The sequence below is a fragment of the Salvia hispanica genome, chromosome 4, assembly GCF_029641045.1.
Source record: "Salvia hispanica isolate PSC_SH4W2 chromosome 4, Shi_PSC_v1, whole genome shotgun sequence".
NCBI lineage: Eukaryota > Viridiplantae > Streptophyta > Magnoliopsida > Lamiales > Lamiaceae > Salvia > Salvia hispanica.
The window spans coordinates 17,051,576-17,123,443 of NC_142695.1; the positions used below are offsets into that span (position 1 = coordinate 17,051,576).

General features: G+C 36.2%; 4 protein-coding genes, 2 long non-coding RNA genes and 1 pseudogene across 12 annotated transcripts; 4 read left to right on the forward strand and 3 right to left on the reverse strand.

The window, feature by feature from the left end:
* The first annotated feature begins 1,691 nt into the window (after positions 1-1,691).
* On the forward strand, positions 1,692-3,435 carry LOC148927373 (uncharacterized). Its single transcript, XR_016137836.1, has 2 exons — positions 1,692-3,077; positions 3,155-3,435. It is a non-coding gene; the product is annotated as an uncharacterized LOC148927373 (long non-coding RNA).
* Positions 3,436-13,333: 9,898 nt separating this feature from the next.
* On the reverse strand, positions 13,334-14,268 carry LOC125197424 (zinc finger protein ZAT10 pseudogene; annotated as a pseudogene).
* Positions 14,269-18,480: 4,212 nt separating this feature from the next.
* On the forward strand, positions 18,481-28,418 carry LOC125195812 (adenine phosphoribosyltransferase 1-like). Of its 4 annotated transcripts, none has more exons than XM_048094056.2 (7): positions 18,485-18,879; positions 18,959-19,069; positions 19,792-19,884; positions 20,454-20,603; positions 21,085-21,143; positions 21,920-21,974; positions 28,278-28,418. In XM_048094056.2, exons 1-6 carry the CDS (start codon positions 18,606-18,608, stop codon positions 21,971-21,973), a joined length of 741 nt encoding a protein of 246 aa, XP_047950013.2. In that variant the 5' UTR covers positions 18,485-18,605; the 3' UTR covers position 21,974; positions 28,278-28,418. The 4 variants fall into 4 exon arrangements, with proteins under 4 accessions (XP_088913290.1, XP_047950013.2, XP_047950014.2 ...); XM_048094057.2 differs by lacking the exon at positions 28,278-28,418 and adding an exon at positions 25,310-25,538; XM_089057165.1 differs by lacking the exon at positions 28,278-28,418 and adding an exon at positions 25,347-25,538.
* A 1,551-nt stretch (positions 28,419-29,969) lies between these two features.
* On the reverse strand, positions 29,970-31,792 carry LOC148927374 (uncharacterized). Its single transcript, XR_016128930.1, has 2 exons — positions 31,683-31,792; positions 29,970-30,951 (listed from the first exon to the last, which is right to left on the reverse strand). It is a non-coding gene; the product is annotated as an uncharacterized LOC148927374 (long non-coding RNA).
* LOC125195811 (Ubiquitin system component Cue protein) lies at positions 31,747-38,143 on the forward strand. 2 transcript variants are annotated; one of them, XM_048094052.2, is made up of 9 exons: positions 31,747-32,290; positions 32,617-32,776; positions 32,862-32,923; positions 33,711-33,805; positions 33,912-34,025; positions 34,530-34,595; positions 34,828-34,925; positions 35,679-36,118; positions 36,536-38,143. In XM_048094052.2, the coding sequence occupies exons 1-9, from the start codon at positions 31,912-31,914 to the stop codon at positions 37,966-37,968; spliced, it is 2,847 nt and encodes a 948-aa protein (XP_047950009.2). In that variant the 5' UTR covers positions 31,747-31,911; the 3' UTR covers positions 37,969-38,143. The 2 variants fall into 2 exon arrangements, with proteins under 2 accessions (XP_047950009.2, XP_047950011.2); XM_048094054.2 differs by lacking the exon at positions 31,747-32,290 and having other exon boundaries at positions 32,699-32,776; positions 33,722-33,805.
* A 496-nt stretch (positions 38,144-38,639) lies between these two features.
* LOC125196251 (uncharacterized) lies at positions 38,640-43,324 on the reverse strand. Of its 3 annotated transcripts, XM_048094690.2 has the most exons (14): positions 43,012-43,324; positions 42,169-42,340; positions 41,923-41,957; positions 41,742-41,844; positions 41,418-41,500; positions 41,214-41,329; positions 41,019-41,129; positions 40,381-40,490; positions 39,956-40,265; positions 39,797-39,874; positions 39,667-39,717; positions 39,497-39,586; positions 39,000-39,077; positions 38,640-38,869 (listed from the first exon to the last, which is right to left on the reverse strand). In XM_048094690.2, the coding sequence occupies exons 1-14, from the start codon at positions 43,019-43,021 to the stop codon at positions 38,834-38,836; spliced, it is 1,383 nt and encodes a 460-aa protein (XP_047950647.2). In that variant the 5' UTR covers positions 43,022-43,324; the 3' UTR covers positions 38,640-38,833. The 3 variants fall into 3 exon arrangements, with proteins under 3 accessions (XP_047950647.2, XP_047950648.2, XP_047950649.2); XM_048094691.2 differs by lacking the exon at positions 41,923-41,957 and having other exon boundaries at positions 41,764-41,844; positions 43,012-43,323; XM_048094692.2 differs by lacking the exon at positions 41,923-41,957 and having other exon boundaries at positions 43,012-43,323.
* Positions 43,325-69,477: 26,153 nt separating this feature from the next.
* Positions 69,478-71,656, forward strand: LOC125196888 (cyclin-D1-1-like). The gene is made up of 5 exons (XM_048095548.2): positions 69,478-69,859; positions 69,979-70,065; positions 70,144-70,435; positions 70,512-70,648; positions 70,731-71,656. Exons 1-5 carry the CDS (start codon positions 69,626-69,628, stop codon positions 70,947-70,949), a joined length of 969 nt encoding a protein of 322 aa, XP_047951505.2. The 5' UTR covers positions 69,478-69,625; the 3' UTR covers positions 70,950-71,656.
* The last annotated feature ends 212 nt before the right edge of the window (positions 71,657-71,868 follow it).

The following is a 71,868-nucleotide window of genomic DNA, read 5'->3' on the forward strand; positions in this document are numbered from 1 at the left end:
TTTTCAGCATTAATCTATCAAATCTTTAGCCAAAAACCGCCACCGCTATATCCAGTCTCTGCAATTCTTTTTATCTTCTGCGGTATTTGCATTCAGTTCTCTGTGATTTTTCCTTCAATCTTTAGTCAGTAGTCAATCCATGGAGAAGATGTTTCTGCCGATATTCATTTCACTGATTTTGCATCGCATGTGCGCTAATACCATGTATTGCTTGCCTCATTTGTAGCTATAGCTTATTCTATATCCTACGCAGTTCCTTGTGTGCCCGATTGCGATGACAAATTAAAACCATTCGTTGGCAAGAAATTCGACACCTTGTGTCACGACCACAACTCCCTAGTGCTAGTGAGCGTAGCTATTTCGCGACTAAACAATTCTCAGTAATCAAGGAACAACAATAAAAAGGATGAAATCACTTAAATCAATAGTATCAAAGGCATATGGGTACATAGTCAAAACGTGTTCAGAGTATCAAGACTAAGTTCATAGCTTTCTAGCACATAATTCTAGATTTGCAGCGGAAGAGTCCAAGACAAAATAGCACGTATGAAGACATGCTACTTTGGGCTACCTAACTACTTATTTAAAAAGCTTGTCCCAACACCTTCGCCTGCTCGTCCACGTTCAACCTGCACATTTGAAAAATAACATGCAGGGCTGAGTATTTGATATACTCAGTGGGCACATTGCCAAAAATGGTTCTATCTTTAATTGTCAATGCCACAGTTGAGTGATCACGGGGTTTTACTTAAAAGACCCGAGCCACTAAAATACTTTTCCTTTAGTAAAGATTTGATTGCGCAATCACGTAACATAGATATACCATATCTGAAACTGATGTGAACCGGGAATGTGGCCACATTCCACGACGGTCACTGGACCGGCCAACTCCTTTGTTAGCTCACGGTCCCCTCATGTGTACACTAGTCCGAGTAGGGTTTGCGGCCCTACTGGGACCCGAATTCGATTTAACTAAATTGGCATAGCCAAGCAGATAGGTAATCATAAAACAAAACATGGCATGACAATATACTTGAGCAAAGATTCACATTTTCATACTGAAATCACGTTTTGAAAGAATGCCCACCTCAAAAGCTAAAGCTCCTTCCGAAATTTCCTTAACTTGGTCTTAGATGACGTTCGAAGACGTCCCTTTAGGAAATAAAAAGATACTTAATTAGATTTTGAGATATCCGTTAAGCTTAAACATGAATGCATCCTAGGTGCGGGATCACTTTATTCTTCCTCTAAATTTTCTAGAAGAGTTCTAGAATTCTTGAATATTAATTAAATGTAGATTTAATTAAATTAGAGAAAATTATCCACTTAACCAGAGGGTGCTACCTCCTATGCCATTTATTTGAGCACACTAAAAGCTCGAGGTCTATTCATCGTTAGCGTATCGTAATTTCTTAAAATTAATCATTTGAGCACTCTTGCTAATTTCCGGAAAAATTAGACTTATCTTCGTAGAATTAATTTGCGGACTATTAATTATTAAGTTCATAACATCGAAGGGCCCATGATTTAATTAGGTTCTTCATACCTACTTCAAATTAATTAGAGGCTCAAATTAATACCTACATCACCAGCCCATCTTATTAATTTAATTGAGGCCCAAACAAAATAAGAGAAGAGAAGCCCAAAACTCTTCACATAACCCATCGGCCCCTACCTCATTCTCAAAACTATCGGCTCCCCCCCTCCCCTCTCTCTAAAACTCATTCCCAAAATCTAAACCCTAGTTTGGGAGGGAAGACCGGCGGCGCCTCTCTTCTCTCCGGCGTTCGCCGAATTCGCCGCTCGCTGCTCCGGTCAGCGCTTCTCCTCGCGCCGCCGGGAATTCGATTTCCTCCTTCCCGTTCCGTTCTCAATTTCCGAATTCTTCATAGAGGTAGCTTCACCTTGTGCGATCTCCAGCCACGCTACCACCACCGTCGTCGCCTCGACACCTAGTTGAGACCTCGACGCCGGGACCTCAACGCAGCACCTCGGCGTTCCCTCCAACTGGTCGAGATTTGGTCGATTCAGGCGGAAGGTCGCTCCGTTGAAGGGCGCCTGACGTTTCCTACCACCGTCGTGGGATCTTCGGCCTTCGTCTCGCACAGATAGCCATCCCGCGCAGCTCGTCGGAACAGAGGAGTAGGCGTTGCCTCCGTGATTCCCCCGTCTCGGCTGTTACGCGGTGGTGCAGCACCTCCAGCAGTCGCCAGCTCTAGCACGACGCCGAGCTGGTGCCGTCGCTGCCCGTGGAGTCCCCGCGGCTGCCCTCCTGGCCTCGCCGTCTACGGTGGTCTCCGAGGGAGCCCCTCGGCCTTAAAGCTACGTTCTTATACTTCCTTTCATTATTAAGAATTTCGTTTAAAACTTGGTGTAGTAGTTATGTGACTAACGACTTGATTGTGGAGCTTAACTCACTGGAATGAGATTGAGCTTGGTTAACTTGCTATGTTAAGTGTTGTTTCTATGATTTCAAGGGTTGGAACTTCACTAATCTGATGAAGCCCTATGGTTTTGGCTAAGAAAGTTGATGGTGCTTGCTACTTGTGTGATGCTGAACTTAAAGTGGTTATACTTGTGCCCCTAAGCTCTTATACTATGTTGTGGTTGATCTAGTCATGATGCAAGATAAGGTGTTGAGATTTTGGGGAGTTTTACCTCTCAGTTCTACGGCTGCTTCAAAAGCTCTGCCTCTGGCCTCGGTTCTTCTCCCTCTCACACTTGCTACTGTTGGATCTTGGTTCTCCCTAAAGTTTCTGCTGAAATTTGCCATGTGTGAAAGGGAGTTGAATGTGGTGTGGAGGGGATTTTATAGGCTGGGCTTTGGCGTACTATGGGGGAATTAAATGGGGCTGATCTCTCTTGTCTTCATATCACAACATATCTCTCTTTTTCTGATCATGCAGCCCCTTTGTCTTAATGTAGTTTGTTGGCTAGTTTGGGTACTTGGTACTTGGTGAATAAATCCCATTGTTTGATTGTGGCTAGGTATAACAGGTGCTGCATTAGTGAAGGGCTTTGCAGGCTGGACTTGCCCCCTTTTTGGGTAAGTCCTTGGTCTTCATAGGAAAAGAAAGGTTGTTTCTTCCCCTCTATAAGTATTCCATTAATTACTCTTGTCCCATGGCCATTAAAACTTGTTTTTATCTTGCAGGTGAGAGAGGAATCTTAGCTCCCACCTAGCTGCACTTCGAGCGGGCCTGGATTTGATGTCTGGGCCGACGGGCTGCCCGAAACGGGCCCTAAATTGGGCCTGGAGAAAAGGCCCGAAATGCACTCCACAATTTATATTTTCCTTTCCTTGTTTTCTTTCTTTAAGGACTTTGATCCATGTAACCTATTCCATTAGTTGTTCATTTTGTTGCCTATGTAAACCATTCGAAACAATTTATTTTTCCGAAGTGTGTCTTTAGTCTGTTTTAACTTGCTCACTTACTTCTTTAGTTTTTACTTCGCAACTAAAAAGATTAAGTTTCATTAAAGGCTCGAGAACCACTAAAACTTCACGAAAAGGGAGGACGTTACATTTCTAGTTCCATATTAATATATCGAAAGCAAACTAATGGTGCGGGTATTACACCTTGGACTACGAAATTGCTTTCTATGACGTTTATGCTCGTGAATCGACACACGGAAACATGGAACCAAATCTTCACGTGAGTGTGTTACTTGGCAATATATTGTGTGCAACAGGGAAGGGCTGAAGCATGGGATTGAAATGGATCACATTCATACACGTGAAGGATTCATTAAAAAGCGCAAACGACCACCTTGAAGAGGCATGGAAGAAGGGACCCGTTGATGTTGAAAAGATGGTGGCAGAGTTCCCCAAACCTTGAATGGTGACTGTCATTGTTTTATAAAAATGATAATAACTTTGTTTTGATTTGGATGTGTTCAGAATATTGCTTTGTTTTGGTTTACGGATTGCTTGGTTTTAGAATTTGGTTTTCCGCTTTGGATGGTGAATATCAGCTACTTTATTTCAAGCTTATTTATTGCTTGGTTGGCCATTTAAATTTGCTTATCTGTGGAGTATATACTGATTTTTGGTTGGTTGTGCTTTTTTCCGTATTGAAAAATATGTTAACACTTTAATATATGCAAGCAAAATAAATTAATGTTTTACAAACCAAGCAAATCCATAAACATAGCCAACGGAAATAAACTTATAAATCCAAGGCAGTTGCAATGCTAACTCTATGTTAATTGTGAAAGTACATCAAGAACTATTCGAATTGAAGTAATTACAGATGGGCATGCTATATTTGTAATGCTATTCTGGAATAAGAATCAAGCAGTAAAATAAATGTAACCGAGCAATAGGTTATACGTACTATCTAAACCTTCTTCCAATACAGGTATTCCTTAGCACAAATTGTTTGTCTTAATCATAAAGCGGGATGAAGCAATAATGGCTAGTCAAAGTGTATCCATAGTATGCGACAGAACATTATTAAAAAGCAATTCAGTATAAAATAACATGCAATGTGCGATCATTCATTTTGTTTGCAATAGTAATGACGAATTTAGTACACTCCACTGCTAAGCAATTCTAAACGTCCAACCCACCAATAAATAAGCTTCAAGCAAAACAGCTGATATTCTACATCCGAAATGAAATAATAAAATATACTCAAATAAGAGAACATTCTAGCGTAATAATATGCAACTGAGATACAATGTTCAGCAATAAAAGTGAAGTAACACAACAAAATGAAATAATAGTTCCCTAAAATTACTAACTAATTTCCTATCCGACGACGAGGTTCAGCGGATTGTCTTTGGCATCCCTCTTCGGGCGTCTTTCTCACCATTGTATAATCGTGTCCTAAAATAAATAAGAAAAAAAAAAGATTTTATTTTAGAACAAGCATATAATAACTTTTGACCAAGCAATTGGTCAGTCAGTAACAAGCAATCACAGCAAATTAGGGCACAACCAAGCAAAGAATTAGATAGAACAAAACACATCTCATCAGAATTACACACGGTGATGTCTCTGTATCAAGACAAGCAAGAATTACATTAAAACAAAGCACTTACAAGGTAACAACGTGCCATTAATATGTATGAATCCCGACGGCACCCCGTTAATAAAATGTGTACAAAATCTTCTTCCAACAAAGTAACCAACACAATAAAAACAAGCAATTGTTAATGCTCATCACAGCAATTCACAGGAACCATGACTACAATGAAGCAAGCAGTTCCTACTGCTCAACACAGCAATTTTTAATGCTCATCACAACAATTCGCATGAACCATATCTACAATGAAAGCAAGCAATTCCTACTGCCCAACACAACAATTCCTAATAACAAACAAACACCGATTCATACAAATGCAATCCAGAAACAGATCAAGTATAAATCACCAAAAGAACCCTAAGGAAACAGGGTCTATCATGAGACCAATCATTTTCTAACTCTAGAATAAGCAAAGAAATCAATCTTCAATAAGCAATGAAATGCATTTTAATAACACCCAGCATTTCCTAAATCTAGAATAAGCAAAATATCAATCTTCAATAGGCAAACACATACACTTTAATGATACCCAAGCAAACAACAACATAGAACAAAGCAACAAAAACAATAAAAACAAGCAATTCTAAATGATCAAAAAACGTAACAAAAACGTATGAAACAGAGTTTGTCATGAGACCAAGCATTTTCTAACTTTAGAATAAGCAAATAATCAATCTTCAATAAGTAAACAAATACATTTTAATGACACCCAGCACTTCCTAACATTAGAATAAGCAAAATATTAATCTTCAATAAGCAAACAAATAAATTTTAATGACACCCAAGCAAACAACAACATAGAACAAAGCAAAAAATAAACTAGACCAAAGCATCCAATACAGTATTTCAGAAGATTAACCAAGCAAAAACCGATTCATACAAATGCATTCCAGCAACTGAGTACGATTCATTCAATTAAATAACCCAGAAAAAAAAACGAATATTCAACCCAGAATTTTGGAATAATGTTGGTGAAAACAGGTCCGAAATTAACCCAAATGAGGATAATCACTACTCAATAAACCCTCAACCTTCAATAAGCAGTCAGACTAACCAATAATGAAACACAAAACGCTTGGATGGAGAAGACGGCGGTTGAAGAGACTGGCTGCAAACTTCAAGCGCTGATTTTTTGGAGAAACCGCCGGTGTGACAATCGCTCGCAGAGAAGAAGAGACAGAAATCGCTGACGGAGAGTTTTGGTGAGATATGCAGAAAGAAACCGCGGGTGTGACAATCGCTCGCAGAGAAGAAGAGACACAAATCGCTCGCAGACTAGGGTTTGATTAAATATATGAAAAAAATCGGCAGATGATAGTATTTGAGAGATTTGGAGAGAGAATCGATTCAGTTTTTCACGGAGTGGGCGTGCGTTATAGCTGAGTGGAAGAGAGAGAGAGTGAATCAGCGCCAAAAAACACCCGGAGTTTCCTTTCCGTTTCGAATTTAATTCCAACAAAAAAAGACACAATTACCCTGGTAAGCAACACAATAATCACAACCAAGCAATATAAACTCTATTTCTTCAATCCAATCTTAGTCATCTATATAGGAGATCTGACGGTTAAGAATGGAGTTACATTGTCACTTTAATATAGGTGGCACCATAGTGTGCCCCTATATATATATATATATATATATATATATATATATATATATATATTAAAATTTTAATTAAAAACTATATTTAATCAAGAAAGATGTACTACAATAAATTGATTACATAGTTTTACAATACTACTATTTGAAATCTAAATTATACTCCAAAATCCAACACACTAAAAGCTCACTAAATATTACACAAAAATTCCAAACAATATACAATAAATTCCAAAAAGCCCACTAAATATTAAACAAAAATTCCAAACAATATTGCAATATACTTGAAGAGAAATAAAGAAATATTAAATAACTTAATATTTAAATTTCATTTATTTAATAAAAAACTTCTAAACTAAATATCATAAATTACTATATTTCAATATTTCAAAAAAATCTAAAGCAATGTTAATATTTCAAACCAATGTTAAGAATTAAAAAAATAAAAACAAAAATGTACTTATCTTGTCTCATTCTAATGAATAAAACATTTTTACAATTTTAATTTATAATTTAAGTAGAGTAAAAGTAATATAAAATTAATGGCAAAAAAGAAGATGTGTGACTAAAGAATAAAGAATATGTGTTAATTAAAATAGGATAATTAAGTATAAATAAGATATAATATCATTATTTACACTTAAAAATAAAAAATAATGTAAGGTCCCAATCTAAGTAGAGCGTTTCCTATTCAATAGGGAATTTTATTTTTTATTTTGTGAGTTTTTGAATAATTTAATTAAAACTGAAGAGGAAAGAAAGAAGAAAATTGAATATTAACAAAAAAACAGTTCTTAAAAAGAATTAAAGGTGCAGTGCTAAATACGAAATAAAATAAAAAATTAAATTGAACAAAATGTAAGTTAGTTTCATTTTAACATAATTTTGAAACTAATCAATAGTGTGATGCACGTTAAAAAGTTACTGGAATAATGATAATATATTATTATGGTTTTTATCAGTCTTCATCCTCTTCTTCCAGCTGCCTTTTTTTCTATCCAATGGTTGCTTGCTATTTCTTAAAATGACTAAAAGGGTAAATAAAAATAGCTTTAAATTTTTCCTCCAAAAAGAATAAAAATGTATTTTCATCAAACTGTGACTTTAGATTAAGATAGATAGATGCCTAGATATTTTTATAACCTATTTTTAGTCTCAAATTTCCCTTCCAAGTTTTCCATAGAACATAATAATTCAAGGTATGAAGAAATGTTTAAAGAAATGACCTAAATCAGAATGGATTTGGCGGCGGAGGCATTAGATCCTGACGTTTATCCATAGCTTTTTGCTTGGAGAGTTCCCGTTTAAGTTGGAACTCCGCCTCCTTTAGCCGAATCTTGTCCCGCAGTAGACGCTCTTTGATTGTTGCATTTGAGTTTTCGAGCCTCTTTATGATTTCCTTGTTTGCTTCAATATCCGCATTGACTCGACGAAGATCCACACAGACGAGTCCATTGAGTGAGATCAAAGATGCCAACAAATTGTGTTCGCGGGATTTGTTAAAATCATTAATACTGCTCCTATAAGCCCAGATTTTTGGATATCATCACCCAACTTTGAGATATATTTGCTTCTCGTTAAACTGAAAAAGACCATTTAGTTTTAATTTGATTCAATTGTAAATCATTACTACTAAAATCAAATACTAGCTTTTACTTCTAATGAATAGAAAGAGTTTCGGATAACAGAATAAAAATATTTCAAAAAATACAATATAAAACAGAAAATGAAATCATTGTTACTTGTAAGAATTACAAGTATTCGAAGTTATCGTTAATCGAATTTTATAGTACTCCATTAGTGGGAGTTTAACAAAAACGAGTATTTTATGGAGTAGTAACAAAATATACGTACATACATATAATAGAGGAAACATAATGATTCGAAGCAGCGTTTCATTTGTTTTTTTTTACAGCGTTGGCCTGCTGCCACATAATTTCTTTCATATTTAACCAACAATACTATACTGTAGAAGGATACCTGACAATTCTTGATTTAAATAAGCTTTACTAATTTATAAAGCTTCCAATTAAGTGCAAACTGTAAACATGTTCATTTTGACATTACTCTATTTTAATACTCCATGTGTAGAAAAGTTAATTAGAATATTGTTAGAAATGCAACACCCACCCTTAAAAGGCCTTCTAAGGAGAGGATCATCCTTACATAGATGAGAAGGAATTATCACCAAGTCGATGTGGGACAAGATTTAATAGTTTTAACAACTACTCACATCGCTAGAAGAAAAAGAGGGGTTGGACCGCACCTGGGTCCGGCCGGGGGCCTGGTGCTTTGGAGGTGGCAGCGGAGCTACCTGGGATGCCCACGAGGATGGTGGAGTATATGTTTATATGTATATACTTGTGACCTGTCCGTAAAAATATAGTGCAATCCATTCTCTATTAATATTTTTTCCTGCATCCGTCCAGAGCCTTTGTCCTAGTGAAAAGGAGCTTAGGGTGTCTCCACCGTCGCCCTTCCTGTTCGCCCGTCGGCGACGGGCGACCGGACGTCCGCCGTAGTGAGCGGGACGTCCGCCCACGCCCGTCCCGAGTGCCCCTGCGATGGGCTCGCCCCTCGCGTCGACGTCCGACATTTTTAATTTTTTGTTTTTTTAAAAAAAAAAAAAACTCTATAGATAGGGCTCCCCAACTTCATTTCATTCACACCACTTGTGTTGACAAGTTTCTCTCTCTAAATCTACAAATTTCATTTCTACTATAATGGAGTACAATAGAAACTCCCCCACCACGAGCGGAGGAAACACACCCTCGATTCCCATCGGATCAGTGGGAAATTTTGCGGGGATGAATCCCCAGATGGCAGGGATGGGCGGTATGCCGGCGATGACTCCCCAAATGTTCTACACTATGTACACTTGGATGAGTCAGATGGGTCAGATGATGCCAGGGGCAGCGGGTATGCCGACAAATATGTCGGGGATGGGTGGGACGATGCCAGGGGCAGCGGGGATGGGCGGTATGCCGCCAAATATGGCGGGGGTGGGAGGGATGATGCCCGGGGCAGTGGGGATGGGCGGTACGCCGCCAAATATGTCGGTGGGTGGGTCGATGGAGAGGCGGAGCCCGAGGACGCCTAGGGAATCTGTGTATCGGCCATATATAGATTTGTTGGCCGATGATTCCCCTAGTACTGTTCCGGAGACTCAGTACGCCGGCATCGAGACTTTCTCTTTTGAGGATCTGGGGCTATCGCCGATCCGTGAGACTCCCGATGAGGCGGAGCCAGCTGCAAGGGGCAGGAGCAAAGGCAAGGGCAAGGCCAGAGGCGGGGGTAGGGGCAAGGGCAAGGACAAAGTCCCGAGCTCTTCCTCGCACACGGGGGCAGAGGAGGAGGAGGGCGGGGATGAGACTGAGAGGAGGACGATCTGGTCCGTGTGGGAAAATGCCGCGCTTGCGAAGGCATGGATCGGTGTTGTAGAGGATCCTTATGTCGGGGCGAACCAGTATGTTGACCGAATGTGGCATCGCATTAGTGCCGCCTACCGCAACGTCAAACCTCCTGGGGCGAAGCCTCGCATACCCGAGCAATGCCGGAAACAGTGGCTTCGGTTGAGGCCTAAATTCAGTCGTTTTGCCGCCCTCTACCAAAACAACATGCGCATGGTAACCAGCGGCATGTCTGAGGATGATGTGGAGAGACAAACCTTGGCCCAGTACCCCAACCGAGATTTGAACATCAAAGAGTTTGACCAGTGGGAGGCTTTTCTCGTGGTCAAGGATTCGCCAAAGTTTGCGATTGGTGTTGAATCGGGCTGGAAGCGGACGAAGATCAACTCTTCCGGTGAGTACAGCAGCAGTGCTGGTTCGCACGAGCTCCCTGAAGCCAAGGAAGAGGCCCCGTTACCACGAACAGACTCTCGCCGTCGTCGGCGCTCGATGGGGCAACAGGCTGCGCAGCGGATGGCGAGGGGAAGCGGCAGCGGCAGCGGCAGCGGGTCCTACGAGGTCGAATCGGAGGCCCCAGGAGGCCCAGAGGACGGCGTCCTCGCCCGCGCGCAGCAAACGAAGACCCTGATGCAGAGCACTATGAAGTGGTATAACACGCAGGATCCAGTGTTGAAAAGGCTGTGCAAGGAGGTGGTCGACCAATGTCGGCGCGATTTAAGGCTGCCACCCATTGATGATTATGGCGTCGAGATCGGGGGCGGGGACGTCGGAGGCGGCAGTGGCACGGGCGATGGGGACGAGGACGAGGAGGAGGAGTGAGAGCCGAGGGTATTATGTAATTTTATTTTTAAACTATGTTTTTTTTTTAAATTATGTAATTTTTTTTTAATGTAATTTTTTTAATGAAGTTTTTGAATTTTCCCGTATTTCGTTTCGACGTATTAATAATTCCGTAAATTTTTAGTCCGTAAATTGAATAATTGTGGGAAGGGCTAGTGGAAGTCCTAGTGGGAGGGGCTAGTGCAGTGGGAAGGGCTAGTGATGTGGCAGTGGAATGAGAAGGGCTAGTGCTGATGTGGCAGACAGTTTTTGTGGGAAGGGCTAGTGGAGGTCCTAGTGGGAGGGGCGCCACCGAAGACACCCTTAGACATCAATGTATGAGGTGCCGAGTTCGAATCCTCTTGACATCAGTTGTAATTTCCTCCTTTCTTAGGAGTTTATTTATAATCTCGTCCTTCTTATGATCCATAATAATAATACTACATGAAATAAGAAACAAAATGACCGACTAATAGAGCATAAAAAATGGTGGAGAAAATTGCATCTTGTGGCGGCCACCACACTTTCACTGGCTGATTATTAAGTCTAGGTCGACAAATAAGTATTACTAACATCACAATCAAAATTTGGACCATCCAATTGGCAACAAACACACACGATTTTGGCTATTTTAAAAACTCTACAACAACGTGACAATATTATCTTGAATATATAATTAAATAATTTTTTTTTAAAAGTGAAATTAACTGCACCAAAAAATTATCCTTATTGAATGTATATTACGCAAGAATATGCTTCCACGAATTCACACACAGTGGATCATCAAGAGCGAATAGTTGAAATAGTTCTTCATTATCACAAAATTCTTCCGATCATATCTACTACTGTACATTTCATATTAGTGTAATTTTTGTATATATGTTTTTTAATTCCCAAGTGGTGGTCAGTTAGTGCCCAAATCTAGTGTTATAACAAGACAACATTACAATAATGCAATGTATTAGTTAGAAGTATAGTTGGACTGATCTTTTTTTTTTGCAGCCGACTCCCTTGAGAAGTAGTTTCTGTGTCAATGGTGGCTACCGCCTACAAAAAATATCTTAGATAGTCAAATTTAAACTTTGTCAGCTCTGTCGACTCTAAAATATAGTCCACCTAATAAATGTGTGTGCAATATGTATTTATTTCATATTTGAGTTTCCAACGTTTTTTCAACTATGGCTATCCATGTGATTTAAAAATGAAATCTTTATCCCCTCCCCAATGGGAATATAGTTTTGAATGACAAAAGCTAGCTAGTGAAATTGCGTATATATTTTTCTTTGATGCAAAACCAAATCAAATGTAGGTACGTGGCACACAAGAACAATTAATTATTTCAAGCAAGATATGTATAAGTAGGTGAGTAGCAACACTTGGTCATTAATTAATTGAATTAAAAAAGGATAGGCCATGTGTCATCCTAATCGGCTACCAAAGAGAAAAAAAAGGATTGTGGATTAATTTTCATCCTAATCTAGTTATATTTTTATTATTCTTATCTCAAATATTCGATTCTATTCTCCTCAAGTTAAGGGGCGGCAAACCAAATAGGAGAGCCCACCTTGAAAACTAGACTATCTTACACAATAATTGTAGTACTATTAGTTTTAGTTTTCATTGAAGTATCAATCTTAATTATAAACCAAATAAAAGAATTTATCTAAAAAAATGTCTAAGAGAAAACTGATCATTTGATCTATAAACCTTATCTTACGCGATTGATATGGAATAAGTTTCACTACATTAATCTGTAATTGGGGAGGGATTGATTTTTTCACCTTTAGTTAGGTCCATTTATTGAGGATCAAACTAGTGGAGTACTATATGATACTACAAGTATTTGGTATATTCATTAAAAAAAATACTAGTATTAGTGTGTTAGAAAGTCTATTACTACTACAAATTTGTGTGGCGTGTGGTGATTTATCAGCTGAATTAGCATAGGTTGAATTGTATTTTAAATAGTTATATAGCTCAAACATTTGACCTTTTAATAATGAGTACACAACTATATAAAATAGTGTGTGAACAGAAATATATGGTCACAAGACTCACTACAATACTAAAAAGCGGAATTGAGCTAAATTCAACTTTATATACTAGTACCTCTTTTCTCAAACGTTTCCGTCGAAAATTCATCATATTTTTTCATTTTAGATTCTCTAAAATAATTTTTATCTATGGTATTTTTCCATTATAGAAAGAGAACCTAATTCGCCGATGGCCCGAAGAACGTGCAAAGAAATGAAGAGAGAGAATATGCTAAAATGAGCATGTGGTGCAACGCGTAAGATAAGACCCTACACTCCCTAATTATTCACCCACATTGTCAACGTCCCTTTACTAATTAAAAAAAGTGTAAAATTTTAAAAGAAAAATGTAAATTTACTTTTGCATGACGAATTGACTCACATTCAATAAATGCTCCTTTGAAACCCATAAAATGGATTTAAGCTAAAATAAATTCAACAATGATGATAAACTCAATAATTTATAAATAAATGAATGAATTAATCTTCACCATGTAGTCGTATGTACACCAAAAACATTATCACCAACAAATAATTAATACAAAAAGAAAATATTGAATTTCTCAAACAATTAAAAATAAAAATGGAATTTTCAGTTGGTTAAGGTTTGTTCCAACTTCGCCGGCGGCAAGGAGAGGCGGGACTTCTTAAAGGGGTGGGGGCTCTCCACTTCTTCGTCGGCGCCGGCGCCAAATCCCATCCACAATTCCGGCATAGCCGGTAAGTTCAAGTCGAAATTCCTGAGCGAGCCCGTTGACCCCGCCCCCTCCGATGACGTCACGCCGCCGTTGCCGCTGGCCGCCCCGCCGTCGTAGTGGCGGCGCTTGTGGCCCCCCAAGGCCTGCCCCGTGGGGAAGCTCCTGTGGCATATGGAGCACTCATGCGTCCTTCCGCCGCCGCTCGGCGCCGCCACGGCGGAGGCGGAGTGGTCGTGATCTCCGCCTCCGCCGCTGAGCTTGCGGTGGCTGGCCTTGTGCCCTCCCAGGGCCTGGTAGGACCCGAAAGCCTTGTTGCAGACGGAGCACTTGTAGATGAGTTTAGAAGCATCCGGTGGAGAAAGAGGAGCTCTTTTTTGCGGCGGCGGAGGGGCTGTGGAGGTGGAGGTGGAGGTGGGGCCGCCGCGAGCGAGCATGATGAGGCAGAGAGCCAAGTATTCCTCCTCGGTGGGGTCGTGGGTGCGGGGGCGCTTGCTGCGCTTGCCCTTGCTCCACGGGAGAGACGCGGCGCTTTCGAAATCGAACGAAGGCGCCGCTGCGGTGGGAGAGCTCAGAGCTTCTAGTGCCATTTCTTGTGAAATTTGGAAGAGTGTTTTTGTAGAGAGAGGGAAAGTAGTAGTAGTAGTTGTTGTTGTGATGAAGAAGATTGAGATGTGAATTTGAGGAGTGAAATTGGGTATATATATATGATGGGAGTGAGGATGGAAGTTGCGTGACAAGTCTGAAAAGAGTAGACTAAAACACGTTTAGTTCAACAAGAGGAAATGCTTGGTGGCCAAGTGGAAGCTACTGGAGTAATGAAGTCGGTTGGAGAGAGAAAGAGAGAGTGAGAGAAGTAGAGTGTGGTTGGCCGACTTGGTCGGGTCAAACCTTCTACGTGTTATTTTCATTTCTGCAAAGGGCAAGTCCTCAGATGCTATTCTAACTTTAATGTGATCATGATGTAATAATGGCCTCACTCTCAAGCACCTGCTAGTTACTACTACTATACAAAGAAACTTATCTTTGTGGAGAAAAGTCAATTAGTACTCCCTCCGTCTCAAGGTATTAGACCAACTTTCCTTTTAAGGATGTCCCAACATATTAGACTCATTTCATTTTTTAGAAAAAAACATCTATCTTATTTTATTCTCCACCTACTTTTTTCTCTCTTCTCTCCCCTACTTTTTCCCTCTCTCATACTTTACTTTCTCCACTTTAACTATTTAAATATCAATTCCTTAAATCATGTGTCCAAAAGAAGTGAGTCTAATACTCCGGGATGGAGGGAGTACTAGTATACTAACAAACATTAAAGAGATATGCGAAAGTTCTTTTATTCAAAATATGATTTTAAAAATAAGACATAAAGATACTACTATCATTCCTTATAAATTTGCTCATAGTATTATTTTAACAAATTTTAATAAATGTATAATTAAGAAAAAGATTGGTCCCCTATCACATAAGTATTGTATTAGTTGTAAATAGTAGATAAATGTATGATTGCTTTTGTATACACCTTTATCAAAGCAGTTCAGGTATCACATCCGCTTTTCTAAGCTAAACTATATTTTAAATTTAAAATTAATAAAACAAATAAAAAAGGTAACAAATAAAGAAAAACAAAATACAGGATAAATGGTGCGATCGGGATTGTATTTCCCGTGTATTCATCACCTCATCTCGAGCAGGTGTGACCCTCGGACTGGATAGCAATCTGGATCACCTAATGCATTCCCTAATTCATTTCCTACTCCACCCCTCACATACATGAGAGTGGACCCCACTATAATATAATATATTTGTGAGGAGTGGCGTAGGAAATGGATTAGGGAATGCATTAGGCGATCCGGAGTGCTGAACTACCTAATTTATAAAAGAGTGAAATAACCGAATATGAACACTCACACGTTTATCTATGGTGACTTCTCAATGACTCAATACTTATCGCTTTATTTTGCTGGTAAAAATTTGAATAATAGGATAATGTTGGAAAAGGGCCAAATAAATTTAATTTAGAGTTAATGCGTGCTTAGGAAGAAAGCGGTGGGCATGGTTGTAAGTTGTAACAGAGTAGCAGCCAGCGAAGAGAGCAAAAGCAAGTGGGTATTTTCCTGTTAAGGTAGCATTTCGTAGGCGGCGGCTTTTTATAAGTTCATGAACTTAACCCATTCTACTATTTAATTAAATACGACTCTTGACTTTTTCCATAATTCATAAGTAACACTTAAAACTCATTAACCTATTTCACTAATCTATCCAATCGTCGACTTTAAAAAACTAACTTTGGACTGGTCATAATTTACCAACTTGTTCAATGGTCAAATGGAGAAGTTTTGAACGATCTTAAGTTTCAATTTAGGCTACTTCATACCTTAGTAGTTCACATTTTGGATTGTGATTGTTTAAGTTATGTAACAATAATGTGCACAACAATTACTGGATGTTTATATTATATTTAACTCGATTTCGAGTTAAATAAGTGCAATTTCAGTTGAGATCCGATTAGAAGGAAAATATATGATTTTGTTTGTATGGGCATAGTATATAATGATATTTTGTACTACTATTTAATGTCTCCACACCAATTGCAAGAATCTGGGCAAAAGTAGCTAAATCCATACCAAACTACCTAAATTGATTGGTTATGGACTTAATAGATGAATTTGGACATATAACATGGGGTCACCCCCTTGCAAACTCAGTCTAAAGCGTCTAGCACCAACCTTTGGTCTTTTTTCTTTTGAGTTTGGCCAAGTACACTACACTACTATTTCTTCTTGCTTTCTTAATACATTCATGATTCATCTACTAGATACATTCATATCTCAACTTGTAGATGCATTCATATCTATTTCACCACGTTTATATGCTCACCCAACTTTTGAAAATATTTTGAATTCAGTGAACTCAGATCAACGCGGAGGAGTGAGTTGTGCAATTTAAATAGTACTATATGAGTATATATTTTACGAGTCTTTATGTTTATTTTTTTATTTATTTATGTTTTTTAGTCTTTGGGCATCAAACATAGTATCGTATGGGATTTTCCTTACCTCTTTCGCTAACACTTTTAATCAGAGTAGTTATTTTAAGGGAAAGTGGTGCTTTTAAATTTCATATTTAAGATGCTACACAGTTGAAACTCAGAATTAAATACAGGATCAAAGACTGGCTCTTCAATTAAATAACTTATAGGTTTAGGTGTTAAATGGGAAACATTAATAGTGTAGTAATTTTTTAAAGGAAAATTATTACTCTGGCATAGTGGGTAAGGACTAAGGAATGATCAAAAGCGAAGCTTCCTTTAATTGGTGGCGGCGCCACATTCAGCTTGTTTGGTTATAGACAGTTTAAAATGTCCAAATAATGATTAGCTAAGCAATGACTCAACACTTCATGCTGACGAACCGCCTAAATCTTGGTAGGAATATGACTTTTTCTCATTCAACTATTTCATGGGAGATTTATCTTCAACAAAACTATATTCTAGTTAGAATCATATGGATTTGGAGGCAGAAAGTTCACATTTTTAGAGGTAAAATTTTTAATGAGGTTATAGGTACCCAACACATCGAAAATATAATACAACTACACGAGCAATCTCCATACCGATTATATATGGAGCTAGATCAATATCTAAATTTTTAAATAATACAATTACACATTGCAAAACAAAGCCTGCCGAATAATAATATATTTAAATCTATTACATAATTGTTGTTTTTGTGTTCTTATCTTTTGCCATATATATTGTCTTTTGAATTAGTATGTTTGTCACACAATTATAAACCATACATAAATTAATTGCAAACATACTTCATCCCAGTAAATGTAAATAGTTTGAATGTAATGACGGATAAAAGTTTCCAAATCATTGAGTTTGCATGTTAACGAATCTTGACCCCCTTAATTAAATTACTAGATTGATCATAAGTAAATTTTTAAGAGCATCCACAATGAATGCTTTGGTGGGCGTCCTAATGGTTGCCACATCAGCATTTCTGAGTCCGTCCCTTCTTTTTGCAATGGTTTCGCCCTAATGTTCGTCATATCTATTAAACTCAATTTGCATTTAATTTTTATTATTATTATTTATTGTTTTTTGTTATTAATTACAAAAATACTAAAATATATTATTAAACACCACAAATTTTAAAAAACAACTACATTACTTAATTTTTTAAAAAAACTACATCATACTTAACTAAAAAAAAACTAAATTACTCAAACTACACCACAAATTACTAGAGAGTATTGTGTGTAAAGTGTGTGAAAAGTGAACGAGGGTTTAAGGTATTTATATTGGTTTACTAAAGAATAAAAAAATAAAAAAAATTACAAAATCGTCGAGATCGGGCTCGGGCACGTCCCTGCAATGGGCGCCCGAGTGGGACGACCGATCTTTCGGTTGACTCACTCAGGCGCCCGATCCATCGGGCTCCTGCAATGAAAGCCCGAGGACGCCCGAGCCCGATCTCACGCGATCGGGCGCCAAATCGAGCATCTACAAAGGAAGAGGTAAATGGAGAAGTAAAGAGAAATAACTACCATAGTTACCTCTTCTATATAAAATTTTATTATTCAAGGGTGGGTATTTAAGAAGCTATTATACATTCTTTTATTTGAGAAGGTATTTTGACATTTTTTTAAAAATAAAAGGTAAAAAGTTAGTTATTTTTATTTGCCTTTTTTTATTTACCTTCTTCCATTGGAGCCCATTCCTTGTTGAGAAGGCATAATTATATTTTTAAGAAGTTAAATGAGAAATATACCTTCTCAATTTACCTTTCTCTTTTCTCCTCGTAAATTCTCTAATAGGATCAGTCTTTCGCGATCTTTTAACTAGCAGCCTAGCTCGAGTTCAAGCTCAAATATGATCGACTAAAATTCAGCTTGGAGTGGAGACTGGAGTCCTTTATCGCCCTACCTAAAATACAAAAGTAGAATTCAACTTTGAGGCACACTTTATGTAATTATGTCAAAATCTCAAATTTGCACATTTTAAACCTTGTGATGAATGCGCTCTCTCAGCCGCCTCCTCTCAAAATTAGCGACGTCTCGTCGCTGCGCACTTCAGTCTTCACCAAAGATTTCTTCACACCTAACACTGCACCACCCAGCAGAAGCGATCCGCTTATCTACACCCGCTTCACTGGTGGCGCAACCATACCGGAGCGGCGGAGAATCAGCGGAGCAGCTATGGCCACATCGAACGTCGGCGGTACCGACGATCGCATTGCTCGGATCGCCTCCACTATTCGGGTCATACCTGATTTCCCCAAACCTGGTCAGGCACCTGGATTTTGATCTTCGATTTTGGAATACATGATTGAATTGGAATTGATTTTTCGGAAAAATGTGGGCAGGGATTTTGTTTCAGGATATAACGACGTTGCTGCTTGATCCTAAGGCGTTTAAGGATACCATCGATTTGTTTGTTGAGAGATATAAAGATAAAAATATTAATGTTATTGCGGGTAGGTTACGTCTCCGCTCGATCTCTCTGTTTTCTAGTAGTGTATTTTCATATCCTTGCGTAGTTGCAGTTTATGTTGTTAGCTTTCCAAAAATTAGGTCTTCAAACTGTAAGCTGAAGCTCGGAAAGTAGTTTTAATTTGTTCGTGCTTGTCAGTTGTCACTGCAACAAGCTAAGCTTGAACGATAGAGAAAGTTTTATAGGAGTAAAATTTTGCTGATGTTTGAATTTGTTTTAGAGGTAAATTGAAAAGAAATTGCGATGTATTTGAAGGTAGGGCTGCACAAAAGCTTTCCTCAAACCAAACCAGAAAATGTGTAGGCAGGTCTTAAAATTTGAGGCTCTGTTTGGATATGTTCCAGTGAAAAATTGTGTATGAAATGCAATTGTACAAAGATGATGTGATTTGTGCTTTAGATGAGATTGTTTTCTAACTAAAGAGAGCCATACTATCTTGCCATTTGTTTAGTTATAATAGATGAGATTAATGTTAAAAGACCAAAAAAAGTTGTTATAACAGATGTAGACTATTGATGGTCTTAGTGAATATTTAGATGGTCTGTGATAACTGTGTTAGTGGGGGGACTTATTCAAGGTGTGTATAGTCATCTCATCGAAATGCACAGAGGTGAAGTGGGTTCTAAAATTAATTCTCTTATCAGTAGAAAGCTTCTTACCTAAGAAATCAGTGATGATCTTGTAACATCATCAGACTTTTCACAGGCATTGAAGCAAGAGGTTTTATATTCGGTCCTCCGATTGCATTGGCTATTGGTGCAAAATTTGTTCCAATGAGAAAGCCCAAAAAACTACCTGGTACGGCTGAGTAATCTTAGTGCAATCTTCTTGATATGTGCTTTCTTTGATGACATGTTATGTTATGAGTGAAAAAGGGATGTTCTCAAGCTTGTTTCCTTACTGCTTTACACCTCTAGTTCGGTTGGCAGATCAGAGAGATTCAAAATGTTTACTGCTTTAATCACAGATTCAAGTCGTTTTTTCATTCTAAGTTAGATGGGATGCTCACGCAAAGTCAATTAGGCTGCCAATAACATTGATTTTTTTGTTTACATTGCAACAGTTTTGTTTCGCTTTGCATCTTTGATTTATATGCATCATTCCTTTATAAATTTTGAGTTTAATATTGTTTTTTGTTCATTGCGATATCTGCTGCTAATCAATTCTGTTTTGATGGAAGAAGCCTTTCTAAAAATTTAGGGTTGTTGAATATCATTAGACATTTGTTATATAATATGAATTGGACTTTATTTTCTCTGTAGTTAGTTCCCTTTTTAAGTGTTATCTACCTTTTTCTAGTTATTAGATTGATTAGCATATCAGCTGATCCGTTTCACATGAGCACCTAATAAAAGTAATCCTGACAGGGGAGGTAATATCAGAAGAGTACTCTTTGGAGTATGGAACTGACATAATGGAGATGCATGTTGGAGCTGTACAACCTGGTGAAAATGCAGTTATAGTAGATGATCTTATTGCTACAGGGGGTACCTTAAATGCTGCAATAAGCTTGCTTGGTATGCATTGGCTTTCTTCTGTGCATGTGCATTTCTGTGTGTTTGTCCATGTGCTTTCTATATTCCTTTTGTTAGAAATTTGAAGTTAGCCTTGGAAAGAAGGTATCAGCGATTTTCTTTTGAATTGCATTCAACAAAAGAAATTAAAATTTCTTAGTATTGCCAAAATGCAGCGTAGCTTCACTTTATTTCCAAAATGCAGCATATCTTCACTTTATTTCCAAAATGCAGCATACTTAGTTGTGATATTCTTATCTAATCAATTATTCTATGTTTCAGTTCAGCGTGCCACATGTGTACATGTCAAGTACCTTGTTTGTTAAAATTACAATCGACATTCCAATGTTGCTTTAATTTCTTTCCTGCAGGCGACAGTGTACTTTTCTTGGTTTACCATTTTTAGGAGAAATGTTAAGTTAATTATAACCAGTTGACTAGTGTTATCAGATAATTGAAATTTCTAAGTATAATCTTAATGCAGGACGTGTTGGGGCCACTGTGGTTGAGTGTGCTTGTGTCATTGAATTGAAGGAACTGAAGGTATATGTAATTCCTCTCCAAGTTAAGGTGGCACATTTTTATTATTCCTTTAGCATTTTTAAGGTGCTTGCTAATTAAATAGATTGGAACTTGTCCATACTTCAGTATACGTCTAATTGCAGGAAATAGAGCTCCTACTCTGTAGATACTAAGCTATCTTAATCACTGCTCAACCATTTTTCCAAGTTTGGATGATTTAGTTGGCAAGTTTCTTCTACAAAATTGGACTATCTTAAGCACTCAACAGTCAACATGACTAGCCCTCGCATTGCAACAGTTTTTTTTACCAAATTTCCCTGAAACAGAGAGGCACTAAACTTAGCAAATTCATAAAGCAAGATGGACACAATTTGAAAGATTCTATTATCGACCAATATGAATTGAAATAAGGACACACAGTTGGGCCTTATGATTATCTCTACCTAGCAATGATATGAGCAATAGTGGCCGATGGCTTGCTTTATATGAGGTGCTCGGTTTTGTTGGCTGATTGGTTTCTCCATGCTTAAGGAAGGTAGAAAAGGTGCATCCCTTAATAAATGGAACTCGGCAGACAATACTTAAGCGACTGAAATAGAGTTAGTCTACAGACAATACACCTAGACTGACTGAAAATCAAACTAAACTTTGTTTACTTACTCTCAACATTGAACTCAAGTGGTTACCTTTTTTTCCTGCCATTTACTTGCTTTCTAAATCTCGTTATATCTTATTTGATTTGTGTTTGGATGTTACTAGTTTTTAGTTTGTTAGTAACTCGTTGGTGTTGATTTTAGGGTCGGGAGAAATTAGGGGACAACCCGCTGTTTGTTCTCGTGAGCGAGACTTGAGGTAAGAAAGAATGCTGCCTTGCCCCACACATAACTACTGTATTTGCTATATTCCTACAAGAAATACCAGAGGCTGTGCCTAATTCTATGTGCTCACGAAATACTCTTATTTGGGTTGATATGAAAATATTGGGCCATTTAAATATGTAAAATATTTTGAAGATTGCAGTCCACGAAGGTGACATGGTTTTCGAAGATGAGATTTTCTTAATATGTAGTACAATTTAGTTTTAGGTACTAGTAGTACTATTTATTTACAGATTTCTAATTTGCCTGTAGATTTTGGTGCCCTCTATCCATTTTTTTTTTTGTAACAATCCTTAGTTTTCCTTCTAACTAGAGGTGCGAAATGGGGGGTTGGCCCGAAATAAATTGCGGCGATTGTTCATAACAATTAGAGGTCATAAAACAATAGTAATAATTGTACTTCAGAAAAACTTAGCAATATTATCATCGTAATTAGCCTTACTAACTAATAGGGGTGGGAATATGAATATCGGGTATTGGGTTTACCCGTACTCGACCCGATACCCGTCGAGTATTGGGTATCCAATATCCACTTTTATGGGATTGGGTATGGGGTTGGGTATTGAAATTTAATATAATTCAGGTATTGGGTAGCCCGAATGGGTATCGGGAATTACCCGAATACCCAATTTATTATTTTAAGTATTTTTATAAATTAGGTTTAGTCATTTCGGGCTTCAAGAGCCAAGCTAATTTATTTACTAATTATAACTTTCTCTAAACTTAGTAGGATAAATAAGTCAATCTCTCTTACTCTAGGTCACTACTTCTACATTTTAGTTAAATGTGTAACTTTTACTGTTTTACTTACATAACCAATCCTCATAAATATAATCGTGTACTTTAAAATAAAAGTGAGCCATTTTTTTATAGTTTTATACTACAAAATAAATACAACATTAAAGATATTAGTCTATTTAAATATTTTCTGTAGTTATATTAATATAATTATAATTTGAATTTTTTTATTAGTTATTAACACATGTGGAAGAGTCAGGTATTTGGGTACCCGATTCGTCGGGTTTGGATACCCGGGGCGGGTATTGGATTACCCGAAAATATATCGGGTCGGGTATCGGGTGGACATTTTAAATAATTTTCGGGTTTGGATACCTGATTTTTTCGGGTCGGATATCCACAGACACCGTATTCCAACCCCTACTAACTAAATCATCATGAATAAAGAAATGAATTAGTATCACCTTCTCTTCAGCCTTTGACCTTTCAATGAATCAATAATACCAGTTAAGTAACGCCACAACAATGAGTCAAGAACCATATTAAGTTGTTTACCACAAGCAACACGCATTCGCAATTTAAGTTAATTATTCATTCCCTTTGTTCATTCAAGAAAAGAGAATTACAGCTTACACCAACAGAATAGACCATGCCATGGATGCACACACATACAACTATATATATATATATATATATTTCATAATTATTTATCATAAGGCGAATTCATTAATTTTGGCCGCCACCTCCACCATACATTGCTTCATCACCTCCATATCCACCACCATGCCCTCCTCCTTTGCCACCTTCATATCCTCCGTTGTGCCCTCCTTGTCCGCCTCCTCCATATCCACCACCGCCACCGCCACCTCCACCCCCACCTCCACCTCCACCATGCTCTCCTCCTTGGCCACCTCCACCATGCCCTCCTCCTTGGCCACCTCCACCTCCACCATGCTCTCCTCCTCCTCCACCTCCACCATGCTCTCCTCCTTGGCCACCTCCACCTCCACCATGCTCTCCTCCTTGGCCACCTCCACCATGCCCTCCTCCACCTCCACCGCCACCTCCACCTCCACCTCCACCTCCACCATGCTCTCCTCCTTGGCCACCTCCACCATGCCCTCCTCCACCTCCACCATGCTCTCCTCCTTGGTCACCTCCACCTCCACCTCCACCATGCCCTCCTCCTTGGCCACCTCCACATCCACCACCGTGCTCTCCTCCTTCACCACCTCCATGCCCTCCTCCTTCACCACCTCCAAATCCAACATTACCACCAAACCCACCATTGAAATGGAACCCACCCTCTTTGCCACCAAACCCATCTCCTTTGTCACCTCCAAATGTTTCTTTCTCTAGCTTCCGGGCATTGGCCATCTGCACCAGAACCAACCCTAGCAACAAGATCATTACCAACACCCTACCGTTTCTGAAATTCATCCCCATCTTTCAGGTTAAGAAGAATAGATGGAGATAACTGCAAGCAAATATTCTTGTGATTCATTGTTCAAAATCTTCGATCCTATTTATAGTTTCAATGTTCATAAATGCATGCTGTTGAGACATAAATAAAGCCTTTACGTTTTTAGGGTACAATGATATAGATTGCTAAACATTCCATCATGTGCCGGTTAGATACTAATTAAATTTCTCAACCACCTTAGTTAACTCATACTTATATTGCTAAAGTTTATCATCATTGCATTTTTACAACATCTCTCCTTCTTCGTGTATGTCTGTATGACTTTGATTAATAATTTAGGTATCCTTACTTACTCTTCTTTATAATCTCATTAATTGAACATAGATTTAGACTAGTCGGCACAAGATTTAATTATGTTTTATCACTACTTTCTCGTGAAAATAGATCTCAACTTTTACTATTACTAATCAAATACTACACAGTTAACCTCTCATATATGTGCATCCTTCTTCAATTCTTCATCTACTTATACAATTCTTCATCTATTTATACAGCTGCATTTTTTCAAATAGATGACGTCAGCTATCTAGAAGAGTATAAGTAATTAAATTTATCACGGAAGACACATTTCCTCAGTACGTAAAATTGGTTGTGTAATAATCTAATGATTTAATTATAGAATTAAGAGCATTAGCAATGAGTGTCGATCGCTTGGCCCGAGCGAATGCCCCCAGGGCTCTCAAAGGCCCCCATTGTGGAGCAAGGGCCGATGACCACTCACCATGGGCTTCTCCCCAAGGCCGATTCCTCTTCTTTTTTTATTCATTTTTCATCCCCTATATATACCTCATTCCCAACCAATTATTCACATTCGTCCCAATTCATTTTATCTCACCCTACATTTTACTTCTCTCTATAGTCACAATGTTTTCAATATTTTTATCAATATTTTTAGTTTGTTTTTTCTATATTTTTTTTAAATGTAGGATGTTTTCTTTTTAATGATTTTTTTTATTGAGTTGTATTTATTTCTTGTTGTTTTATATCACTTTATTTCACACTAAATCAAAAGTAAAAAATATAAAATAGTGATGATGTGGAAAAGAGATAGGTTATGAGATAGACTCTGGGATGAACTCTCATTGCAGGGAGATGGGCTCTGAGATGGATCTGCTGACGTGGCAGGAGAAAATGGAGATAGGCCCTGAGATAGGCTCTGAGATGAGTCTGCTTACGTGGCAAGAAAAAAATAGAGATAGGCTCTGCGATGGGCTCCGTAGATCGGCCACCATTACTAATGCCAATGCCCTAAGTGGTCTTATTTGTTTCCTCATTTTAAAGAGAATTTTTACCGGGAAGTGATAATGTATTGATAAAGGTCTATTTTCCAAGTAAACTGAAAATTTCATGTGCATGACTTTCAGATTCAACTATATATTCATGTTAATATTCGTTCAATATATGTAAGTGGAGATGCCCGATGCCAAACTCATTCATCCTTTTTATTTTATCCACAAATTCTATTTAATCCACGTTTTCCCATTTCTTCACTACTTAAGAGCATCCGCAATGGTACTTAGGCCAGCCATAGGCCAGCCATTCTCTCCCATGCCACGTCAGCAACACTAAAAAATCCACCTGCCACATCAGATTTAGGCCAGCCATAGGTCAGCCGCAATAAAAATAATTCAAATTATACTACATTTACGGAATTAAAATTACGATTAAATTACGGAATTAAATTTACGACACATATACGGGAAAATTCATTAATTGCATTTAAAAAAGTTACATATATAAAAAAAAGTACATGCATAATAAAGAAAAAAAACTATCGCCGTGCAATCCTCCGTGCCCACAACTCTTCAATTATATCCTTTTGGAGTTGAATATGAGCATCCACTTGGCGCATGTTGGCAAATTCCTGAAGGCGGTCGGCTTCATCGAGAGGTACCCCACGTCGTACACTAGGGGTAGCCGTTCCGTGGCTTGGACCGGCTTCATCGTCACTGACCCAACTAGTCAGTTGTACGCCTTCGTCTTCGACGATCATGTTGTGAAGGATAATGCATGCGTACATTATCTGGGAAACGCATCCGACATCCCACAAACGCGTTGGACCCTTAATTGCCGCCCATCGAGACTGGAGCACACCAAATGCGCGCTCCACGTCCTTGCGCGCCGACTCCTGTCGTTGCGCAAAGTAGGCCTTCTTTTCATCACTTGTTTGTCGGATCGTCTTCACAAAGACCGGCCACCGAGGGTATATCCCATCCGCCAAGTAGTAGCCCATATCATGCCGGTTGCCGTTGGCCACAAATGAGACGGCTGGACCGACGCCCTGGCACTTCTCGTTGAAGAGGGGAGACAAGTTCAGGACGTTGAGGTCGTTGTTCGACCCGGCTACCCCAAAATACGCATGCCAGATCCACAGCCGGTAATCAGCTACGGCCTCGAGGATTATCGTGGGGTTCTTTGACTTGTAGCCGGTCGTGTAGGCCCCCTTCCAGGCAGTCGGACAGTTCTTCCACTCCCAATGCATACAATCTATGCTGCCTAACATCCCGGGGAACCCATGCTTCTCCCCGTGCATCTGCATCAAATTCTGACAATCTTCGGGAGTAGGGCTTCGAAGGTACTGCTCACCGAAAACGCTTATCACGCCCCCACAGAACTCCTTCAGACATTTCAGGGTTGTCGACTCACCGATGTGGAGGTACTCGTCCCACATGTCTGCCGCGCCTCCGTAGGCCAACTGCCTGATTGCCGCCGTGCACTTTTGAATAGGGGTGTGGCCGGGTCTGCCAGCCGCATCGTGCCTGAAGCGGAAACACAGATAGTGACGCTCTAATGCCCCAACGATGCGCATAAACAACTCCCTGCGCATTCTAAAACGCCGCCGGAACATGTTGGCGGGAAACCGTGGGTTCTCTGAAAAGTAGTCGTCGTACAGCCGCTGATGTGCAGCTACGTGATCCCGATCAATCACTGCTCGGTGGTGGACAACTCGTGGAGGGCGAGGTATCGCCTGCTGTTCCACCATACGCATGTACCGCTCCATCTCGCGGTTCATGTAGGCATCCATAGCCTCGTTCATCCTCCGTTCGTACTCCTCAGCATCCCCACCACTACCACCACTACCACCACCGCTACCACCCGCGTTACTCATCGCGCGATGATGCTTTTGTACAGAAAGTTAGAGAGAGAGAAAACTCGTTAAAACAAGTGGTGCAAATGAAAATGAAACGAAAATCGCGTTTATATAGGTTTTTTTTTTTTTTAAAAAAAAAATCAAAAATCGGCGCTGGCCGATCTGGCCGCCACATTGGCGGCTAGCCGATCGGCCAGCGCTTCGGCCAGCGACGAGTGATCGGCCAGCCCACGCCGATCCGCTCGCCGATTTCGCTCTCGCCGACTGCAATGGTTCGGCTAGCCGATCGGCTAGCGCGACGAATCGGCTAGCCGGTCGCTAGCCGACCATTGCGGATGCTCTAATTTCTTCTTCTTTTTTTCACTTTCACCAATCTCAATTTCGTTCACGAAATCACGAAACCGTATCATCATGTTAATCGAAAGCTCAAATCATTGTAGTATGACCGTGACTCAAAAAGAAATTTCACATAAGTTTATAAGGCATTCTTTATCAACGAACAAGTTCCAAGCTAGAATTTAGTAATGGTTAGACAGCATTATATTTATTATATATGTTTGTAATTATAAGAATATGTTTAGATACGTGAAATTACATTCACATTTTAAACAGTACTTAGTTTTAAAAACATTATTTGATAGACGACAGATGTTTTTTCAGGTTTTTTGCTTCTTGATTTAATTATATTATGATTGTAATTTGTTCAATAATGAATATCAAAACTTATCTTTCTAAATATCATTTCATGGGTGGCTTGCTTTTTATAAAGTGCCAAATTTGGTTTATACATACATTGCATTCATTTTAAGTTATTTTTAATTAAAATTAATGAACTCTTGGGATTGACCATTTGTGATTTATTATTTCCTTTTTTTAAACGTAATTTTACTTATTGTTGACACTGCCAAATTTGGTTTAATTAGTTAATTGATAATTAAGCATGTGTTTTTGGTGTTTATTTGCAGTTGCAAAGCTCTGATGATATGTGGATGCATGCTCCAATTGCTTACAATGAGATGGACATGGGCCTTTATAATGCTCCAAATTTATGACACCATCATATAATTAATCCCAACATTATTAATTTATTATCACTATTTTGTTAAGATTTCTAGCTCCGGCCCAACCTTTCGTGGTTGGGGTTTTTTTTACTTATGCTATTTATAATCCATAATCTAGATTATCTATGGAAATTGCGTTCATGGCCAAAGAAATTGAATTGGGAAGTAGATGCAATAAACATACTCCATAATTTACGTAGATGAAATAATACTCCTTTATCAAGTCGATTTAGCAGACGTCATAGCTTCAAGCCTTCAACACACTCTTGCACGTTTGGGCTGAAAAAATTGACACTAGATTATTCATCAAGTTTATGTGAATAGAAACAGATACATTACTTTAATATGCCTCGACATATAGGAAATTGTGACTTATCAACTAGCAGTACAATATGAATCAAACAAATCCATTCCATCGATCCTTACTAAATGAACGTCGTGGTGACTTCAAAAACCTCCGTCTTCAATGAATTAAATTGAATGGTAAAATTTGTAGGACTAATCTTTGTAGTTTTTGGGTATTTTGCATAGAACAAACTTTCGGATTGTTTTTTAACTTTACATATTTTTCTATAAGTTTGATGTTGTCAGTTTGTAGTAACAATTTTTTTGGTAATTATCCAGGGTATTCACCGATGAGTAAGTGACTATTCCCTACGCTGATTTGGAGACACCTCAGTAGACCAATAGAGCTATTCTTACAAAGTTTTGACAATATATAGCAAAAATCTCAAATTTTGGAGTACAACTGTACCCCTGGTTCCTATACTGGATACACCAATGATAGATTGGACAACTGCCATATCCTTATTTGTATTCCCTCTGTCCGTGAAATATTGTTTAGTTTTGTCATTTTAGTGAATGGATCCCACTTTCACTAACTTTTTACACCGACATTATATTATAATACTCGCTCCGTCCCTAGTTACTTAAGTCGTATTCCTTTTTAGGTTGTCCCAAGTTACTTGAGTCATTTCTCTTTTTAGCTAAAAACAAAGCATTTAATCTCACCTCCTTTATTCTTTCTTTTCATTTACTCTCTCTTCTTTCTCTTACTTTATTTTCTCATCTATTTTATTTAACTTATTAAACACAACTTTTTTAAATCTCGTGCCGAAAAGAAACGCTTCAAGTAATTCTTTCTCTTACTTTATTTTCTCATCTATTTTATTTAACTTATTAAACACAACTTTCTTAAATTTCGTGCCGAAAAGAAACGCTTCAAGGAATGTGGATGGAGGGAGTAGTATCGTATAAATGTGGAATTCTCATTCCATTAACTTTTTCAACATACTTTTATTCGCATTTCTTAAAACCCTTATTAACATTAGCGGACACACAACCAAGGGAGGAAGGGCTTATGCCCTCTCCCAATTTTTTTTTTAAAAATATTTTGTACTTTAAAAAGTTTTGAAATTTCTAAAAAGTGTCTTCAGCCTTCACCAAACTACTGTATGTGAAGTCTAAAATGTAAAAAACTGAGTAAGAATGAGGGGCTGAAATTGAAATTTGAAATTGCAGAAGAAAGTTTAGAAAAAAATGGTTGTCGTTGTTGGCTCGTTGCTACTTAAGGAAGAAGATGAGATAAACAGAGACTGATTAAATTAATATAATAATAGTTAAATTGGCAAATGGCAAGTCCCCTGTCTATAGGCTAGGCCTATATCACATGTTCTACTTCTGTTAGTAATTTTAGTGTATTAAACATAGTTTAATTATTTTACTTCAATTTAACACTTAGGTTTAGTCTGGTAGGCTTGAAAAGGCACTTTTCACAGCCTTTTAACCAGTGTTTGGTAGCTACCAAATCAATCCGCCAACCCGGTACAATCTTCCGGGGTTCCACCCCACACATACTACTATCGGCGCACTCCTGTCAACACTTTTACGGCCTTGAGCAGGTATTAGGGGAGGGCTTTTTCCGATTGTGCTGAAACTGTTGTGTATGTCCATTTTTACCCTTTGGAATTCTCCAATCGCTGTTGTCCAGTACCTCCGATTGACGGTGTGGAGCTCTGGTTCGACACAAATTCAGAGCTCCGGTTTGACGCAAATTCAGACACGGTGGTGTATACCCATTTTTACCCTCCGAATTCTCCAATCGAAGCAACCGTCGCCCCCTTTCGTGCACAATTGAGCTGGTAAAGTGCACTTCTCCGACAGACGCAATTTCGATCTGTGGAGTTTTACCTCGATTAGGATCCAATTCCCGCTCCAGGGCCTCGTGCGAAAATATTGATGTTTGTGTTTGGCGACGGCTTCTTCGAGGGTCTGGAGGAGGAGGGCCTTCTCGATCAGCTTTGAGAGCTCAGTGTAGTATGAGTCTAGGAGGCGACGAGGACGGAGTTGGAATTGATCTGGACGGTGGAGTTGGAGGGCTTGGCGGGGGGATTTTCTGATAATGCGGAGGCGAGGGAGAGAAGGAAGAGGAGGGTTAGTTTAGTCATGGCATAATTGTTTTCAAGGGTTCTCAAGTTGAACCAAACGATTGAATTGGGCTCAACAATCTGGGTGGGCTGAACCAAACAGCTCATAACTTTGCCCATCAACTTTGGAAAAGCCCATTTTCAACAAATCCCTGAAAATAATTATGTGAGCTACCAGACGGGCCTTATTGTATAAAGTAGGTTCAAATATTTATATTGGAAAGGTTATTCAGCTTCGCAAAGCCCTTATTTATTCAACTTTATTAGTAATATTTCTTTCTTGGTATATTTTAAATGAGTTGATCACAAAATTAGAGTAATATTATTATTGGGTAGAGGGTTTTCTATAAAGTACTACTCCTTTTGTCAACAATCCTCCACAATTAATTGGTGTAAATTTTCTTTATCACACTTCCACGATTAATTCTTTCATTTACTCCATCCGTCCCATAAAAATATATTATATAGAAAAATGATAAATACAAAAATTGATCCCAATACAAAATCCAGACCAAATCATGACCATGAGATTTGACAATCTAATGGTCAATAATTAAAGAAAAACACGGAGGGTCATTATAAAGCAGTTTTAGGTCATATTATAAACTTTGGGGTTGAGGTCATTTTAAGATCCTTTTATGTCATCCTTATAATAATGACATAAAAATAAACTTACGATTACTTAAAAATAACCTCCATATCCTTGGTTCTGTATTTTTATATTAAAAATAATTTTGCATATATCAAAACCGCACTGCACCAATTTCAATTGTAAACTTGTGTCACTGCATAAATATCTATTTTAAAAGACATGTTAACTACAAAAAATTTACTATACAGCCACGAAATATTTGGTTATTAAACGTTGCATAATGTTATATACCTGTCTTGTGTGGTTGTCAAGTCCATTGTCCAAAAACGTAAATGTGCACGGACGCAAATGCAAAACCCTTTGGAAATTGGGGGCTGAATTTGGAGTGACGACGCATCAACGCCTGCTTCTCCCAGTTCTCAATCATCCAAATCTCCTTCCAGTTTATGCTGCTACAAATTGCTGCATATATATACATACATAAAAACACACGCACATAAGAAATTATCGAATTTCCGATATGTCAAACCGATCCGTTAACCAGAACAGGAATGATTACACAAGTTCCGCAAAATCGCAGAAGAAGTTTGTTCCGAAGAGGGATTTCCAGAACCCTAACACTCACCAAACCCTCTCTAACACCCTCCGCGCCACCACAAACACCCCTACTGCCGATACCGTGGCGGCCTCGGCTAGCAGAGTGCGGACGGGGGAGGATGGGGTTAATAGAGCCTCCACGAGTGGCAATTTTGTAATTTACTTGCCCCAGGATGAAGCTGTGGCGGCTGGCCTCGAGGAGGGGGGATTGGATCCCGTCGAGTCTCAGCGCGTTGTTGATCTGCTCAATAGGGAGTTGTCTCGGTTGCTGAAATTGCGCCCTAGAGATTTCTGGAGAGAAGGTTGTTATTTTTTCATTGCACTTGTTGAAGCTATATGAAGCAAATCTTAATATTGGTTGGTTATGTTCGATTTGTAATTCGCTGCTTGACTTTATCTTCTTTTGAGCTGATTCGTTTGATTGGATGAATATCTAGATGTTTCACTATGGAACAAAATGAGATAATTCTCAGAAGGATGTTAAATATCACTATGAAGTATTGGAAGTGATGTGATATGTCTCAAGTTATATGTCCAGTGCTTCCAAAATCCAAATTCCTGAGCACAACATAGTTGATTGTATTCTGCAGTATCATTTGAAAAAGACATTCTTCCAATTTGTTTGCAGTGGCCACTGATGAATCACTGGATGCCTTTCTTGAAAGTTTTCTGAAATTCAGAAGTAGGTGGTATGATTTCCCTCACCGTGGAGCCCGAGGAATAGTTTCTGGAGTAATTGTTGGTGAGTTTGAGCTGTGTCGGCGTGTCTTCATGGTCTTGTACCGTTTGTAAGTTACATGGGAACTCTTTTTTCGTTTATGTTGTTTTGTTTTTTGTCTCTGGTTTAAATGAATGTGAAACTTCTTGCTACAGATCATCCAACCGGGATCCTGGGGCTAAGGCTGCTGACTCATTGAGTGCAAAAGATCATGAGGGTGTGTGGTTCTCTTTAATTCCAGCAATAATAATACAGCGTGTGTTTTATGTTGTTTTCTTTTGCTGTTTTTTATTGCACATTGGTGTGTTTATGCATCCCCGATAGTCTGACTGGTCCATTTCTGCACATTTACCATGGAAATATAATAATTTCTGATTGCATTTTAACTTGACTTGTATGTTGTTTAATGCTTTATTTTATTTATGTAAATCATTTCTACATATAGCTCTGGTCTGACCTTGTACTTTTGATCTTACAATATGAAGCCTGGCCATTTAGAAAGGATGCCTGCATATCTACATTTTACCACAAAAATGCATACATTATGAGGTCATGAAAGAAAAAGAAAAAGAAAAAGGAATTTGATTACACCTTGTCCTCATTAGAATCATGAATATTATATGCAAGAATGCGATACATTTTTTTGTTGCAAAAGGTTTGCATAACTTGGATCCTTCTACTGCATGAAGAAAATATACTAGGTATACATGTAGTATGTGCCAAGTAATTTATGGGATAAAGCAGATTGAACCATTAAGAAGCTTGTTAGCTTACTATGAGTGAAGACTAGGGATGTAAAAGCCTGAAACCAGTAGCTTGGTTTGCATAGACCAAGGAGGAAGGTAGGTTAGGCTCAATAATATTTCTTCAAGAGCCTAATTGATTTCTCGCTCAGAATAATTTCTAAGGAAGTGGTTTTCTTACTTGCTTGCCAAGTATGTGAAAAATATTTTGTTTGAATAATTTGTTACTTGTATACTCTTTTTACGAGTTGTATGTGGTAGCCCTTCTGCAGAAAAAGAAGTTGCTTGAATTACCAAAATTGTTGGATATATGTGCCATATACGGTCACGAAAATGAAGAATTGTCCCAAAAACTGGTATGTATGTATAAACAGCTTACTACTATTGATTCTATCCTTTATCCCTTCCCCAGGACTCTTCTTTCTGCCAATCTCACATGTGATGCTTACATCTTTTTTTAAGGTGACAAATGTAATAAAGGCCCAACCATACATCCAGGATGATTTTCCTGCTCTGATATCGCACTTCATTAGCATTGTCCAGACCATGTATCAACGTTGCAACTCAACTTTAGAGGTGCTTTTTCTATTGTTGGAATTTTACCTTGACAGTACATCAAGCTTTTTGTAACATTCCATATTCATAGTTTTTGAAATTGATTTGAATGATTTGCTATGTGTCTTCAATATGTCGACTAAGTTGATTTTTCCAGCTTTGACATTCATACTTAGCAAGTGTAAGGACATTAAATAGAAAATTGAGCCCCTGGATATATCTGTCTTAAGTGATTGCAACTTGCATCCTGCAAATTACACGTGAAGAATTCAAGCTTGGGACTGCAAAGGCTACATTGGTTTCTTTGTCTTGACCTGATGTATATGCATATGGCAGGAATTAGCATTAATTTTCATAAGTTTTTGTTTGCTTCTTTGGTCAGTCTAGTAGTTTCTTGGTCTCAGATTCAGTGGTTGAACTAAAAGTTCTGAAAAGTGGTTAAATACACTAGAAGTAATCTCCACTTTCTAAATACTATATCATACATACTGCTATTTTTTTTTTCATTTGGGGCTTGGCACACAGGGTTTGCTTAGTTCTGGTGGCCATCAAGACCGAGGATCCAGTCGTCTTCATCTCGACTATCTGGAGGTACTCTTAATTCTATGTTGTATTACCCCATCTGGCTCCTTATCTTTCAGTCATCAGTGCGAAACAGTCAGCTTAACAGAATCTTTTGTTCCAAACCAGGATCAAGTTCTTCCAATATGCACATCCATTATCAAAACTCTAGTCTTAACTAAATTTGGCTGCAATTTGTGTTCTGGCCTGATAGATGTATCAATTTTATTCTGTGACTTGCCTTATGTACTTTATTTCATAGGTTATGGACTTCATAAATGATTCAGTTGTATCGTTGGATTCATTTGTTAATGCACATAAACCTGCAGCTGTTTTCTTCTCTTCCCCAGTTGAACTGAGGTACTACACTTACTACTAACTGAACTAGTTCAGTTAATTTACTGACAGTTCTTCAAAATTTCTAAAGTTTTAAGTTTAAAGTTTATGCCATATCATCGTATAACCTATTCTTGGGTCTGCTGGAAGTTTTCTTGCTTCAAATGCACCCCTACTGCACTAGTAACAATTATATGATCTAGAAACTAATGATATAATATTTGAAACTTGTACTTAATTGGATCACGTGAAAATTAAACAGCTCCAAGACCAAGAGAATGTAGGTAAATAAAGGCAGGTTTTACAGCCATTGAGTATATTTCATGGCTGTCTCAACCTTTTCTTTACTGGTCTTCCTCTTATGGCCATGATCCAAATTGAGCTACTGCAGTATGAAGGAAAGCTTATTATAAAAAAGAGATAATTGCATAGTACATCTCTGTCTTTGGCCATTATTTCAAATTTGACCAGAACTTTAGCAAATCAAGCACAAGTAGTTCAGCATGTCAAACTGCTGCTATCTAGTTGAGGTTGTCTTGTTACAAAAATTCATTAAACATTTGAGCAACAACGTGGTTGGATTTTTCAAAAGGATCTTGTAATTTCCAATGTGAATTTGACTCATTGGTTAAGAATATCTTTTATACTGAGAGAAGAATCCTATAAATGAGAGGTGTTTGATTATCTTGGGTAAAGAAGTCAATTTCCAACTGCTTGGCTCACTGTCCCTTTTCATACTCCATTAGAGGGTCTGTCAAAATTTTGTTGTCTCTGCAGTTATGGGAATGAAGAATTACTCACCACCCTTGTAAGGCTACATGACTCATTTCTTCCATCGTTGCTACGAGGCTTCAATATTCTTTCTGGAGTAGCTGAAGATAGAAACAAGGAAATATCAAGTGATTTGCTTTCAAGTGCTTTTACTAGTCTGAAGATATTGTCAACGAGGATTGCAAAATTTGGATGGAGATCACTTTATTCATGCTATCTTAGTGATGAGGCATTTGAAAATAGTTATTCTCTTCCAGTTTCAATGAAGATGTTTCCAGCAAATGTGGAGGATCCTGTTGTTAGGGCTGATATTCTAATACAAACAATAAGAGATCTCTCTATTGATCACACCGATGGTCCTGGAGGACAGACGTGGGGAACACTTATCCAGGAAATTGAGAAGAATCACAAAATGATGAGTAGGATTGAATTATTACGGGAAACAGGTAAGAATTTCTGTGACAAATATATATTCATTTTCCTTCTACTTCTTGTATATGTATTGTTCAATTTCATTGTCTCAGTATGAAAGCTCAGCTCCTTCAAGGTTTCTGAGTGCATAAACTAATGTGAAACTCAAGATATATAATCATATACACACTTGGATGCTTGTATATCAAAACGATTGACTGCTGAATCATTTCGTATTATATTTTACACCACTTCCTACACGAGTTTTTGAATGTTTTTGGATGATCTTTAGTTTTTAAGTTGTTTTGGAGCATCCAACTGAGGTTATTGTCCTGTTTGCAAGTTTTATCTTTTGATACACCTTGTGGCTTTTCCATTGTTCTTTGTCTTTATTTCACCCTCTATCCATGAATCCCATTCAACTAATAATTTTTTGTCTGGGTGGAATGAAGGTTGGTTATCAATGGATGATGAACAAAATCAATTTCTTGCTATGATTATGCGGACTTCAATGCGAGCTGATATCAAGCAGAAATCTTCTACTTCATTACCAGCTAGCAGTGACAAGGCCCAGACAGATGAAGGTGTGGCAATTGTAGAGTCAAAAATTAGTCAAATCAAGGAACTGTTTCCAGATTACGGTAGAGGCTTCCTAGTAGCATGTCTCGAAGCCTACAACCAAGATACAGAAATGGTGATTCAGAGAATCCTCGAGGGAACTCTTCATGAAGAATTGCAATCTCTCGACATTTCATTAGAAACAATGCCTCCCTCAAAGTCCACGTTACTGGTTAGTAGTCAAGACAAGGGTAAGGGGAAACTAGTGGTGTCTGCAATATCTCCTCCGGAAATCGTGGGACCCACTGTCACAAAATACCAACCTGGAGCATCTTCAGTTTCGTCGTCGTCTTCATTTGGGAGGTTTACGCGGAAGAATATGAATGACTTGTCTGATTCTGAGACCCTAAATGCCAAAAACGAAGAGGCACTAGCAAAAACTGCAGCTCTTGCATCTCAACTCGAGTATGAAGATGAGTATGATGACTCCTTTGATGATCTGGGTTTGAGTGTTGGTGATTCAGGATTGGACGAATCTGAGACCCTGGGGGAGAAACATATACAGGGGAGAAGAGCTACAGAAGCTGACACAGGCAGCTCGACTTCTGGTGCCGACAGTTCAAAGTGGGTCTCGCGGAAAACCCCACAGTTTTATGTCAAAGACGGTAAGAACTACAGCTATAAAGTGGAAGGTTCTGTTGCTGTGGCCAATCAAAACGAGGCAAAATTGGTTAATCTAGCACAAAAGGAACTTATCCATGGCCTTGGACGAGGTGGAAACCTCCCCTTGGGCGCTGTTAAAAGTTTATCAGATTCGAAAGACGAGCAGAACAAAAAATCTGATGGTGATGAAGGCGGAAGACGAGGAGGACGAGGTACTTACAGGGGTAGAGAAAGAGGACTTTTTATCACCAATAGGTCTTCTCCTAAATCAAATGAGCAGCAGCAAGAAGGGCAAGAAAATGACAGAACTGGGGGAAGGGGAGGCTTCGGTAGAGGTCGAGGAAGACGAGGTTTTATGTCCAGTACAATGAATAATAGGTCACCCCCAGAATCAAATGAGCAGCAAGAAGGACAAGAAAACAACGGAGCTGGAGTTAGGGGAGGCTTTGGGAGAGGCGGAGGAAGGAGAGGGGGTGGCAGCGGGTCACCCCCAGAATCAAATGAGCAGCAAGAAGGACAAGAAAACGATGGAGTTGGAGTTAGGGGAGGCTTTGGGAGAGGTGGAGGAAGGAGAGGGGGTGGCGGCGGCAGGGGAAGGAGCAACTTCAGGAAAGACAGAGCAATGAGTAAGCATCTAGGTGGATTACCTGCTCATTACAACTAATCACATATGTTTCTTCTTGCTCAATTCAATATGTTAGACCCTCTTTTTGTATAGACTTTGGCCAATTTTGTAGCTTTGTCAAATCCACTTTTGTGGCAACCAAATTTGTATCAGGGAACGAGGACTCAGCTTTTACATTGCTTGACTTTGTTTTTACAAGAACATAATTTTATTATGTACCCCGTGTTTTGTTGATCAAGAATTTATTTAATATCGAAGCTTTCATCTGATGGCCAATTCATTTCTCTCTCTTTGTTTTAAAATTAATGACATAAAAATATAATTCTAAAATCTTGATGGATTTAAATTGAGTTCGATTTTTGTTTTGAATGAGAAAGTTGTGAAATGATTTTTTGAACCTCCATAATAAAATACCTAGCTCTGCCACTGTAAACTAGTACTCCCTCCGTCCCATTAAAAATGCAACGTTTACTTTTGCACACTTATTTTGAAAAAATTATAATAAATAACTAAAGTGGTGAAAAAATAAAGTATAAGAGAGAATAATGTAGATGAGAGTCCCCTTTATATTATTCTCTTTTTTACTTAATTTTTTCTCTACTTTAACTATTTATTATTATTTTTTCAAAATATGTGTGAAAAAGCAAACGTTTCATTTCTAATAGGACAGAGGGAGTATATCACAGGTATAATTCTAATTCCTTTCAATATGAAAACAGTAAAATGAGGATTGCTATAATAAGATTAATAGCATTTGCCTCTGATAAGATTATAGTGAAAAAATGGAGTGCTAATACAGTGGATTCCCAATCTGTGAACAAATGATAAAACTAGTATCGTGCGAATGTGCAGGCAAAAAGGGTGCGACAAATGTTATTTATCCCCGAGAGTGCTTGATCCTCTTTTACTCATCGACTGCAAAGTGGCCTGCGTTCCTCCCCTGCACCACAAAAACACCAACATCAAATTACTCATCCCAGAAGAATGAACAAGAAAAAGCTCGATGATCAGTCCCCTCCCTGACAAGAGAAAGGAGAAGTAGTTTGGCTTTCGAGAGATGAACAACTTACCTGGGCCAATGCCCGTTGTTTGTTCAGTAACTGCGTCCGTGCCTTGTTGAGAGCTGAGTTAGGGGACTTGTACATTCTCTGTCAACAAAGAGGGTAAACATGAGCAAAATCGCCTTAATGATGCATCTCAAGTCTCAATACTGTATTTCATACTCATCCCCACCTCAAGGAAACTAATCCTTACTTCAGAATTTACATCAAATGTCACACAAGGCTAGGTGCAACCACGTATTTAGATGTTACAAAGTTTAATAGACATAGCAATTCTTAATCCATATACTGTAACTTAAAAAGGTTCATCAAAAGACATGCAATCAAACATCAGAAACATGATCATCTTGAAGAGTCATGAAAGTGTACCATGAAATAACCCCTTCAGAACTTGCAATGCACTAATGTATTACAAATCCTATCTCACATTACATTCAATCAAATATGTATCAACAAATGTACTTGGCCAGCGGTTCTAACACCAAGAAAATTCAGATCCAACTAACCTTTTCGCGCCCTGACATACGCTGTTCGGTCCCTGATAGGAGCTTCTTCTTGGGCGTGAAACCAAACACATCATGGAGAAATTGGTTCTCCTGCCATACACATGATAAATAACAGATTATGATAACCTGTAAAAGAGTCGATTATAGCAGGACTACTGGCAAATAAGTACCTGCATGTGCTTCACAAATCCTCCTCCAAGGAAATGTTTCAGGAAGTTCAACTATAACGCAGAAAGATATTAGAAAATGTTAGAAGCCAATACAATAATGTGCTAAAATATGTAGAGAAGATAGCATTACCTGTATCAATTGAGTCCATGAGCTTGTGTTCAGAGGATCTCCACCTATCTTCATCGAGGTCTCGGGTGTATAACCATCCTGGCATTTGATATAAATAAACTTCAAGCTGTCTAGAAACCAAATCTACGGAGATTAAACTAATAGAAGCATACTGCATACCTCAAGGAAGTCTAGGATATCACAGAATGTGTGCCTCTGACTATTGAGATCTTTCTTGGCAGAACCTTTACCACCGGCCTCAGCAGAGAGGCCCCGCACTTGACCAAGTACTTTAGTTCTCAATCCATGTAAGTACATCAATTTTCGGGAATCCTTCCCTTCATCAATAGTGGGCTCAGAAGAGTCCTTAGTTTCGCCACAGAATTTGTCCAGGCTCCCTATCTCAAAGATTAAAGCAAGTGCTTCACCAGCTGCAATACGCAGTGCTCTGTCATCCTTGTCCAACAGTGTAGAGAAGTACAAGATTGTCCTGAATTATTTCAAGTAAAACACTTAAAGTTCTTTGAACCCGACATACTTCCAGAACTAATGTCTTCATGATATGGAATAGCAAGCTTAACTAAATATTTGATATTAATACTTACTCTTGCCAACTCTTAGGGTTCAGCGCCCAGCCATTCACAGTAGTGAGTAAAAATGACCAGGAAGAGACCATCATCGCTATCACTGCTGGCGAAGGTTTAAAGGCAGCCACCTGAATGTAGATATCAGTTTTAGAATATATGATTGAACAGCACAGACTAACAGAAGAATAAATAGCTGACAAGAATAAATAGCTGACACATTGCACTCTTATATCCACGGCTCGATTGAACTGCACTGAGTATATGCACCACTTAACATTGCATGGTGACAAGAGGCGAAAAAGTAAAGCACACGACCATACTGATAACAAGAAACAAGATTACAGACTATATCATACTGAACGGTATCTGCTGTAGTTTTGTATGCTTACAGACACAGATATATTAATATAGGCCCAGGATCAAACAGGATGGTCATGCAGTGTGTCAAATCTAATTTGGATCATTGGTCTTTGCATGGCAATAATGCATCATTTCATGAAAACCATAGATCACAATGGTCCAGAGTGACTTTTACATACCATGGCACGGAAAGTTTATGTTTCATTCTCTACCTATTCATATAAAAATAAATATATATGTATAATATTGAAAAGAATACAAAACATCTTGGATCAGTTAACAGAAAGGATGCATACATTGGCACCCAATTTTGGATGAGCCACTTGCCACATTATGTGCATTGATTTTTCCGTTTGTTCTGGATCTTCACCGCCAACAAAAGTAATAACAGCCAAACATTGGAGCAACTGTGAACATATAGCAATATCCAGCATCAAATTAGGCATCCAAGGCAACAACTTGCTTAGCTGAGCTATTGAAACATAACATACCGACAGAATCTTAGATGTCTCAGGCCGCATTCTCAGAGCATCCGATATAGGGGAGAGTGATTCTTCCAAGATCTCTTGAGCCTTCTCCCCAGGACCCACAGTCACTGCTAAAAGTCCTGTAAAAGTGTACAAAGTAATTAAGTTCACCAAATACTAGCCAAACAATGAAAGGCTAGATACAATATGTCGAAGGCAAGGTGAAACCTATTGCATGAGATGCCAGGGAAACCTCCTTTGCAGAACCCTTTTTAATTGAATTGAGGCACTGCTGCAGGAATGTAGCAAATCTAGGTGGAGAAACAAAAGACAGTATCGAACTAAAACTTTAGAACATAATACTGAAGATGCTTAGAACACAATATTTAAGACGTTATTAACCTTCAATATACATCTAAAGAATTTTGTTCAATGAAAATGCTTGAAAATGGAAAGATTTGGTAAAAGTTTAACTAGTTAATTGGTTGTAAAAAATACATGATTCAAACTCAAATTTATGCAAAACCAATACAATAGAGTTTAGAATGATACAGAAACACCACTGAATTCTTACTTTGTTTCGACAAATTCATTCTGCAAGCTGCTATTGAATGACTCAATAATAGATGCCAAAGCCTTTTCTCTAGTGGACCCCCTGTATGAAAATAATATACAGATATAATATCAGGATGATAGGAAAGTAGAATCAAAATTTATAGAAGTCTTCACATACCCCTCTTCAGGAGAAACTCAAATGATGATTTATTTCTGTTAAAAAAAGAAACACTTAAACCATACATGATTCATCACATACATTATCCAGACATGAGGAAACTTTTTAATAGACTATCGACATGCATTACATATACATCATTATGCAATAATAATACAATATGAAATAATCACTTTTAGAACAATAAAGATTAAAAGACAGTTCCTAGTATCTAAGTATCTTATACATGAAACTAAAAAGGATTACCTCTTCTCGTACAAAGCATCCAAGCACTGATCAAGCAAATCATCCTTATCAACCTGAACTTCATTGAGACCATTCTCTGTCATATTGTCTAAGCGCATGGACGAGGTCGATGAGCTCAGACTATCTGTATCATCGCTATCCAGCATGGTAGCAAATTTCTTCTGAGAACTTTCTATAATGCCCATAACAAAATTGTTCAGCAATTATTTCCAAATTCAGTTCAAGTACATCTAATACTAATAAAACTTGTTATGAGCAAAAAAATTTAGAAGAAACAATGTTTAATTTGAGGCATTCAGAAAGTACACCAACATTGCCACTCAACAATTCATAACTTGAATCATCATTTTATTAAATTAGTTACAATATGGAGAATAATTTACAGGCTTGCAACTCCCTTAATCCTGATTCACCACCAAAAACAAAAAATACAAACCCCAAATTCTCTAACATAAATGCGTCACAGTAATCGGCTTTCAAACTGTTCAATCCACTCGTAAAGTTGATCAAAATATACATTAAAACATGCGCATAAACTAGTGAAACGTCACATATCACAATTTGAGTTTTTTTTCCATAAAAGCATAAGTTAATAATTTACCGTCAAAGTCCAAGTATACTCTATTATTAAATGAAAAAGGTGTTCAACCTCGATTGCAATATAGCTAAAGAAAGCTCCGAAGGTTAATTCTTGAACCAAGATCGATTAATTTGATTTTTCCATGCGTAATTAACTACACCAAAAGAACAAGCACGCTCGGAAATTAACTTCTTGCCGCAGCAATTTTCGAGTTTCCGAAACGAAACAAAAAAACAGTGGAAAAAGAAAGGGGGGAAACTCACTTTTACCCATGGAGTGATGCAAATCGAAATCAAAATCCGGATCCGAATCCGAAAGCTATAAGCGGCGGTAACTTAGTTATTGAGAAACAATACAAGGACGACTAAAATCTGAATGATGAAAACAAGCAGCTAATAAGTAAGAATGGTGAATTGGATAGTAATAGAGCTTTGAACTGAATAACTGAATTGAATCGAGAAAGGAAGTATCCATGAAAAGAATTTGGAGATTGGAGATTATGGAGAAGGGGAAGAGAGAGAATTGCAGGGCCTGTGGAGGAAAAAATTCAGAGGCAAATTGCCAGATTTCTTAACAGCATCACTATAAATAATAACGTTCTCTCTATATAAATATTACCATATCCTTTTTTCTTTTGTTTTTAAGGAAGCATATTCCTAACTTAAAAATTGAGATTCTTAGGCCAAAAAATAGCTGGAATAATTACCAATTTTGCAATTTTGTGGTCAATCCTTTAAAACTGATAAATTATACTCTCTAGGGGTGAGCATTGGGATTTCGGTTCCGTCTTTTACCTAAATTAAACCAAAATCGAAAGATCGAATTTTTTTCAAAACCCAAACTAAACCGAACCCGAAAAATCGAAAAACGAACTTCAAAAACCGAACAAAATCAAAATAACTGAAATTATATGAAAAATCGAAAAAATCACACACATATACATGCATAGGGTTGTGATCAATTGAGATTTTTTAGGCTAATTGAGAAATGAGATTCAATATCAGCCAATCATTTTTATTAAATGAGTGGTCCAGATTTTGCCACATAAAAAATAATTTTAGATTAATTTATTATGAAAGGGTATAATGGTAATTTGCTCACAACGTTAGAATTTTCTGTTCGTACTTTTTCTTTTTCTCAATTCTTCATTCCCACACTTTTTTCCTGATTCTTGCTTCAATTCTGAGAATAAATAGATTTTTGCGTTAGGATTCGCGAGCAGATTGTTGAGGTTTTCGATCTGATCTCGTCGGAGAAATTCGTGAGAGAGAGGCTGAACGAGCTCATTTTGAGTTCCCCGATTGTCTATCTTCGTTCGCGACAGTTTTGCGGAAAGGAAACACCGAATCGAAGGTGAAATCGCGTTAAATCCTGAATCGGAGAAGAAAATCGCCTATCAACCAGATCTACTTCAGAATCTATGCAACCTAACCACTGCAGAGAGCGATTCATCGATTTCGAGCAGACGTTGGTGGCGATAGTGAGGGAATTGGCAGGTGTTGGAGTAGGCGGTCGGAATTTCGAGCCGACGACGGAGGAATGGTCGAGCGATGGCCGCCGGTGTGAAATCTGGAGGAACCGACCGAATTTGAGGCTCGTTCAAATTGGGGATTTTGATTTGGGGATATTTTTCTCAAAATTGGGGATCCTCAACTTGTAAGAGAGAGGTGGAGGTGGAAGCAGTCGCCATCTCCGGCGAATTGAGGAAGGCGACGGGAGTGAAGGACTTGATTTGGGGAAGAAGGAGGTGAAATGGGTGAGTGAGGCAGATTGATCGGGAAGGAGAAGGGAGAACATGGGTTGACTTTGTTTCTTTTAATTTGGGCCTCCTTTGAGTTATTAATTGGGCTTTTAATTTAATTGGAGGAATAAGAGTGTCCACTATAGGGGAGCTGCGGTCAGGCCACGGGAGAGCCGCGAGCCGCGGCTCCCTATAGTGACTGGGGTGGGCAGCCGCGGCGGGGGGGTGGACACGGGAGCGCCACGATCGTGGCTTGGCCGCGGCGCTTGGGCGCGAGCCGCGGCCCTCCTATTGCATTGGCCACGAGCCGCGGCTCCCCTATTTCGATTTTTTTTTTATTAATTCTATAAAAATACCCATTTTCCTCAATTTTTTACACCATTCCAATCTCCATTCTTTTCATTTTATCACCAATTCTGCTTTTGAAAAATGAGTTCTGACGATGAGTTCCAACAATTGGTGGATAGGGAGTTCGATGAACTCGTTCAAGAGGTGCAACGGGAAGCAGAAGAGAAAGAGGAGGAGGTGGCGGCGACGGCGTTCGTTCGCCCGTTCTATCATCGGCGGACCATCAGCCGTGACCATGTCGGGGCACACCAGCGGTTGATGGAAGACTACTTTGGCGACAACCCCCGTTACCCAGCAGAGATTTTCCGTCGCCGCTTCAGAATGTCGCAACGGTTATTCACCCGGGTTGTCAACATATCAGAAGTGTACCGCTGCAATTAGGCAGCTTGCCTATGCCGGACCTGCTGATATGTTCGACGAATACCTACAGTTGGGCGAAACAACTGCCCTAACGACGCTGAGGAAGTTTTGTAATTGTATCCAGGCCATCTTTGGTCCGGAGTATCTACGGAAGCCAACTGCCAATGAGTGCCACAGATTGATAGATATGCACGGGAGAGTGCATACTTTTCCGGGGATATTGGGCAGCATTGATTGCATGCACTGGGAATGGAGGAACTGCCCGGTTGCTTGGAAGGGGCAGTTCACATCTGGATTCAAAGGGAGACACCCAACAATGATACTGGAAGCTGTTGCTGACTACCGATTGCAAATCTGGCATGGTCGAACAACGACATCAACGTACTGGATTCGTCTCATCTCTTCAATGATGAGTGTCAGGGTGAGGGTCCGACTGTCAGATTCACTACCAACGGGACGCAGTACAACAAGGCATACTACTTAGCCAATGGGATATACCCTCGTTGGCCCGTGTTTGTTAAGACGATCCGGCAGCCGGTTGGGCCGAAACAATCCTATTTCGCGGCCAAACAAGAGAGTGCTAGGAAGGACGTTGAGCATGCTTTTGGTGTCCTCCAATCGCGATGGGCCATTCTACGGTGCCCGGTTCGACAATGGCACGAAAATGATGTCGCCTCCATCATGTATGCATGTATCATATTGCACAATATGATAATAGAGGATGAAGGATATTCTGCAGAGAACTGGGCACCGGAAGAGGGTGCAAGTACGAGCCACGGTGTTGCAACCGCCCCACTGCAGATGGGTGTACCGCGTAGTGATGCATACTTGATCCAATGGTTCGCCGATATGCGGAGGGAAACATCACATACGACACTGCAGGCTGATATGATCGAAGAGGTTTGGAATCGTAGGGGAGGAGGGGGTCGAGTGTGATATGCGTTGGGAATGCGTTAGGGAGGTAGTTTATGAGAGGTCGAAAATTTTCGTTGTATAATTTTACCTCTTTGTATAATACAACGAAGATTTTGTTTTAATTTTAGTTCTTATGCATTTTTTCAATTATTATAGTCCAATAACTTTTATTGAAGTAGAATTAAAATATAAACAAAATGAAAAAAAAAATCAAACTTTTTAGTGGCTTGGTCATGTCCACTATAGTAGGAAACATGGGCATTGGTGGCCCGGCCACGATTTTGTGGCCTGGCCACACTTTGTGGCTTGGCCCGGCCAACTATAGTGGACACTCTAAGGTGGGCTAAGTAAATAATAAGTCTTGGGCCAAACTTAATTAAATCCTTGGGCCGATAATCTATGTCAACTGCATATATAATCTATGTCAACTACATATATAATTTATGTCAACTACACACATATAATGTCAACTTCCTATATAATTCATATGTACTACCCACATATAACATCAACTATGTGTACAATCCATGTCAACTACATATACAATTCTTGTCAAACTATACACATATAATGTCAACTATAAGTTGTTGACATTCGATATTCTAGGTATTGATATGTGAATTGTAAGTGTTATTTGTTAGTTGTTGATATTTTAATACGAGTTGTTGACATTCGATATTCTCGGTATTGATATGCGAATTGTAAGTGTTATTTTTTAGTTGTTGACATTTTAATACGAGTTGTTGACATTCGATATTCTCGGTATTGATATGCGAATTGTAAGTGTTATTTTTTAGTTGTTGACATTTTAATACGAGTTGTTGACATTCGATATTCTCGATATTGATATGTGAATAGTAAGTGTTATTTGTTAGTTGTTGACATTTTAATACGAGTTGTTGACATTCGATATTCTCGGTATTGATATGTGAAATGTAAGTGTTATTTGTTAGTTGCTGACATTTTAATATGAGTTGTTGACATTCGATATTCTCGGTATTGATATGTGAATTGTAAGTGTTAATTTTTAGTTGTTGACATTTTAATATGAGTTGTTGACATTCGATATTCTCGGTATTGATGTATGAATTATAAGTGTTATTTTTTAATTGTTGACATTTTAATAAGTGTTATTTTATTGAATGTTGAAGATTTGAAGATTTGAAGATTTGAATGTTGAAGATTTGAAGATTTGAAGGTTGAAGATTTGAAGATTTGAATGTTGAAAATTTAAAGATTTGAATGTTGAAGATTTGAAGATTTGAAGACTTTGCAGCTAGAGTTTTAGAGCATCTGCAACGCTGCCTCGTTGCGGACTCGATCTCGTCTCGACGAGACGAGACGGCATCGAGACAGCGTTGCGGCTCCCGTCTTGTCTCGACGAGACGAGATGTCTCGACGCCCGACGCATCCCGGCGAGACAAGTCTCGAGCTCGCGAGACACGCGCCCGGCGCCACGTGGCGCGCGCGGGCTGCTGGCGTGACGCCCACTCGCGAGTCGGATTTATGACGTCATAATTCAATTTTTTTTTTAAATCAGATTTTTCAAAAAAAAAATTTAAAATAAAAAACGGTAATATTACCGTTGAACGGTAATATTTTTAATTTTTTTTTTTTTTTATATATATTCTATATATACTCTTCTCCATTCTCCATTTTACACACAAACACACATTTATTCTCTCATCTCTCTTTCTTTCCTCTCCAATCACTTCTATAAAATCATTCCTTTATTTTTTTCTTCTCCCAAATTTAATCAATTATGGATCCATTTGAGCAAATGCGTCGAATAATGGAAAATCGCTAGAAGCAGATCGACGTAGGGAGGAGGAAGCCGCCGCGCCTCCTAGGCGACGCCGGACATACATCCACCGTAACCGGGAGGAAGCCGCCGCAAGGTTGGAACGTGATTACTTCAGTCCGAACCCGGTGTGGGGAGATATCTACTTCCGTCGCCGTTTTCGTATGTCACGCCCGCTATTTTTGCATATCGCGAATACATTGGCGGCACGGGAAGAGTTCTTCAGAGAAGGGTTCGACGCTGTTGGCCGTCCTAGCCACACGACGCTCCAGAAATGTACTGCGGCGATCCGTCAGCTTGCTACTGGACAAACGGCGGATGCGTTCGACGAATACCTGCACGTCGGAGAATCCACTGGGCGACTTTGTTTGTTGAACTTCTGCAAAGGCGTCCGGGCAGCCTTCACCGCCGAATTTCTGAAGAAGCCAACTACCGCAGATTGTCAGTTTCTGCTCCGTCTTCACGAACAAGTGCACGGATTCCCCGGGATGCTCGGGAGTGTCGATTGCATGCATTGGCAATGGAAGAATTTCCCTGTGGCGTTGAAGGGGTCATACACGAGCGGCCACAAAGGCACCCACCCCACCGTTATACTCGAGGCCGTCGCCGACTACCGGCTATGGATTTGGCATGCGTATTTCGGGGTCCCCGGCTCGAACAACGACATCAACGTGCTCAACAACTCCGACCTCTTCGTTGAAGTTCTGAATGGTAAAGCGCCGGCCATCAACTTCGTCGCTAACAATCGCCAGTATAAAATGGGGTACTATCTTGCCGACGGCATCTATCCGAAGTGGCCAACCTTCGTGAAGACGTTCAACAGGCCTACGGACGAAAAGCAGTCTCTTTTTGCGCTGAAGCAAGAGTCTGCTCGCAAGGATGTGGAGAGAGCGTTCGGGGTTCTCCAAGCTCGATGGAACATTATCAAAGCCCCGGCTCGACAGTGGTTTATAGAGAATATGGTCGACATCATGTATACGTGCATAATCTTGCACAACATGATTGTCGCCGACGAAGGACCTGGGGCGGGAAATTGGTTCGACCCTGAAACCCCGGGAAGCTCAACCGCAAGTAGTTCGCCTCGAACGGGAGTGCATCCGTCTTTGCAAGAGCGGTTGTCTATTCGGGCAAGGACACGTGTTTCTACCGCCCACGCCCAACTCCAGGAGGATCTAATGGAGCACATTTGGGCAAAATTTGGCAACCATTAGATGATCGTCACTAGAGAACTCCTTCTTCTGCTTCTTTGCCTCCATTTTTTTTTATTTGAGTTTAAGTGTGCAATTTGTAATTTCTAGTTTTTTAATTATGTCTTTTTTATTTTTTTATGTATTTTAAATTGTAATTTTATTTTATTTATAATGAAGTGTGTTTTTTATTAATTGAATTTGTTGGAATTAAAAATAAAAAATGAAATTGAATGAATAGTTAAGAGATGGTTAAGAGATGGAGGGTTGCAGGTGTTGTCTCTTAGTTAAGAGATGAGCTGAAAAGTACAGTGGGGCCCATGAATAGTGAAGAGATGAGACGGTTAAGAGACGGATAAGAGATAGCGTTGCGGATGGCCTTAGGGAGGATTTTAGAAAATGATTTCAAATACAATTTAATGAAAAGATAATTATACCCCCCATGTTGACATAATGTGATAGTTGTTGACATTAAGTTAATCTTGTGAATTAGTGGCTGAGATTGCATCTCATTTCTCAATTATGCCCAAAAATCTCATTCTAACAAGACCCTATATACATACATATATATATAAGGATGTGATCATATCATAACCAATATTTATGGTGATAACCTAATAACCCTCATTTTATGGACGAAAAATATCATTTTATGGAACAGAATATCATTTTATGGAATAAAAGTATCATTTTATGCATGCTGAAAAAATATCATTTTATCGTGTACAAATATCATTTTTAGTAAAAATGATACTTTTGACCCATAAAATGATAGGGTTATTAGGTTATCACATAAATATGAGTTATGATATGATCGCACCCCTATATATATATATATAATATTTTAATTTATATAATAGAATACATATCTATAAAATATACTATAAAATTAATAGAATATATATAATAAATATCATATAGAATATATTAAAAGAATATAGATATATTAAATAATATAATATATTAAATCAATAGAATATATATAATATTATATTTAAACTATAATTCGATTATTTGGTTTTTTAGTTTTTTTTTCACCCGAATCGAACCGGACAGAAAAACCGAAATATTTGTATTTTCAAAACCGAACTGGATTTCAGAATTTCGGTTCGGATATTCGGTTTTCGGCTTTTTTTGCACACCCCTGGTACTCTCCCAGTCTCTAAAAAAGTAAAAAGTATGAACTATTTTCTTTTTATTCCGTTCCTAAAAAATATAAACTTTCTAGTTTTGGAAACTTTTTTTATTTCTAATGAGGTAGGATCCATTATCCACTAACCATACTTTTAAAAAAAATCTTTCTATATTAATATAATATATTTTAATTTATATAATAGAATATATATCTATCAAATATATTATAAAATTAATAGAATATATATAATAAATATTATATAGAATATATTAAAAGAATATAGATATATTATATAATATAATATATTAAATAATAGAATATATATAATATTATTTAAAATATAATTCGATTATTTGGTTTTTTTTTCACCCGAACCGAACCGGAAAACCGAAATATTTGTATTAACCGAAAAAATTGAACATAATTTTAGAATTTCGCTTCGAATATTCGGTTTTCGGCTTTTTTGCTCATCCCTAGTACTCTCCTAGTCTCTAAAAAAGTAAAAAGTATGAACTATTTTCTTTTTATTCTGTTCCTAAAAAATATAAACTTTCTAGTTTTGGAAACTTTTTTTGTTTCTAATGAGGTGGGATCCATTATCCACTAACCATACTTTAAAAAAAATTATTTCTATACTTAATATAATATATTTTAATTTATATAATAGAATATATATCTATAAAATATATTATAAAATTAATAGAATATATATAATAAATATTATATAGAATATATTAAAAGAATATAGATATATTATATAATAGAATATATTAAATCAATAGAATATATATAATATTATATTTAAAATATAATTCGATTATTTGGTTTTTTGGTTTTTTTTTTCACCCGAACCGAACCGAAAAACTGAAATATTTGTATTTTCAAAACTGAACCGAACCGAAAAAATCGAACAAAATTTCAGAATTTCGGTTCGGATATTCGGTTTTCGACTTTTTTGCTCACCCCTAGTACTCTCCCAGTCTCTAAAAAAGTAAAAAGTATGAACTATTTTCTTTTTATTCTATTCCTAAAAAATACTCCCTCCGTCCCACAAAGATAGTCCCACTTTGACCTGACACGTGTTTTAAGAAATGTAATGAAAAGTGAGTTGAAAAAGTTGGTGGGATGTGGGTCCTACTTTTAAAGTATTAGTTTTATAATAAAATGTGAGTAGGAATGAGTTGGTGGAATATGGGGTCCACTACCAAAAATGGTAAAAGTGAAATGGGACAAACTTTGTGGGACAGACGGAAATAGAAAAAAGGGACAATCTTTATGGGACGGAGGGAGTATAAACTTTCTAGTTTTGAAAACTTTTTTTGTTTCTAATGAGGAAGGATCCATTATCCACTAACCATACTTTTAAAAAAAATTCTTTCTATCTCTCTTACTTATTTGGTGGAAATTATATATAATATGTAAGATGAAAAATACTATACGGACAAGGGGAGTGTTATATTGCTAACTACAACTAAATAATAGCCAATAGATATTCAAATCAAGAGCTTAGATCATTAATCCCTAAATGTCAATACGATCAACGAAAAACATCAATAAGGCCATAGGATTAATTCCAAAAAATATCAATAGGGGTATTAATGTCAATTAACTACATGTTTAGTTATAACTAACTTTTAAAAGAAATCCCAAAACTTTAAATTCATATAACATATATCAACTTAAAGATAATTTCATAAGGATTCCAACGATATCATACATGCATATGTTCCGACGTCAAAATTTGAAAAAAATTGCAAATTTTTTTAATTTTTTTCGTACAAGCAGAAATGTCAAAATACTTGTTACGGATTATGGTCATGCACAACAGCTGATGGTGCATGGGAGCAAGGTGGAGCTGCAGCATATGGAATCAAGACTTAGGCTAACTTTTGAGCTGGCATCTAGCCGTTGGAAGTTGGTTGCTCTAGCTGTTGTAACCGATTGAGTGTAGCTCTCATACACTCTTATTTTAGCTAGAGTATAAGTAGTGTAAATAGATTCATTGAGAAGTAGTTCTGTAGTTGTAACTTCATTTAGTTTTCTCTCTCGATCATTCAATAAGTTTACATTCTCTGCAACATCTCTTCTTCTACAACCCTCTTTCCATACTTACTTTAGCTTTCTTGTTCGAGTGCTTCTCTGATTACAACAATACTACATAAAATATGTCAATATAATACATGTAGAATATCAATATAAGCAATTGGTTAACATTCTTAAAGCATTGTGTTGACATTCTCAAAGCATTGTGTTGATATTTTCATCCAAAACCCTAATTTGGAGTTTTTTTTTTATCTTTTTTTATTTAATTAATAAAAATGAAAATTACACGTAGCAAATTGTAGATCACACGTTTTCTAAAATCCTATAGCCTTAAATTAGTTGTAGTTAGCAATTAAATGATGAGTTAGCAATTGATCACTCCCCATACGGACAAAATATTATGCTATTTAAACAATATTGTTAGTACACACAGTGAAACACATCTTCAGTTAAAATATTTTTTTATATCTTTTAGTATTTCACTAATTTTGCATTATTATAATGTTTTAACAAAATTTATTTTACTCTATAAATTATGTCAAAGTTCACATTCATAATTCTTACATGTCCCTACACTCATCGTATTTTGAATTCAAGCATTTTAGAATCATTTATATGAATTTATTGAGCCTAAATAGTATTTTAAATCACACGCTATTTATTTATGCATTTTATGAACATGTAAGAAATGTCACACAATATCATCGTCCATGACCATGAGTAAAAATGTTTTCGATAGGATACAGTGTTAGGAAATTATTTTTCTATCATGTATTCTTGAATACATAATTGAATATAAATAAAGCAAGATCTTCGAAAAATATGTATTTCACGTAAACCATAAATATAATAGGATCGAGATATACCTTGGTGATCCATAGCGGAAGCGATTGGGGAAGACGGAGAGAACTTCCTCGGACTTTCTTTGGCATAGTAGCGCAGCTCCAACTCCAAGGATTTGTTTCTCTCTCTTTCCCTCGTTTATGTGTTCTCTATAATGTGTGTGATTTGATGGGATCGCCACACTTGTATATATAAGCAGAGAGATGACAAACCCTAATTATAAAACGTTAAAGCCCTTTCCATCAAAGTGGCTATTTAATTAAGACGTTTCTTTTTTACCAAGTAATACCAAAATCAAATTAAATAATTGTTCATAACAATTTAATTTGATTTTTGTAGTCCATAACATATCAAACCGTAAATATATTCATGCGTCCATTAATAATCAAAGGAATCAAATAATCCTTCACTTAATTACTAAATCAAATACATATACTATAATGTGTTAATATATTCTCCTTTTCCTTATTAGTATAAGAACATATATTTATTCAAACTTAATAACAAATTTAGAGAATATATTATGCCTAATTGAATGATTATAGTTTACGAAAACGGCCCATTATATTAATAGCTATTGATAGCTAATTAATTAGGGAAAAATGTGTCTTATACCAAGTTAATGTATTATATTAAAAATTCAATTCCATTTAAGATTCTATCACATGTCACATATGTGAGACACAAAACTTACATACAGAAGTAAATTTTCACCAATTATTAGAGCATCCCCATCCGTGCTCTTAAATAAGAGCACGAAGATAGGCCCGGATCCATTTTCACTCCTTGTCCTTAAGCAAGAGCACAACACCCACATGCATGCTCTTCCGCAAGGACAAGCTCAAAGTTCCCACCATTCTATTATTCAATTTAAATACTTCAATTAGTAAAAATATTTCTATGATATAAAAATATATTAAAAAATAAAAATTACATAATTAAAATCCTAAAAAATAAAAATTACATAATTAAAATCCTAAAACATAAAAATACATAATTAAAATCCTAAAAAATAAAAAAATACATAATTAAAATCCTACAAATTAAAAACCACATAATTAAAGACTAAAAAATACCCCCGTGGAAGACTAGTCCTCTATCCCCAATGTTCTTCGGAGACCCCGTATAATTGGAAAAATTGAAAAATAAATTAAAAGTGTGTAGAAAACGGATATACTTTATTGAGAAGTGGAAAAATATATTTTTTAATTTAAAAACGTTTTTTAAATTAATTTCGAATTTTTTTTAAAAAAAGAAAACAACAAAATCTATGTCGTTGTCCAATTGCAGCCCGCCACGTAAGCCTGCTCAACGACAAGGACGTGCTCTTATTTAAGAGCACCGCCCTGTTGCTGGCAAGGACAGATAACGTACATTAGTGAGCAGTGGCGTCCTTGCCAGCAGCAAGGACGGACAACCTTACTAATATGGATGCTCTTATATTCAAGGAAACAAAAAAATGTCACTTTTCATCATTAAAATAAAATTTCTGTCTTCTATCTCCTGATTCAAATATATAACCACACTTTTTCTTTTATTGTAATGTAATCCACAGCACAACTCAAACTTAAAATTCCATGTTATACAATAAATTGATCATCAGTACAAAAACTACTACTACTACTAGAAAAAAGAGTATAGATTTAGATGTTGTGTACAAAGCATAGATCTCTTGATAGGGAAGCCTACGTGGATAGATCGAGACCGTCAATTGTCATTGATTCAAGTAGAGCGCACGTGGATTTACAACCGATCAGATGACGTGGCAGGTTCAGGAACACCCTACTGAGTACTGACTTTGAAATATTTTGGCCAAAAAACTCCGCTAGAGAAAAGAAAACGTGTTATGTTAAATAATCAAATACTCTATGGTCAATCATTTGCAAAAGTATTGTGTTACTATTAATTTATTTCTACTATCACATATTTAAATTCAGGATCAAATTGAATAAAATAATTTCTACGCGGAAACTTGAATGACGGTGCATCCGGCTTATTAATTCTCATTCATCAAGGATTGAGATTGACTACTTATGTTCAAAATTTAATTATGGCTTGTGTAGGGTGGAAGTTTGACATTTGGCATTGAAAATGATGAATATAGTTAGGAGATTTGTGTGGCTTCTTTCATTTTTGTGTGCATACAACTTATGTTTATTGCGTGCCTTTTTGGTAATTAATGAATTGTTTAACGCTAAGTAGAGATTAATAATCAGGAATCGGCTAATGAATATTCATTAGAATATGCCAATAGTTTCTAATTAAAAATTAATCCCAACCTTTAAAAATTATCGATTTCTTCATATATTTTGGAAATTTTATCTACTACATTCCATGGGTCCTCGTCTAATGCTTATAACATCATAATCCAAAACTAAGACTAAATCTACACCCTTAGATTTTGAAATGAGTTAATAAGATTAAAGCTCACAAATTTCAATAAATAGTAGACAAAATATCAACAAAAGGGTAATATTGTCATTATGTTATCATATGATAATTTTCGTGGGTGTTTTTTTATATCAACATAGTATATTACAAATATCAACAATATGACATGAGAATATCAACACAATTACAAGAAATATCAATACAATTTTATTGATATTTTACCTACTTTATATTGAGATTTTGCATACACTATATTGAGATTTTTTTTGTATTTGTTGATAAAATCTGCTTATCAACATCATACGAAAATTGAAATATAATTTATCAAATTTCATCACCCGAATATCATCGGAACATATGCAATTAAGATATCGTTGGAATCCTTATAAAATTATCTTTAATTTGGTATATTTTTTGTGAAAAAAATAATTTAAATCGAGAGAGTTACGTAAATTTAAAATTTTAAGATGATTTTGATGAGAGAATTGACATTGATACCTTTTAAGTTTATTTAATAATTTTTTAATTTAAAATATCCATGTGGTATTATTTCAACTAGATCTTCTAATCTAGTAGATAAGATTTGATCTTAATTTGTGATTATTGATCACTCCCCTACGTGCCAATATTTTCAACTTATCAATCTCAATTTCAAACCGTAATAGTTATATTAATCAATTTTTGAATAATTGTTTTGAAAAATAAATTTAAAGTGAAAACTGATATCTTTGTATTCAACTTATTTTTGGAGAAAAAAAACAAATAGACTATTCTCTGATACATCGTGTCACGACTCAATTGTTGAAGTAATATTATGACGATACAACTTCAAAAGATTAGGACAGAAATCATAGATTGAGAAGATTGCTATAACCTTGAACATTTGCTAAATTTTAATAAAATCAATAGATTTCAAAGATTATGTGAGAATTGATAAAATTACTAAAGTTTTTGATGAATTGGATTATTAAAGTATAACTCCTACGAAATTTTGTGTGTTTTGGTGTATTGAAATTTAGGTAACAGAAAAACTGGGCTCTGAAGAAAAAATAGTTTGGGCCGACAAGTAAAAGCTTCTATTTTGAAGTTAATCGGACAACAAACCAAATTTGGGCTTTAGTTATTTGATTCGGAAAGAAATTAATTTAGACCCTCGTGAACTCGATAACTAATGTAACAAGGCCGGTACTATGAGTTATAATATTTGAATTAAAATTAACCCCAACAAAAATAAAATTAAAATCTATAAATTCCAACTCCTACATTAACTAGAAAATATACTAGTAGTATTTTGCAATAAAATATCTAGATCCTGAAACACACATAAATGATCTGTGGAAATTCTAAATAATTTTACCTAGAAATCAATAAAACATAATTTGAATGCTATGACGCAACAACTAAGTATAATGGCAACCTATTTTGAACCAAAATTAATATTGATCCTTGGGTGTAATTAATGTAGTGTATTTAGGTTTGATTGAAAGTGCTTTTTTTCTATTGATAGCGTTTATAGGTCCCCAACAAGCATGATCCTATACATTTGTTATTGTGTACAAGTGTATGAACTTAGACATAGTAATTTTTATTTTAATAAAAAAAGAGGTGTTCCCCAATTTGAAATGTATTTGCAGCTAGTGTTATAAGCTGCAGTGGTTATATACTTATATACCATGAGTAATTTTATTCGTCACAATCAGTTGGTTTGAAAAAGCTATGAGACTATGCTATGCAGAGAGAGTAAGTAAGAGATTAAAGAGTGGCAGCTTGCAAAGTTGGACTGGGCCCCAATGTGGCGCAGTGAAGTTCAGTCAAAACTTTGGGAATCCAACCTATCTCTCTTGATTTTACTTGTCATTTAATTCTTGTTTTTATGTACCTATCTTTTTGTGTAAAATATGATGTGTGGTACATATATAAAGTACTATAACTAAATTAATCAGTACAAGGTAAGATTAATCGCAGAGCTGAGGAGATGGGCATGGGAGTTAGTGTCTTTTATTTTTTCCACAGGTATTTCTGTCATCAAAATTCATTTCTCTTTTAATAAAGAATGATCACATCTATATACATCTCTCTCTATATAGAGAGCTGTTACAGTGTTCCCACCGGCCTTCTCACTAGAGTGCTATCTAGTTTATGTGGGCCAACACTAACAACATGCAAAATGGGAAAATTAAAAATATTAATAATACCTCAGATACTTGATTTTAGGATAATGCAATTCAAGAATAGTCTTAGGCTTAGATTATGAATTGTGGCCTCCCATAACAATGATTGCTAGTTTTTGTTATAGAAGATGTTTTTATTTTAGCCAACTTCGTTTTATTTAATTTTCTTAAACTGATTACGTTAAATGCGTTGAAATTTTTGCAAAAGGAATCATAGATACGAAGCATGAAATACAAGTAAAATTAGATCACACAAGTATAATGATCAATTTTTTTAAGAATTATATATATTCACATAGCAAAATGATAGTAGCATATTTATGTTAATCTAATAGTAGAGTAAATTAATGTGTTGGATCCAAAATTTTCATAATCAAAATTTAAATCTAAAATCATCTTGACGCGATCTTCAGAAATGAAATCCAAATACACGAAAACAAGTTCTCATTTTTTCCTTGCTAACAATGATTTTTTCTTATCAAGTTCCCAGATACTGGCCCTCACCATACTATTCTAAACTGCCCCCATAAAATTAAATTTTAAATTTTAAATTTTAAATTTTAAATAATGATAAATGCACTTTTTTGGCAGTTGTAATTTTCCAATAGCGGCCCACCATTGTATTAAAAATATAAAAATTTAATACTAATGATACTGTTTTTTCATTTTTGGCTGTTGTGATCCAATAACGACTTAGACGTCTGATACCAACTATTTCGCATGTGTTAAACTCTTCTCAATATTCAATATGGACCTTTATGATAATTTAATATTTAATTAATTAATTAATTTTTGCTGTTTCATTTATTTGTTTCTTGTTTTCAGAATAAAAAGTATTTTATTTTCTTGTTTGCTTATCTCTTTGTACATTTTCATAAATATGGTTTAATATTGTAAATTTTTTAATATGGATGTACTTTTGCAGAAAGAAGTCAAGTGTTTGGTTTTCAAATTTTTGTTCTTCTAATTAATTAATTTTTGCTGTTTCATTTATTTGTTTCTTGTTTTCAGAATAAAAAGTATTTTATTTTCTTGTTTGCTTATCTCTTTGTACATTTTCATAAATATGGTTTAATATTGTAATTTTTTTTAATATGGATGTACTTTTGCAGAAAGAAGTCAAGTGTTTGGTTTTCAAATTTTTGTTCTTCTCTCATTATTCGCATAACTCATACGAAAATCTTTTAAATTTGTTTTGGATGAAGAATGGAAAAAGAATAAATTTAAATCTATACACTCAGATATTAGTAATACAAAACTTATAAAAAATGAAATATTTAATTTAAATCATGCGTAGAAACGAATTCAAAATAAAATTGTATCTAAAGTTCAATACTACTATATTATATATATTAAAAATATTTTCAATTTTTTTTGTGATTTGGGGATTAAATATATGAATATATGCGCAAGAGTAACAATTTCTGAAAACATGTTTACTTTTTATCATCTCTACTCATATTTGTACTTCATATTTTAGCATAATAGTAAAAATTTTGAAATTAAAATTTAATTTTATTGAATTAACTTTTATGTTTACCGTGTATGCACGTGCATAAAATTATGGAATAAAAAGCCCTAGCTTTTCTAAAAAAAAGTTGAAACATTAGGTGTTCAATTTTTTTTTGCCGATTTCCAAAAAAAACCTAAGTCACTGAAAATAAAAGAAGGAAACGTTTCGTAGACAAATACAGTCTCTCTCTTTATATATCTCGAAAGAAGAAGAGATGGCAGAATAAAAAGAACTTTGGCAATTGTTACTGCAAAAGTGCGTATTATAATTTGTACTCCACTGATATATTATTTGTAATTTCTTTACAGCAGAGACTCAAACAAATTCCTAATGTGGCTATATCTAAATAAAAACCAATGATAAAGAAATTTGAATCAAATACAGTGAATATTATCTAAAAATGTCTTAGAACCAACATATGGAGGCCATTAATTCAACATACACAGGGGCTTGGTTTTAGTCAGAACTTAGAAATACATTTGTCGTGAGAATGTGAGGTATTGCACAAAAATATAAAGGTAAGGCATTTAGCATATATTTAGTCATGTATTGAATTTAAAACGATTTTCAAATTCTCAATTGCAATAAATATTCTTGTTAATTTTGCACTACTACATGTATAAGACTAATTTCTTTAATATAAAAATGTGCACAAAATTTCTAATATAATCTTACACATGCAGAAATTAAAATTTCAGAAAAAAAAGGTTCGATCAATTTTAAAGGTAGTATTGACTTTTAAAGTTCACGAAATATAGTCAAGTTTTGTCCTTCAACTGACAAATAGACTGGAAAAATATAAGTTTATATCTTAACATCAATTTCATATTATTTAGTTATTTGAGTGAATTTGTATTTAATGCGACAGTCAAAATATAAGTTTATATCTAAACATCAATTTCATATATCTGAATTTTTACAAGTTTGAAAGCACAATTAAGTGATTAACATATACTCGATCACATTATCAATTTCTGACGTATATACTCCCTCCGTTCATTCATAGTTTAGTCATCTTTCCATTTCGAAAAGTTTTTTCATAGTTGAGTCATTTCCATATATGGTAACTTTTTTCACTTTTCTACTTTACTCTCTCCTACTTTATTCACTTTATACTTTATTCTCTTTACCTTTTCCTCTCTCTTACTTTTATTATCTATTTATTTAACATACTCAACATTCCTTTCTATAACTCCGTGCCGAAAAATTTCGCCTCAATTATAAAGAAACGGAGGGAGTACATTATATCAGTTATACTCCATGTGAACGACCTAAATATTTTACTATAGGATGATTACAAATAACGTTAAATTTTACAGATAATTATTGATTAAATTTTGAAGTGGGGCGACAAACCAAAATTTTCAATTTTTTATAATTATTTTCGATTAGTTTTACGTTTAAAAAGTAATTAGCTGATAACGTATTAATTTAATAAATATAAAAAGTGAGTTCTGGAAAATTCAGTCAAAGATGTTGACTGGCACAGAATTCATTGATCTTTATTCCATCTTGTCTTCTCTGCAGCACTGCTCATTGTATTTTGATTTTTAACAGAATTCTTGGCAGTAACGAGGTGCTTAACCACTTTGCTAATTACTCGTATTAAACTAATAACCCTTTATCCCTTTTTAATTTAATTTCACTTTTGAAAAAAATAATTTGCAGAAGAGATGTGATGATCCGCTTTAAATTTTCCCTTTAATTTCCTGTTTTGAAAATAAAAATAAAAGTTTGCAGCAACTTTACGGGGTCGTTTTGGACCGTTTGTGCAAAGAGAAAATAATGTGCCTTTTTACTAATTTAGATATCCAAAAGCAATATGTGGGCTTCACGTATGTAACGACGGAATAGTGTAAATTACTAAATTTCATTAAGGAATATTAGTATTTCCGAGAGAAATAAAATAATACGAATAAATTAATGCAACCTTTTATCGAAGGGGTTTATGGGAAAAGGAAATTATTTGATGAACGTGAAATTAAGAAATTAAATAAGAAAACTAAAAGATTATCTAAATGGATGCATAAATTTAATTAAAAATACATCCCTCTTTTATGGTCATACTTAATGCCAAATGATTTGTTTAACTAGTTAAATACCAAATGCACTTAATGCCAGAGACAGTACTAGACCTATGGAAAAAGTTATTAATTGAAAATAATAGGTGATATTTAATTTTATTAGCTTTGTGGGGATATCGCTAAAATAATATGGCACACATCTTGATGAAGCTTATTTTTGTCCAACTTTACGTCCATTTGCTTGAGTAAACTATTCCATGATCAAAACATTTTCTCCAATAGAGGAAGGAAAAAATCTCATATTGAATTTTTTATTCGATGAAATATTATGTTTTATATATTTATCTCGAGTCTTTATTTTATGCATGACTTAGTTAAATCACCATCATGTGTAGCTTTATGGCAATATAATTAACCTTCATAAAAATAGCATACGAAGATAACGTGCGAAGAATAATTTAAGAAAGGTTTTGATGTTTTCGGTAAAAAGGTAAAAGGAAGAAAATGTAAAAGTGAAAGCTGGTGAATTAACTTCTTTAATGACATGCACGTATTCAATATTCTAAATGAGAATATATGCGAATCCATTTTATTTTATTTTTCATACTTTTTTGTTTTTATGCGACCATTTGGAAAATTTAATTTTTTCCACGCACACACATCAAAATTCAAATAGAGTTTTTCCATCATAAATATGGAATTAATTAGTTACTTGCAATAACACATTAATGATCTCATTATATAAAACACTAAACCATGGAGATCAATAAATCAAGTCTTATTTAAAAAGTGATGAATATTTTCTTATCCGAATAAAAGAGGGACGATGAAATGGGGAGTGGTTTAAGGAAGTTCGATTATGGAGTACGTTGTAAAAAATAGGAATCATTTTGAGCCCTTCCATCATAAATGTCTGTCGTTGATAATTGATCCAAGTCGCTGAGTGAATTGGAAATTCACGATTCAACTTTTTAAGGCTAAAAGTCCTTTTTTTTCAATTTATAATTTTGCACAACAAATTCATTATGTTCCATTATTATAAATTTAGATTATATAATATCGTTTTAGTCTCACTTAGAACTAGAGTTCTTTAAGTTAATCAGAAGAAAGAAATAAGGTCGTTACTCTTGTCTATCTTTAGTGATACAATTGACAAATATATAAATCGGGAATGATTACCTATATATATATCCATCATCAAAACTTTAATTATTAACTAGTAGTCTAGCTAGTTTTATTCCGCACTGCAACTTATAAGTTTATTTATAACGTGTACAAAAATTTACTAACATCTGACAACTAAATTAATACTTACTAGTAATATTATTTGTGGTGAAGAAAATTTAAGTCTATCTTTTAGATAAAACACAGAAGTCATATTACCACAACAATTTACTTTTGTCCTATTTTTGTTGTTACATTAGTAGTTTCCGATGGAAGTGGAGGGGTAATTTGATAGCCATCAAACTGGTTGGCCAATTGTTTTTGGAGCCAGAGAAAATTTGTAGTCTGTCAGCATCAACTTTTGTATGTGAAAGAGAAATAGGTGGTTAGGGCTTGATGATAGAGCAGAGCACTGCCCATTTCCTGTGTTCTAATTGACAAATGCTGAGAATTATACTCTTTGTGACCCACTTACCCATGCATGCTCTACTCCTATCTCACATGTCTCTATTCCATACATGACACTATGCTCCACAACATTGTATACAAACTATTCGTTTATTTATAAAATACAGAAAGAAAAGAAAATAAAATAAAAGAAAAAAGTTGTATAGGGATATGTGAATGCCATCTTCATACAGATGGGGTATTTATCTAGTCACTTTTTCTAAAAATATAATGATAGTTTAAACCTTGATCTTGGATGAATGGCTAATTAATATAAAAAGGTCGTTCGGTTCGTAAAATTATATATCGTGATTAATTATATATTGTGTTTGATTTATAAGATTGAATTTCACAATTCAGTCCTGGATGGATAATCATATGATAATTTGTTATAGCCACTCCCTAACTTAAAATAATTTCACAGTTCCATCCCATACTACATTTCAAAATTATTTGATCTAGCAAACTGAACAACCATAAAGATTATTATCACAAAATAAAGTATGGGAGTTTAGGTTAAATATGGAAAAAGAATATCTCCTATATTATATGAGGGATATGTCTCATAATATGACTAAAATCAGAGGATTTTTTTACTTATAACTAGAAGTGCTCTTTCATTCTCAAAAGTATCCAAAAATTATATAGTGAAATTTCTAGTTTAACATCGTATCCAAGTGTAGATACATCTCTTAAATTTGTGATTATTTGTGTTATTATCCAACAACTATTACTAAGAGCGTAGGTTCAAGAGACAAAATTCACGATGGGATGGATAGGAACTTAGGAAGATTGTTGTGGAGAAATTCGACATATCTGGTTTTGGATTTTGGAAGATACAGACTCAAACCCAAAATAAGGAATGAGACGAGGAAATTAAGAAATACTAGTTGAATGAGTTAATTAAAAATAAAGTAAAATAAGAGTAAAGAAAAAAAATGTGAGATAAAAGAGAGCAAAATAGGTGAGATAATGAAGTAAGATTGGTTACATGTTTTGTTTTATGTTAAAAAAAGACTCTAACTTTGTTGGGGTATTTTAAAGAGAAATACGATTTGACTTAATTAGAATGAAGGACATTTATTTTTTTCTGGATCGACCCGATGCAGGAGGATAATCCAATAATTTAAACTACTCCTTAGGACTACTCGGAGAAATTACTAATGTGATAATGTAGACAAAAGGTATCGCTTTAAAATTTTAAGAAGTTAATTAAAGATGAAGTCTTTGATTAACATAAAAATCGGTATTGGATCTTGCGTTACATAGATTATGCTAAATTATATGGTTTAATTAAGATTGTTCTGAATATTTTGGGCAGTGAAATGGTATCTTGTCTATATACTGGCTAATTAGTATCCGCATTGATCTATTAACAAACAAATGGAGTACATTTCATGTCAATTAAACGACAAACACTATTGGTATGACTATTAAATTATGGAGTAAGCCATACCTATTTAAAATCAATTTTATTTAGGTGGCGTTCAGTTTCTTAAATAAAATAATACTAAGATACAATTTATGACTGAGTTGTGAGATTATTTTAGTCATAGGAGATTAGTTATGACTAATTATTACATGATTATCTAGGATTGAATCTAGTGAACCAAACACAATACAAATTTAATCCGAGATACAATCTTGCAAACCGAATATCCGTCTATACATTATTTTTTATATATTTTAGGGTAGTTTGATTTGAAGATTAAGTCTCATGATTAAATATGTATTGTGTTGGTTCATTAGATTGAATCTCACAACCTAATTCTAAATGTATAGTATCATGATAATTAATTATAATCACTCTCCTGTAACTATAATAATCCCATAATTTAATTTTAGATAAACAATTACTCCCTCCGTCCCAGATTAAAAGTCATTTTTTGCCATAAAAGTCCATTCCAGTTTAAGAGTCACTTTTAGAATTTTCCATATTTGGTCATACAATTTTACCCTATTCTTCATCAAAATTACATCAAAATGTCATTATCTAAATTAAAATAAACCAAAACAAAAATCAAAAGTCAAAAGGGACTCACCTTCAACCAACTCTACCATCTCACTTCATTTATTACACACTTCACCATCTCACATCATTTATTACACTTCAACTCTTTTTTAAAATCCGAGCCATAACAATAAGTGACTCCAAATGTGGGACGGAGGGAGTATATGGTAATAAATTAATGCAATTGAACAACACATTATCCTAGTGTGGTATGGATGATAACAAAAACTTGTATGAGCTTTATTTCAAGAGGTCTCCGAAAAATATTGACCTTGTACTTAAAAAGTAAGTAATTTATTAAAAATTAATATTATTTCAATAAAAATGAATATTATATGTTATAAATAAATGTGATCAATTCTTATAAATAAAAATCACAATTTATTTTGAACAAAAGTCATACTACTAATTTTAATGATTGCACTTCTTACTAATGAATAAATATTAATAAAAAAATGTAAATTTAGAAACTGGTCGAAAGTCAAACTCGAGTCTAGATCAAGTTTGACACATGTGCATACATAAGTGTGCCTTAGGGCATCTACAATCGTCCGTCACTGTAGCATAGCGGACGATGGGTTATCCATCGTCCGCGCCCGATAGATCATCTGCAAACGATATGCCTTCTACCATGCATCGTCCGCAATTCGTCCGTCCCACTATGGGCGACGCGGACGATGCGACACATTTTTTTATTATTTTTTTAATTTTTTAATTCATCAAACACTATATATATATCTCACATTTTTCATTCTATTTCACTCTTCCACTCTTAATTCTCTCTATTTCTCACTCGCTCTATTTCACTAGAATGAATCGCCGAGATTACCCAAGTCCGAATAGTCCGATGTTCGGTGTGGTGCATGGTGGTGGCTGGGTACAGAATCCAATGAGTACCGGCCCTTCGACTCCAACATCCAATACGATCCTGAGTTCAGCACGGATTCGTACGAGCTGTCAGACATGGAGCCTTCTCCCACCCACGCACCCGCCCCACCCCGTGACCGCTCCTCCTCCGCCGCCGCCTCGGGCTCCGCCACCTAAAAGAAGCGGACCAAGGCAAGGGCCCAGAAGTTGCCGCTTCCGGTGAACAACAAAGAGTTCGCCCCGGGGAGGATGAGCTACAACCCGGATGAATTCATCGTCCTGACGAGGTGTTGGATTGATATATCTGAGGACCCGGTGTTCGCCAACAACCAGAGGCTAATCGCGTAGTGGGAGCGCATCGCTAATAAATCCAACGAGAGCAAGCCGTCGGCCACCTACAAGCGCCAGAGGGAGCAGCTCCGCAAGCACTGAGATCAGATTAAGAAGCATGTCAATTTGTTCTCGGCGGAGTACGAGAAGTGGAAGAGGGAGCAGGAAAGCGACGAGAGTATGGCGGATGTGTGCGATAAGACGATCGCGATGTACACTTCATTGTACGGCGATTTCAAGCACTACCAGTCCTGGCACCTTTTGAAGGAGAAGTAGAAGTTCCAAGGAGGGATTCTGCCCCTATCCTCTGCGGCGAAGAGGGCGAAGAACGCCTTCGCCGGTGACTATACGAGCAGCGACAGCGGCGCAACTCCAATGGACCTCAACCATCCGTTGTACGAGGATGAGAGTTCCGGCACACCGATGTCCTCCCGGCATCCCTCCGGCGTCAAGACTGCCAAGAGCAAGGGCAAGGCGAAGGCGACATCCTCACAGGCGCTGCCGCCGGCCCCGACCCCGAGCGCGGCCACGGCCCCGACTTCGACTGCGGGACATACCTACACTGAGTTGGTGGCCTCCGCCGACTTTAGGACGTTGTTGGACACACACAACGCCCTCTGGCAGACGGACGATCCGACTCAAGTCGAATAACTCAAGGATATGATCGAGCACCTCCGCCGCAAGTTGTGAATGCTTTAGACTAGCATTTTTATTATATGTAGTGCACCTTTTTTTTTATTTCTATTTTGTAACTTTTTTTTAACTAAGTAAATGTAGGATTTTCCTTTTAATTGTGGTGTCTTTTTTTAATATTTATTCCGCTTGATATATTTGTAAACGTAAATTAAATATAAAATAGAAGTAAAAACTATAGGGTGGACTTTAAGGCGCCCCAGTGCAGGTGAAAGGGTAGGAGGACAAAATGCTGACGTGGCGGAGCATAGGGCGCCCTATAGGGCGGACCTTAGGGCGCCCCATTATGGATATATGTTCTACAAAAACTTATCTTTTTAAGGATAAAAATATAATTACTTTTGAAATTTCTTGAAAAATAACTAGTACCAAAATTTAGAACGCAAAAAATTCATAACCCAGAAATAGAGAGGACAGAATATAATATTTTAGATATTACTATAGTTTAAGGAATCGGAAGGAGTAATTTTTTTTACTCAAAATATAATATTGTTTGTAGTCATTTTATAAGAGCATATGCTGATTGCTAAATATATCAGTGGATCCAGCTTGACTGACATTTAATGCAACACTAGACACGGACTACCCTAAGTTATTATATTCCATTAATATTTTCGCCATTGTATGATCTGTAGTTATTATTTGGTCTAATTATAATTACTACATCACAATCTCTCCATTTTTTTCATTAAACTCAATACGTTATTTAATAGAACCAGTAGATTCCAGACTCCAGAGTAAGAATAAAATTAAAGGTTATAGTACGTAGTTGACATAAGCAAAATGTAATTAAATGACTAAACTATGCTTAAACCTATTAATTATTATGGTACTAGTATATAACAAATTAATAAGAGGATAGAATGTGAAGAAGGGGACAAAATGACATTTTCATTTTAAAAAAGCAAAACTGCCTCAAAAGATATGATTACCTGTCATGATTTTTGTAAAGATAAGAATCACAAAATATGATTAGCTTATTTGTACTTCACTCTATCTATAAAAAAAACATGTCTTTAAAATATGATCTAACTAGAAAAACTAAATATTACAAAAAAAAATCATAATAAGTAGTACAGATTAAATTAGTCTTATTTCAATGATGTTTGAAGTTGGTTCTTATTTCTAGTAAAAACAAAAATGCATTATGAGTGAAAATGGGTACTCAATTTAAGTTGGAATTATAAATTTTTATTTAATACTCGTACTATAAATAATAATAGGCTGGAGAATCAAGAAAAATAATTTAACTACTCTGCTTATGTATATGAAGTGACGCCATGATGGCCCAACCCATGTTCTTCTTTGACCAGTCCTACAGTATTATTGAATCCTAAGTTAATAATCCACAACCCAATCAAATAATGGCACGTATACTCTTTGTATTAAAACGAGATAAATTCTAAAATATACCATATCAATCATTAAAAAAATGTAATTAAAACTATTACTCTCAATGTCTTGTGTTTTTTTCCCTAATATCCGAATATATTGTTTTCATAAATAAAAATAAAATACTCCGTTCACTTTATTATTAATGTCAATAAAATTTTAAGCACATTTATTATCAAACTTTAAAAGTGATATAAAATGATGTAAATAATAGTACTATAAGATTATTAAAATCATAAAATGTCATGTTGCATGAGACGGGGGAGATTAATACTAAGTACTACTACTATATTGTTTTAAACCCATTCACTACTATATTTATCATATACTCCCTCCTTCATAAAGAAATAGACTAATTTTACTATTTTGTGTCATTTCCCAAAAATTTAACAAAGTCTAAATATTAAATGTTTTCAAACAAATAATAATTCTGCGCATCATTTATAATGTGAGCTCACAATCTACTAAAATTACTTCCACTAACTTTTCCCTCTCTCTCACTCTCTAACCTTTTCACATTGCTCCCTTACGCTACCGATTAAACATTAAAAATTATGTCATTTACAAGTTTGTCTATTTTTTAAGAACGAATGTACGTTGTACGACATTTTAGTAGGAGTAGATCAAATAAATTTGAACTTATCATACATTAATTTCCTCCAAATGATCAATCCAATGCATTGAATTACAAATCTAGACTATGATTTACCATACACATATTCGATTAATTCGACCATATTTTTTCTTTGAAATAGTATTAAATCGGAAAACTGAATTATCAATACGAGCAATATCAATTGAACAAGTTAAGAGCAAGTCCACGTGGCCCAACACTATTGGTACACGCTGGAATGAGCAATTAAGCTCAATTTTAACTTGAAAATAAAAAACTTAAACATCTCCCTCTCCCCCACTTACCAGTACCACCACCACCTGTCCACAATCCCTAAACTAATTTGAAGCCCAAGATTGCTTGTGGATTTAGCAAGCTTATATTTATATATCATAATGCATAAAATAATAATGCTAATTATGGAGTTGTTTTCATTGCATATATCAATTATTTTTCACATATTTTTTAATTCCAACATTTATACCTTAGTTGGCTTGTATACTTGCTATCAATGGTTTATTGTACCTAGTTAGAGTATAGTACAGTATAATGTAATAGTAAAATTTCAATTTAATTAAGTGGTGGACCACAATAAATATGTGTATAATAAAGAGATACAGGATTGAAACCTAACTTTCTCACCCCTAAATCGAAAAAATAAATTAACAAAACAAGTAAAAATAAATATGGGTAATATCTTCTCATCACATGCCTAATTAGAAGACACGACCACCATTATCAAATACCCGCGTGTTTTGGCGGCACAAATCTCTCCCACTCCATTTCATACATATCCCCACAATAGATTCTTTCCAACTCTTGCATAGATTGAGTAAAAAGAAAATTAAACTCACACACTGACACACACACTCAAGAAAAATTGTAGTAATGGAGAGTAGCTCTCAATCTTTGTTCTCTCCTAGTAGTCTCCTCTGCGGAGAGGATTTGGGAAGTTTAGATTCTGAAGATGAAGAAGAAATTGTAGTTGATGAAAACGATGATGCCTACATTCAAACTCTTCTTGACAGAGAAGTCGAAGTTGATCGGCGAGAAATGGAACATCTTTTCCAGAATTCTTGGATTCAAAGGGCTCGTTTGGAGGGGATTGATTACATTCTCAGGGTTTGTGAAGATTGAATCTTTTTTGGGCATTTGTTTTTTATGCAGAGATTCTTGCAATGTGTTTGATTTTGTTGATGAAGGGGTGATGATGATTGAATCTTTTGTTGCTTTTTATGCAGAAAAGGGAAGTTCTTGGATTTGGAGTACAAACTGCCTATGCATCAGTTACATATCTTGATAGATTTCTCTCAAGAAGATCTGTTGATGTAAGTTGAGTGATTTTTGGCATAAAAATAATTGATCATGTAGCCATCATTTTTATGATTTTTTTTTTATGAAAATAGGCAGAGCAATCTTGGGCCATAAGGCTTTTGTCCATGGTTTGTCTATCACTGGCTGCCAAAGTGGAGGAAATTAGGGTGCCTGCATTGTCAGAGTTTTGTGTTGAAGATTACAATTTTGAGAGCAGTGTGATAATGAGGATGGAGCTTTTGGTGTTGAAGGCATTAGGATGGAAAATGGGATCCCTAACCCCTTTCAATTTCACCTCATTCTTTGCAAGAAAGTTTTTTGATAAGTCTCCACCAAAAGACTGGTTTTCAAGAATTGTGGAAGCCATTTTAAGCTCAGTGAGAGGTTAGTATCTTTTCCCCTTTTTCTTGAAAGTTGGGTTCTTTAGGATCTGTTGATTGATCTTGGATTTTGAATGTAGATGCAAAAATAATGTGTCATGGGCCATCTGTGATAGCAGCAGCTGCCACATTGTTTGTATTGGATCAAGAATTGACAAAAGAAGCATTGCAGCTTAAAATTGGTTGCTTAACAACAGCTTCTCACTCTTTCAATATTGTGAGTCATTATAATCTTGCAGATTTTGATGGATTTCTTTACATCAGATTTGTTTAGTGGAATGAGATTTATAATCTTGTAGGAGAGCATCATTTCCTGCTACAACTCTTTCCAAGAAATGGAGATTGAGAGATTGAATCGAAGCAAAGCCATTGAATCTCCTGTTTTATCCCCTGCCCAATTACAAACATATGGAAGTTCTTCTGCAAATTCCGCGAAGCGGAAGCGGCTCGTGTTCGACCAGATTGATGAAAAGTCCTCCAATGTGGATGAGATGAAGAAGCCAAAGCCTGAAAGCTGAAAGCAAGCATCATCAGTTTTCTTGGGTGAGAATTATGCTTATAAAGATACTTGGCCTAATGAGCATGCTAATTTTCATGTTTCTGTATGAATTTTGGAGTTGATTGGACACAAAGTAGAAAGAGCAAGCAGAAATATATTCTTTTGGGAAAAGAAAAAAAATAAGCAATAAAAGTTTGGCAAGAGAACATGAAAAGGTCTGAAAGCTCAGCTGTGATAAGGAGAGGGAAAAAGCAAAGGAAATGAAGCTCAGAAAGATTACTTTCACACAAGTTTAACAAGTCTTGTTTTTGTTGAAAATCCAATTTGTTTGATTGATTATTTTTAACTACATATTTCTGTTTATATAGCTCATAATAGCCACATGCAGCCCTAGATTTTAGAGGGTGTGCTCTTTTTTTTTTTTTTTTAAAGTCTTTGAAAAGGTGAAGAAAAAAAGTGTGAGTGAAGAAGAGGGCTGTCTGCTGTCTCTTTGATTTGATACACTTGTGTTGCAAGAATTCCCATCAGAAATGAAGTTTTGCATAAAGATTGGGAGCCTTTTTTTTCTTGCCCATATTGTGTTGAGGAATGAGGGAACCTCAGATTTTGCTTTGTTCTCTCTATTTGATGGAACTCTTCATGTTTTGCTTATGTCCCATGAGGATTGTACTCTTAGCATTGTATTGCTGTACTTTACTTTCTTTCCAACCAAGAATGTTTCTTCTGTGTGTGTGTGTTGTGGTTTGGCTATCCTACTTTCAAAAGGGTCCACTTAGTTATTTACTTGAATTATGAAACTTAAAAGGATGCTAGTGCTACACCATTATCTACTTCAATTATGAAATTTCAAAATTTAAGATTGATCTGTATTCTACTATGCTATGTGGTCTAGTTTTGATGTGTAAAATTGAATGCTATTGTAGTAGTATTAATAGGAT

Excerpts from the sequence above, each read along its gene's own strand:
- LOC125195812 (XM_089057164.1), top strand. The coding sequence starts at position 18,606 with ATGAATGCGCTCTCTCAGCCGCCTCCTCTCAAAATTAGCGACGTCTCG. Across the intron at positions 19,070-19,791 it reads AAATATTAATGTTATTGCGG|GCATTGAAGCAAGAGGTTTT; the intron begins GTAGGTTACGTC and ends GACTTTTCACAG. Across the intron at positions 20,604-21,084 it reads TGCTGCAATAAGCTTGCTTG|GACGTGTTGGGGCCACTGTG; the intron begins GTATGCATTGGC and ends ATCTTAATGCAG.
- LOC125195811 (XM_048094052.2), top strand. The coding sequence starts at position 31,912 with ATGTCAAACCGATCCGTTAACCAGAACAGGAATGATTACACAAGTTCC. Across the intron at positions 34,026-34,529 it reads GTTGCAACTCAACTTTAGAG|GGTTTGCTTAGTTCTGGTGG; the intron begins GTGCTTTTTCTA and ends CTTGGCACACAG. Across the intron at positions 34,596-34,827 it reads TTCATCTCGACTATCTGGAG|GTTATGGACTTCATAAATGA; the intron begins GTACTCTTAATT and ends TTTATTTCATAG.
- LOC125196251 (XM_048094690.2), bottom strand. Across the intron at positions 41,958-42,168 it reads GATGCTTTGTACGAGAAGAG|AAATAAATCATCATTTGAGT; the intron begins GTAATCCTTTTT and ends TTTTTTTAACAG. Across the intron at positions 41,330-41,417 it reads CCTGGCATCTCATGCAATAG|GACTTTTAGCAGTGACTGTG; the intron begins GTTTCACCTTGC and ends ACACTTTTACAG.
- LOC125196888 (XM_048095548.2), top strand. The coding sequence starts at position 69,626 with ATGGAGAGTAGCTCTCAATCTTTGTTCTCTCCTAGTAGTCTCCTCTGC. Across the intron at positions 69,860-69,978 it reads GGATTGATTACATTCTCAGG|AAAAGGGAAGTTCTTGGATT; the intron begins GTTTGTGAAGAT and ends CTTTTTATGCAG. Across the intron at positions 70,649-70,730 it reads CTTCTCACTCTTTCAATATT|GAGAGCATCATTTCCTGCTA; the intron begins GTGAGTCATTAT and ends ATAATCTTGTAG.